We start from the raw sequence: 72,089 nt of genomic DNA on the forward strand, positions 1-72,089 counted from the left end.
AACAAGAGGGAGGAGCATAGGATGACATACAAGAGTGGAGGAAGATGCACACAGGTGGATTATATATTATGTAGAAGGGCCAGTCTGAAGGAGATTGGAGACTGTAAAGTGGTGGCAGGGGAAAGTGTAGTTAGGCAGCATAGTATGGTGGTTTGTAGGATAACATTGGTGATCAAGAAGAGGAGGATGAGTGTGAGGGCAACACCAAGGATCAAATGGTGGAAATTGAAAAAGGGTAATTGTGAGGTGGAGTTCAGGGAAGAGTTAAGATAAGCATTGGGTGGCAGTGAAGAGTTACTGAATAGCTGGGTAACTACAGCAGAGCTAGTAAGGGAGATGGCTAGAAAGGTGCTTGGTGTGGCATCTGGAAAGAGGAAGGAGGACAAGGATACCTGGTGGTGGAATGAAGAAGTACAGGAGAGTATACAGAGAAAGAGGTTAGCGAAGAAGAAGTGGGATTGTCAGAGATATGAAGAAAGTAGACAACAGTATAAGGAGATGAGGTGCATGGCAAAGAGATAGGTGGCGAAGGCTAAGGATAAAGCGTATGAAGAGTTGTATGAAAGGTTGGACACTAAGGAGAGAGAAAAGGACCTGTACCAATTGGCTAGACAGAGGGACTGAGTTAGAAAAGATGTGCAGCAGGTAAGGGTGATAAAGGATAATGAGGGAAATGTACTCACAAGCGAGGAGAGTGTGTTGAACAGATGGAAAGAGTACTTTGAGGGGTTAATGAATGAAGATAATGAGAGGGAGAGAAGGTTGGATGATGTGCAGATAGTGAATCATGAAGTGCAGTGGATTAGCAAGGAGGAAGTAAGGATAGCTATGAAGAGGATGAAGAATGGAAAGGCTGTTGGTCCAGATGACATACCTGTAGAAGCATGGAGGTGTTTAGGTGAAATGGCAGTGGAGTTTTTAACTAGATTGTTTAATGAAATCTTGGTAAGTGAGAGGATGCCTGAGGAATGGAGAAAACATGTTTTGGTACCGATTTTTAAGAATAAGGGTGATGTGCAGAGCTGTAGTAACTACAGAGGGATTAAATTGATCAGTCACAGCATGAAGTTATGGGAAAGAGTAGTGGAAGCTAGGTTAAGAAGGGACATGATGATTAGTGATCAGCAGTATGGTTTCATGCCAGGAAAGAGCACTACAGATGCGATGTTTGCTCTGAGAGTGTTGATGGAGAAGTACAGAGAAGGTCAGAAGGAGTTGCATTGTGTCTTTGTGGACTTAGAGAAAGCATATGACAGGGTGCCTAGAGAGGAGTTGTGGTATTGTATGAGGAAGTCGAGAGTGTCAGAGAAGTACGCAAGAGTGGTACAGGATATGTATGAGGGTAGTGTGACAGTGGTGAGGTCTGCGGTGGGAGTGACAGATGCGTTTAAGGTGGAGGTGGGATTACATCAAGGATCGGCTCTGAGCCCTTTTGTATTTGCAATGGTGATGGACAGATTGACAGACAAGATCAGACAGGAGTCCCCGTGGACTATGATGTTTGCAGATGACATTGTGATCTGTAGTGAGAGTAGGGAATAGGTGGAGGAGACCCTGGAGAGGTGGAGATATGCTCTAGAGAAAAGAGGAATGAAGGTCAGCAGGACTAAGAATATATGTGTGTGAATGAGAGGGAGGATAGTGGAATGGTGAGGATGCAGGGAGTAGAGGTGACGAAGGTGGATGAGTTTAAGTACTTGGGATCAACAGTTCAGAGTAATGGTGAATGTGAAAGAGAGGTGAAGAAGAGAGTACATGCAGGATGGAGTGGGTGGAGAAGAGTGTCAGGAGTGATTTGTGACAGATGAGTACCAGTAAGAGTGAAAGGGAAGGTCTACAAGAGGGTAGTGAGACCAGCTATGTCATATGGGTTGGAGACATTGGCATTAACAAAAAGGAAGGAATCAGAGCTTGCCGTGGCAGAGTTGAAGATGTTAAGATTTGCACTGGGTGTGACAAGGATGGACAGGATTAGGAATAAGTATATTAGAGGGTCAGCCCAGATTAAAAGGTTTGGAGACAAAGCCAGAGAGGCAAGATTATGTTGGTTTGGACATGTGCTGAGGAGGGATGCAGAGTATAGTGGGAAAAAGATGCTAAGGATGAAGCTGCCAGGTAACAGGAAAAGAGGAAGGCCTAAGATAAGGTTTATGGATGTGGTGAGAGAGGACATGCAGGTGGTTGGTGTGACAGAGCACGATACAGAGGACAGGAAGAAATGGAAACAGTTAATCCGCTGTGGCGACCCCTAAAGGGAACAGCTGAAAAAAGAAGAAGATGAAGAAGATGCTGTCTCCATGGACATTTGTAAAGCAATTATTATTGTATTGGCAAGAGCTTCATGTGGCATGTTTGTTGACAGGCTCAGTACTTAAGATAAGCTTACCCACCCATTACCATGTAAGTATAGCCCATGTTAGCCAAGTAAATTAAGATGGTCTAGGATTATAAGGCAGGTGGTGTCTGCCGGTATCACATTATCTAGACCCCAGAAAATAATATGATACTAGGAAGGGACTTGAATTAAATCACAGATACTGAACCATTAAAAGTGCCACCACAGAAGATCTGTTTATGTTTTATGGCAAATGAGATTACATGCTGCAGTGCAACCTTTAGGAAAAACTGAATGGGAAATACAGATATTTGTACTAAACTGGGAAAGAAAATGGTCAATGATCTTTTGGCCAACATTTGTCCACTGTCATAAGAAAGTCCCTCTTACATTGCACAGCATATAAACAAAGGGACTGTCTAGATCTAGAGATATCCTTCTCCCATTGTCCCCCTTTATTCAGCCGTCATTAGGCCAATAATTGAGTATAATGCCTCCTTTGGCCTCTATCTGTCCAGACACATGCAACAACTGGAATGCCCACAAAGATACCTTACTAAAAGGATACAAGGCCTAAACAATATGCTCTACGTGGACTGGCTCCAAGCTTTGTCACTATACTCAATATCCTGCAGACTGCTAAGAGGTGACCTGTGTCTGTAATACAAGACATCTTCAGTCTCAATGCTGATGGACCTAGTGCACATCATCAACTTAAATGACATCAGGAATACTCAGTTTAGGGGCATGGCCAAGATGGTGAACATTTAACAGCACTGTATTTTAGCTCTGCTTCATTTCAACATCTCTGACAGGATTTTTACTGAAAAAACTCAAACAGAACATTTCAAAACTTGATGGATTTACAGCTGAACATCTGTTGAAAAATTTACTAAAAAAATAACAAGTTTGAAACTCTTAATGGCTTTTTCCTGTCAAGAAAACAAGAAAGAACTATCTCAGGATGAGCCACTCTAAGCATAGTGTACAGGAAAGTACTATGAAAACTGACATACAAGCTATGTATGCTAAGTAACATCAGTGAATTATCTGTAAAGATAGATAAATCAGAAAGCAAAATGGACAATTTCAAAGAGGAATATAAAAAAACAAGTTGAAGTGCTGAGTGAATCTCTTAAACAGCAATCACAAATCTTGAGTATAGAAGAGGCAATGTCTGATTTCGATGGAAGATTACTTGAAAATAAGAATAACATTGAATTTCTTCTGAAACAAAACAACTTATTCCGGGAAAAAAATAGAAGACGTAGAGAATAGATCTAAAAGGAACATCATCAGGATTTACAGGATTGCTGAAAAAGAAGAGAGACAGTATGATTCAATTCCTTAATACCTGGCTGCCTAAAATATTGAACCTGCCTGAAGCTTTTTCCTTTGGCATCGAAAGGGCACACAGATCACTTCCCCCTCCTGCAGACCTTTTGGAGGATCGTACACTTGTCCTGGTTACTTTATCAGGTCTGACCTTGGACGTAGCCTCTTCAACTTCATATAAACATTCTTCTGTCTCTGTCATGCTGCAAACTCGATCTGAGATAATCTGGAGAGGAGGCATTGTGGGTAGACTCTTAGCTTGAGAGTTTTTGGCTTACACACGCTGTGCATCAGCCGAGCCAGTTCCAAGGATCTGAGCAGTGTCCCATAGGTCAAGGATAAATGAAGATTGACAACATCAGATCTTATGTTAGATGGCACACTTTCTGATATCTTGGCATAGTTGAGTAATGTACTATTACATATAATACAAGATGCAGCAAACGACACTAAAGAGGCACGTTAAGTTACATTCTGGGTTCTTTGGTCTAGTAGTGTGCTACTGATAGTATACTTGATATGCAATAGCACCCATGAAAGACATGCTATAAGTAAAGTATATAAAAATACAGCTTATTACATAAACAAGTTATTACTGTAATATCAAACAATTACAGTAACATTCACACTTTTATATGTTAAACCCGGATCACACATAGCTGTCATTCTTGTAATGCAAGTTCATATGCTATGTTTCCTTGAAGTAAATTACAGTTTGCTTTTTATTAAACATATTTACAAATAGTGCTTGCTGAATCATTAAATGTTATTTTGAAATCAATGGCTTTTACAGTGGTTGGGATACTTTTGAGATGTTTTTTGATGGTTTGAGGGATTGGTGTGTAGTGTAGAGGTGGCTTGGATTCACTTGTGGGCATTTTTGTGTGAAATGCAAATGATGGATTGTTCATTTTCAAGCCCTTATCATGAAAACCAGCTTGAAACAACTTAGACTCATGAGCACATTTGTGATACTGCAACAGTTCTACAATTCTGAGAACTATCCAGATTACTTCTTTCTGTCTAAAAGTAAATAATCATAATATTTTTAATCAAATGCTAAAATGTCAATGAATACAAGTTAGATAATAAGCAAAAGACAGTGAATTGCATTCTAAACCACTGTCAGTTATTAAATAGTTCTGAATGCTTGCTGCTGATAGTATACTTGACATACAATCGTATCCAGGAAGGTTATACTATGGTATAAACAAAGCATAAAAAGTGTAATTTCTTACACATATAAAAGTTATTATTGCAATGTTATCAGATAATTAGAGTAACATTCACACTTTCTTTTAATGCAAGTTTATATTCTATGTCTTCCTTTAAAAATGGCAGTCTGCTTTATATTAAAGATCCCATACAAATAGTGCTTACTGAATCATTAAGTTATTTCTTTAAATACAATAGCTTTTTATTTTATTTGTTTGACATTTGTTAACCGGGTTAGTCCATCTGAGCCAATGGCCGTTTTCAGTGGAGACCCCAGGAGAAAAGCTCCAGCAATACGAACATAAAAAGATAACATAGTACGCAATATACAAAAACCCAGGAAAAACAGTGCAGCAATACCACGTAAGCAAAAATTACATATGCAATAATCAGGCAAAACGAATAACCATAATGAAAATAAAACAAAATGAAGTAAATACAAATAGTACACTTAAATATTTACAATGACATATTTTTAAATTTTTATTTTTTTTTTAGTGGTTTGGAAGGGTTTGGGGGACTGATATATAAAGTAGAGGTGGCCTGGATTCACTTGTGAATGTTTTTGTGTGAATTGTAGCTGATAAATTTCAAGTTATGTACTTACCATAACTTGGCATCTGTGTTGTTCATTCTCATTCCGATTCATGTATGGGTTACAGATCTGAGTCAGCCACCTACTACCGATGTCAGCTTCCAGGCTCGAGCTCCTCCCTTTACCCACAATCCCTTGTACTAAGCACAGCTTCCTCTGATCAAGTTGCTGCCCATTAGAAATAAGGAAAGGAAGAAAAAGGAAAAAACCCAGAGGCTTAACCAGGGGAAAAGGCTCCTATAAATGCTTCATAGATCCTCCAGAGAAAAAATGTCCAGGCTGAGGGAAGGATGGGAAGGAAGGTGAATCAGAACAAGAATGGACAACACAGATGGTAAGTACATAACTTAAAAATATGATGTTGTCCTTGTTCTGATTCATGGTTGGATCAAAGTCCCCATCTACATTCTCTCTTGGGTGCTCTCAAGGAAGGATATGCAGGAGCACTGTCGAGCCAAAAGAAGCCCTGCTTCTGGAGACAATGTCCAACTTGTAATGAGTCCCAAATGTATGGGATTTAGACCAAGTGGTTGCTGCACAGATGTCATCAATTGAAATTCTAGATGAAAATGCAAAAGATGTGGCTACAGATCTAGTTGAATGGGTTTTAGGTGGAGTAGCTAACTTCAAATCGTTCTTATCATATATAAAAGAAATGCAATTAGTAATCCACATGGCACGAGTTACCTTCATTACTGCCTTCCCCAGGTGATCATACAAGAAGGACACAAATAACTGATTTGATTTTCTGAACTGTTTAGTCCTGTGAAGATAGAAATGTAGTTGTCTATGAATGTCCAGTAAATGCAACATGTACTCCCACTCATAGGAAAAAAATGGGAAAGAAAACTGGTAATTGAATGGTCTGATTAATGTTTGACTCAGCAGCCACTTTAGGCATAAAGGATTGATTAGTATGGAGGGAAAGTTTGTCTTTGTGGAAAATAATGTTGGGTGGTTTAGAAGAAATGGTTTGTAATTCAGAAACTCCTCTAGCTGAGGCAATGGCAACTAGGAAAATAGTTTTCCAAAACAAAAATTTGATGCCACAATTACTAGCTGGTTCAAAAGTTTTCTGAGTGAGGCCTTGACGAATCAGGGGAAGATCTCAAGGGGGAGTGGGGTCTTTGATAGGAGGTCTGAGAAAGGAAACCCCTTTCAAGAAAGCTGTATATAACCTCGAAGAGGCTACAAGTCCTGATGAGAGGCCTGAGTGGAAATCGGATATGGCTGCCAACTGAAGCTTGATCATGGCAAAGATGGATCCCTCTTTGAACAGAGAAGCAAGAAAGGAGAGGATGGTAGGAATACAAGCTGTATAAGGATCAATGTTCTCTTTAGCAGCCCAGATAGAAAATCTCTTCCACTTGTTTTTGTATACTTTTTTTGGTGGAGGCCTTTTGAGAAGCTAAAACAATACTCTGTACAGGAGAAGAAAGACTGGACCTCTTGACAATCATTGGAATTGGAGAAACCATGTGGTTAGCTTGAGAGTGGATAGATCTTGATAGAGTCCCGGGGATGGGTGGGTTAGGAGATCCTGGTTGGGCTCCAGTATCCAGGGAGGATACTTCACATGAGACCAGAGGAAGGGGAACCAAATCTAATGAGGGCAATAAGCGGCAATGAGGATTACAATGCTCTTCAACCTTTGGGCTTTCTGAAGAAATGTTGGGATCAACAGTAGAGGAAGATAAGCATAGAGGAGACCAGAGAGCCAGTCATGGACTAGAGTGTACCTCAGGAACTCCCCAGGTGGGGGGATCAGTGCAAAGTAGTTGCTGCACTTCTTGTGAATGGAAGCAAACAGATTGCAGCAAGGACGACCCCAACAGTTGAAAATATGATTCTCTATTGTTTGGTTGAGAGGCCACTTGTGGGGTGTCAGAATGGACCTGCTGAGTTGGTCTGCCAGCACACTGGTGTCCCCAGTATGTGAGTTGCAATGAGAAAGCGGTGTGAAGAGATCGTCCATTCCCAAACCTTCATGGCCTCTCTGCCAGGTGGGGAAGAACGGGTTCCACTTTGTTGATGTACCAGACTACTGACACATTGTCTATGTGAACTGCAATGGTCCTGAGAGGGAGAACGCCCTGAAAGACTTGCAACGAGAGGAGGACTGCCCTCATTTCTATCGCATGGATATGCAGTTTGATCTCTAAGGGAGTCCACATGCCTTGGACCATCTTCCCTTTGAAATGCCCCCACCACCCTAACTGGGAAGCATCCAAGGTCACTGTAGCTGTGGGTCAGGGAAGAATGAACAGTCTGTCAACTGACAGGTTGGAATGAATCCACCATTCCAGGTGAGTTCAGTACATCTTTGTCAACTTGATAAGAATAGAGAGAGACTGGTGAACTACAGACCACTGCACAGCCAAGGTCCACTGGAGAACATGCATATAGATCCTTGCCAGGGGAACTAACATCATGGCAGCTGCCATTGATCCAAGAGATTGAAGAACTAGCCTAGCGGGGGGAGAATGAAGAGTTAGTAAAGTCTGGACTTGGTTTCTCAGGGTGACTATCCGATGCAGGGGCAACAATGCTATTTATACTGTTTATCTCAGCCCTGATAAACTCCAAGGATTGAGTTGGTATTGGTTGTGACTTGTCCTGATTTATTGTAATGTCTAGGAGATCTGAGATCTGGAAAGATAATCTCCGGCATGAGACAGCTTATGCCTGGCTGGGGCAGTTAGGAGCCAGTCATCCAACACAGGGACAGCCAAAAACGTTGCAGTCTGTGAAGAGCTAGATCCCTGCCATGTATATGGTAAACACCTTGGAGGCTATGGTGAGTCCAAAGGGCAGGGCTCTGAATTGGTAATGACTGGCTCACAGGCTGAAGTGCAAATGACTCCTGGAGTGCCTGTCTATTTTGATGTGATAGGATACGTCCTTTAAGTCCACAGAGCACATCCAATCATCCTTCCTTAACACCATCCAAAACTTTGCTTTTTTTTTTTTCTTTTATGTACAAGTTCAGTCTGCTTAGGTCCAAGACTGGCCTTAGGTCCCTGGTCTTCTCTGGCAAAAAGAAAAGAAGTGGGAGTAAGTTCTGGATCCTCTCTGTTCAGTTGGGACCTCTTGGATGACTCTTTTTCATAGTAACTTTTGAATTTCTAAGACTACCAACTCCCTCTGACTGTGTGGAATGTTGGGGAGTGTCTTTCATGTTCTTAGGGGTGTAAGGGAAAAGGGAATGTAATAGCCTCTGGATATAATGGTTTGCACCCACAAATTTTTTGTTACTTGGGCCCAGGCATTTGAGTGCAGAGAAAATCTGTCCCTGGCTGCATTCAAGGCACAGCAGCCAGGCAAAGCTTCAGGACTGCTGATAGGGCTTGCCAGAAAATGGTTCCCTGAAGCCCTGACTTTGCACCCCCCCTCTGCCTCTGGGGCAGTATCTTTCATTAAAACCCCCTCTTCTGCATTTGGAGGGGAAACTCTCTGCATTGGTCAGGGAAAGACCCTTGAGACTTATAGAACCAAATTTTCTTGGCCCCTCTCCTCCTGGAATAGGTACGTTGAGGGTTGGAAAACTTGATCCGTACAGCAGACAAGGTCTTACCCTCTTTTTCGCTGCAGGTCAGGGTGTCTTTCACTAAAGGTCCAAATAAGGAGGAACCATCAAAGGGAGCATTGATGTACCCTCGGTGGTGGTGCTGCAGTAGCGTTGTTGCCTCACAGTAAGACGCTGTCCGGTTTGATTCTCAGCTAGAGCATCTTCTGCGTGGAGACATGCGTGAATGGGCATACCTTCGTTGAAGTTGTGCATTAGGACTGGTAACTCGGTATGTAAAAAAAATCAACTACCAATCATTAGCGGACCGGAGCTCCGCTGTGGTGACCCCTAACCGGGAAAAGCCAAAAGACACAACAACAACATCAAAAGGAGCATTGATAAAAAGATGCCTTAAAGGGGTCCGTGAAGTCACAAACCCTCATCCCAGCATATCTAAGTACAGTGATGCTGCTGCTGGCCACCCGTGAGATATCCTCTGCTAAGTGAGAGATGAGCCTCATGGACAAATTAGCAAGGGAAGAAAGAGTGGTCAGCTTCGGAGAAATCTTTCCAAACTCCCCTGTCAGCATGGTCTTTAGGAATGATTCAGACAGCTCCTTCACTAGGTCTCTATGCAGGCGAGTAAAATGTGCCACGTAGTTAAGCACTCAGTGTGAAAGTGGCTGAAGTGTAGACACGTTTGCTGAACCTGTCCATCGCTCTTGACTCCCTGTTCAACGGATGGACGGTAGAACTTTGCTCAGCTAGCTCTTTCTTAGTGGCAGCTGTCACCACCATAGCATCAACTGGAATACCCCTGGACCAGAAGGAAAAATCCATGGGTGGAGAAAGAATTTTGTCAGGTTATTTAGGCACAGGCTGTATAGTGTCCAGCTCCTTCCATGCCTGGCATACCACCAAATTTATGAGGGGGTCCGCTGGGGGGAGTCACCCGAAATGTAGATGGGCCCATCCCGAAGGCCTCTAAAAATACAAACTCCTAAGAAGTAGGATCTTGGGATAACCAACCACCTCTCTGTTTCAGAATTTCCAAAATATCTGCACAGGAGATGTCCTCTGGTGGTGATTTTCGAGATCTTTCCCCTTCATCGAAGTCCATATCATCGGTGAGGGACTCCATAGGGGAGTCTAAGTACTTCCTTCTGCACATCCTCTTCCGAGGCACTTCCTCTGTGGGATGTTCAGGGAAGGTGTCGGAAGAGGTGGGGTTCACCTCTGATGGTAAATCCTAGATGCTATTCGAAATGGGCTGACCCTAGACAGGAATGGTAGGCCCAGTTCCCAGATCCGATGACTAGCGACAGGGCAGAGCAGTAACCAAAGAGATCAGATCTCTGTCTGCAGAAAAAGCCTTTTCAATGACCTGGAAAGCCAAGGAACCAGGAGAAACCCTGCCCAACTCCACTGGGCCAAAGCCCTCAAAGAAGGCACGATAAAGGCCTTGGATCCACGGCTCCCAGAATGAATCAGACCAGTGGTGTTGCGAGCCTAAACACCAAGGGGGAGAGCAGGCTCCGATAAAACTGGAGCAGAACCTCTACCCTCGGATCCAACCTCAACATCCCAGATCCGAAACTCGCTCTGATCAGATCATCTTGCAGCAGATAACATCTCTGGCATAGATCCAGACAGATCTGAGAGGCCTTTTGGATCTGCTGGGTCTTGGAGCAGAGGAATCTGAAGACTTTAGAATTCTAGATGGAGGTTTGATGACACCTTGGGGTGCTTATGAGGGAGCTTCCTAGGGTTTGGAACATAACCTGGCATAGCACATTCAGGGGTTTGAGCCCCTGGAGAATAAAAAGAAGAGGGAGACAGAATCCCTTTCAGAATCAGTTTGTTTTACCTACCGGTGATCGTTCTGGGGTTGAACCCCTAGCAAATGGCACACTGAAACAGTAAGTGTGCCGCACCTAGGCAGTAAATGCATTTATCATGTGAATCAGTATGTGGAATTTTATGTCCGCACTCTGTACATCTCTTAAATCTTGCAGGCTTATCCATAACTAAACTTTTACTTAAACTGGGTGCCAAGAAACAACAACAAGAACAACTATCAATACTATTAGAGCTAAGATAACCATAATCACTATAATTACTACAACCATTACAAAACTACCACAACCTTAACAACTGTAAAAATTAAGAGAAGGTTAAAACTCCTAATAACAATAAACTACTAGATAGGGCTGCCATAACACCAGCGAGAAACTCTGTGGGAGGCAGGAAAAGAAAAGGCAATAATCATAGTAAAAAAGGGAGACACATCTGTAAAAAGGAAATAAGAATGCCAACTAGTTGCTCGAGCACTGGAGAGCACGTCCAAAGTGAATGCAGCAAATGAGATCTGAGGACACTGTACTTAGTACAGGGGATTGTGGGTAAAGGAAGGAGCTCGAGTCTGGAAGATGAAGTCTGTAGAAGCTGGCCGAATTGGATCTGAGGTTCGGATCTGTAACCCATATATGAATCATGAGGACAATAACATCAGATCTGCTTATTTGCAAGCCCTTGTCATGAGGACCAGCTTGATGCAGCTCAATCAGAATCATCAGCACTTCTGTGATGCGAGAGTTCTAAAATTCTAAAAACTGCCCAGGTTCTTCCTGTCTAAAAGTAAATAATGATAATATTTTGAATTATATGCTAAGATGTCAATGAATTAGTAAAAACAAGAAAAAAACATAGCCAAGCTAGAGTTTTCAGTAAGAAACCTTAAACCTCCTAGAATAGAGGCCTGTGGGATATATGCAAATGCCACTTAAGGACATCAAGTGTTTCAGCTACATGGCTTCTGAATATCATGACTTTTTACTTTTTCTTTTTAAGTCTTTGTGGATACTTTCAGGCTAACAAAGCCAAACCCAACTAGCTGTGGACATCCATGTTTTCACATTTGTATGACCTTGTCAGCATAGTATAAGTGGAATGTTTGGCTATACTTCAGAAACACAGGGTCTTTACATCCAGCTGATGTCCATTACCATTAAAGTGTCTGCAAAATAACCTAACATCCAAAACCAAAAATTAAAAAGGTCACACATACAGAGGTCATAAGAAGGCCGAAACATGCATGTCTACAGCTAGTGAGGTTTGGCTTTATTGCCTAAATGTGCTGTATTGATGAGGTTATAATATATTCTGTGGGCCTGTGTTGCAGGAGGTTTAAAGTTTCATACAGTGAAAACTATAGCTTAGCTAGGTTTTTCTTGTTGTCTTTATTAATTGGTTTGTCTGTGTGACTTTTTTACTTTTTGGTTTTGGATGTTAGTTGGGATTTTTTTTTTAGACACCTTAATGGTAATGGACATCAGCTGGGTGTAAAGACCCTGTGTTTCTGAAGTATAAAACTTCAAACTGTCCACTTATGCCTTGATAAGAAGGCCATAAGAAAGCCAAAACATACATGTCCACAGCTAGTGGGGTTTGGCTTTATTGGCATGACTGTATTCACAAAGATAAAAAGAGGAAGTAAACAGTCATGGACATCCAGAAGCCATACAGATGAAACACTTGATGACCTTAAGGGACATTTGCATATATCCCATGGGCCTCTATTGCAAGAGGTTTAAGGTTTCACACAGGGAAAACACTAGCTTAAGCTTGGCTAGGTTTTTCTTGTGGTTTTTATTAAATGGTTTTGTCTGTGTGACCTTTTTACTTTTTAATTTTGGATGTTAGGTGTGATATTTTGCAGACAACTTAAAAACATCAGCTGGGTGCAAAGACCCTATGTTTCTGAAGTATAGTCAAAAAGTCCACTTATGCTGTGCTGACAAAGTCATCAGAACGCAGAAACATGAATGTCCACAGTTAATGGGGTTTGGTTTTATTGGCCTGAATGTAACCACAAAGACTTAAAAAGAGAAAGTAAAAAGTCATGGATGTTCAGAAGCCATATAGCTGAACACTTGATGTCCTTAAGGGTTAGTTGCATATAGCCCATGGGCCTCTACTGCAGGAGGTTTAAGATGTCCATGAATTACGCAATAACCTATGGCTGGGTGTGGGTAATGCTGGATTTACCCTCGGTTGGTATGGTGTGGTCATGAGGGCGAAGCCTGAGTGACCAAACAAAGCCAACCATAAGTAAATCCAGCACTGCCCACACCCAGCTGTAGATTATTTCTATTATACACTGACATTATTCAAGAAAAAAATACTTATTTTTCTTAAATAATGTCTTTGTATAATGCCTCTGTGCTGCCCTTCCAAGTTTTTCAGATATCCTGGGGCTTTTTTTGATGTACTGAGCATGTGTATGGGACTTGTGTTCCCATGCTTACTCAGTACATCTGTGCTGTGCAAAAGCAGCAACGAAGAAAAAAAGTTCTCCGTTGCTATTTTTTTTTTTTTTAATTTATTGAGAAGAAAAGAAAGAAACTGGGAGACTTTACATTTGGGAAAGCCAGGACATACAAAATAAAAGGATAATTAGGTAAGTTTCTTTAGTTTGCAGAACGTATCTGATTATCCTCTTATTTTTTGTCTGCACCATCTCCCTCGTTCGTTTCAGGTCTTCCGTTTTCCTTTTTGGTATATAAAAAAAAAAAAAAAAAAAGTAAAAAAATTATGAGATATACTAATGGGAAAAAGTCCGGGCGACCGGACCTTTTCCCGTTGGTATATTCTCAGATTTACAATGGGCACGCTGGTTGGGCTGGCCAATCAGCATGCTCATTTCTGAATATTAATGGACAGTCATTGTATAATACAAGTAAATAAAAATAAGTGGTCAATGTGCCCAAACTCACACTGGTAAACTCAAAAGACAGGCTCAGCAGATCAGCAAGAGATGTTTATTTTCACTCCACGAACAAACCTCAGAGAACAGAAACAAAAAAAAAAATAACTCTCTGTATTCTAAAGAGGCCTCCCAAAGACCACCCCTGGGATCGAGGGGTAATACCTCTATGATGAAGAAAAGGAATTTTGCAGATTTACATGTTAAAGTATGTTTAAACAAAGCGTTGTTAGTGTTTTTCTTCCTTACGTCATATAGGTGCTCATACACCCTTTGTCTCAGCCTTCTCTCGGTTTTCCCTATATAAAAGAAATCACATGCCTCACAGGTCACCATGTATACCAAACCACAAGTATTGCAATTTGCAAATCCCTTAGTGGTGATAATTTTGCCTCTACTTTTCAAATATATTTTCTCACCTTCCTTGATGTTGACACAATAATGACAGCTTCCACATTTATGTGTACCCAACTTGTTTGAGAGATGTGTGACCTGTTTTCCACCCTCAAGTATGTTCTTAATGTTACGTCCTTTTTTAAATACTACTTTTAAGGGTTCTTCAAAGTTCAGATTCAAATCTGAAAAACTGGCAAACCTATTCCTCTCGTCATTAATAATATTTTTAACTATATTGGTTTCGCCGTTGAAAGTAATAGTCAAAGCTGAATTGTAGTGTTTTATATCTACTGGAGAATTGTTTTTAGTGTTGGTGTTGCCAAAAATTTTTGTTGAATTCCCCAGGATAGGCAAAAACCTTGTGGTCCTTGCTGTTTTTACTTCTTGTATCAGTCTTTCTAACAAATCATCGGGGTAACCTCTTTCTCAAAACATACTTGCAATAAATTCACATTCTATCTGGAAATCTGTCTCATCTGAGGTCATCCTACTAGCTCTATTCCAATCACAAATTTGTGGCATACAACAAGGTTTTTGACAACCATGACATGTGCAATGACCAAGGCCCATTTCATAATGAAACTGACCCTTTAGAATACCCCTCCCCTCGGAGATCCGAAAGGTTGAAAAAGAAAGAACCCATAAACTACAACAACCGGAATTTTTACCAAAATCGAAGGAACAGGCAGTGGAAATAAAAACTGTAGAAGACATAATTATCAATGAATGTGTATACAGTTATAAAGGTTTTAAAATATTTAACTACACTAATCTCACTGTCACTAAAACACATTTCAATTTGTTTTCCAAAGGTTTTACCTACATTCCCAGGGTCAAAGCCAACATGGTTGATTTATTGGTGGATGTTAAAAGGTTTGTGAGACAAAAGAACTTTGAGATACTTTTTAATGGTTTAGATAAAAGAGAGAGTACTAGCATTTTAAAGAAAAAGAGTACTTTTAACCCACCGTTACATCCACAACTCAAAAATTTTGAAAATGTTTTAGAAAAGCGTCTTAGAGATGAGTTTAAATTTAATAAAGTACCCCCCAATCTCACAAAGGATGAATTCAACATCCTTGATTCTTGTAGAACAGACAAGAATCTCAGAGTCATGAAGCCTGATAAAGGAGGAGGGGTGGTTCTGATGGACCAAATAGACTATGAAGTCAAAATGCTAAACATGTTGAATGATGAAAATACATATGAAAGAGTGTCCTTGAATGAGTTTAACATTGCGAAAAGAAAAGTTTCAATATGTCTTAACGACTTACTTATTGAGGGGTTTATTGGCTTAGAAACTTACAACTACCTACATGTTGAGAAACCAAAAATTCCTTCTATTTTTGGTATACCCAAGGTCCACAAGAACCATTTGGACCCACCTCTTAGACCCATTGTTACAGCAGAGGGCTCTTTGACAGCCCCCCTAGCCAAATATATTGATTTCCATTTGAAGCCATTTATATTGGAACATTCCAACATTTTAAAAGACTCGTAGGATTTTTTGAAACACATTGATGCCCTACAGAAAACAAATACCCAATTTTTTATTTCTTTGGATGTGGTGGACCTATTTACTTGTATTCCCCATGAAACAGGTCTTTTATGGTTTGAGCAATTTTTGGAGAGTCAAATTTCCATTTCTTTTAACAAGTTTCATACCTGTTTGATTCTTATGGACTTAATTTTGAAAAACAATTTTATATACTTTCAGGGTGAGTATTACAGACAATTAAAGGGTGTAGCCATGGGTGCACATTGTGCCCCCTTAAATGCCAACATTATATTACTCAGTTGGGAAAGTAAATTCGTTTTAAATTCCCATTTCAAAATTTTGTGGAATTACTATGGTCGTTTTTTTGGACGACATTTTTGTCTTTTTTGGAATGGCACGGCTGACCAGTTTTTTGAGTTTTACGAATATGTCTCACATACCACCGATTTTCTAAAATTTACTTACAAAATAGACAGTTCCCAACTTAGTTTTTTAGATGTGAGCATACAGAGAACAAATCAGGGGTAGAAATCTAAAATTTATAGGAAGGAGACCTTTTCTAACACATACTTGCATTTTTCTAGTTCTCACCCCCCTTATCAAAAGAAGGCAATTGTCAAGGGTCAGCTAGTAAGAGCTAGTAGGATGACCTCAGATGAGACAGATTTCCAGATAGAATGTGAATTTATTGCAAGTATGTTTCGAGAAAGAGGTTACCCCAATGATTTGTTAGAAAGACTGATACAAGACGTTAAAACAGCAAGGACCACACGGTTTTTGCCTATCTTGGGGAATTCAACAAAAATTTTTGGCAACACCAACACCAAAAACAATTCTCCAGTAGACATAAAACACTACAATTCAGCTTTGACTAATACTTTCAACGGCAAAACCAACATAGTTAAAAATATTATTAATGATGAGTGGAATAGGTTTGCCAGTTTTTCAGATTTGAATCTGAACTTTGAAGAACCCTTAAAAGTAGTATTTAAAAAAGGACGTAACATTAAGAACATACTTGAGGGTGGAAAACGGGTCACACATCTCTCAAACAAGTTGGGTACACATAAATGTGGAAGCTGTCATTATTGTGTCAACATCAAGGAAGGTGAGAAAATATATTTGAAAAGTAGAGGCAAAATTATCACCACTAAAGGATTTGCAAATTGCAATACTTGTGGTTTGGTATACATGGTGACCTGTGAGGCATGTGATTCCTTTTATATAGGGAAAACTGAGAGAAGGCTGAGACAAAGGGTGTATGAGCACCTATATGACGTAAGGAAGGAAAACATTAACAACGCTTTGTTTAAACATACTTTAACATGTAAATCTGCAAAATTCCTTTTCTTCGTCATAGAGGTATTACCCCCGATCCCAGGGGTGGTCTTTGGAAGGCCTCTTTAGAATACAGAGAGTTATTTTCGTTTTTGTTTCTGTTCTGTGAGGTTTGTTCGTGGAGTGAAAATTGTATAATACAAGTTAGACAATAAGCAAAAGACAGTGAATTGCATTCTAAACCACTGTCAGTTATTAAATACTTCTGAATGCGTGCAGTATGCCAAAAGGATAGTTTACATATTAGCCTATAGAATGACACTTCTGATGAAAAATTTGGATTGTGTTTCTCTTTTATTGTCTGTCTTTAATAATAACACTACTTAATATCTCAGAACAATTTATTATGGAAAGTTTGAATCTTAAAAGGAAAGATTTTTTCAGATGCTTTTTCAGATACTATTAGACATAACATTTAAGGAAAAAATAGGACTGATTCTAACAGTACTAGATCAAAGAATATCAAATATATAAGGATAAATATAAATATTCTATTATATGATACTCTATATTAGGATTATAGCTAAAATATATAACCTACGAATATAGTAGTAGTACAATAAATAGTATACAAGCAGAAATAGAACGATCAGAATAAGTAAATATGTATATAGTTAAAGAATATACAAATGTCTACAAGGTTAGAAGGCTGGCATAGTGCTCGAGGTGCTCACCTTATAGGCACAAAGTGTAGGGTTCAATTCTCACATGGGATAATTGGCTTGGCTTGGAATGGCCCACAAGGGCAGTTAGCCTGGTGCTAATTTATGAACTTATGATCCTATGTACAACTTTACACCAAGTAAATAAAATCATCTGACCTATAAATTAATAAATATGGACATAACAACTGACTTCCTCCCTATAGTAGTAGAATATAATGTGAGGTACAGGTAAAGAGGATTGTAGAGATATTCAGTTTGTTCAACTTATAATAAGAATTCTAAACACCTGTTTAACTTTTCTTATTCATAATAACTCACTGACTGGCTTTTTTAAGATGATGCATACTAAACAAACAAGATACATTAATATGAACCAGAAGCATGAGCTAAGCTTTGATAATCTAATGGAGAGTCTGAGACGTAGCCTGTTTGCCTTTTTCAACAAACTAGGAATATGCTATTCCATGACAGAATGTTTTATGGTTATATCATTAGGTAATTTTTTATTTCAAAAGTTTTGTCCATAGCTGAAGATTTCATACAGTATATAATAAGTTCTGTACATAAATGCAATTTCATCATACCTGTGTTTTTTTCTCGCTTACATAAATGTCGGATTTTAAATGCATATCTATTAATGGACTGAATAATCCAGTAAAGAGAGGGAAGGGAGTCTGTTCAAATACTTGCAATTACATACAGCTCAAATAGTATTTCTTCAGGAAACACATTTACTTAATAAAGATGTAAATAAACTTTCATTAAAGAATTATTTAATTGTGGCAGGTTCTAGCTTTCGAGTAAAAGATGTGGCACCTCTTTTTATGGAAGAACTCTCCAGTAATGCCTAAAGTAAAAGATACCTATGTTGATAAAATTGGTATGTTAAGCATTGTTTTAATTAAGTGGAACAGAAAAATAAATACATTTGTGAATTCTTATTGGATTCCAGGGGGTTGGCGCTAAAGATACAAAAAATTACTTAGACACTATAGCCTATTACATGAAAGGTGAGGTCATAATGGCTGGTGATTTTAATTGTATTTTATGAGACAAAGATTTAACTGCATATAGAAAGCTGAGAATCATATCTTCAGCCAAGCACTTAATGAGTTTTGTAAATCTACTGAATTTAATGGGTGTGTGTATATATATATATATATATATATATATATATATATATATATATATATATATATATATGAGCTAAGGAAAAACTCACTTCAATTTACTCATTTTTCATATAGATATGGAACATACATATTGATAACATTTTTGTCTCAATGTGTTATCACATATCAGAGAAGTTTCAATAGTTTTAAAAACTGACAATCTAATACATCACAGGAGATCACCAGTGTACATTATTAAAATAAAAGGATTCCAGGAGTGGTATGTTAAAGAAGTCAAAATTTTCCTAGAAATAAACATGAATGGTACAGATAAAACTACATCTTGATTATACTGGAAACTTTTCACTTGGAAATTTTTACACAATGCTTTTTTCACTCCTAACAAAATTACAACTATATATAAATCAAACCAAATTAAATGCTGGAGATGTGATTTTGGAATAATAGCTGATTGGAAGCATATGTTATATAAATGTGAAATTGTCTCCTCTTTCTGGAAATAAATTAATACATTTTTCAAGCTCTATGGTCAGACAGCTGTAATATTTCTAAATCTTTAGTTTTATTTAATGCTCCGATTCTTGAGAAATTTTGGTTTATTCTTGCTATAGCCAGAAAATAAATTACTAAAAATTGGAAAGTAATGCTATCCCTCAAGTGTTACAGTTATTAGTATGGCAAAATAATTGTTTGCAGTAGTGAATTGCATACTATAAAGATGAGAACTTCTAATATTACACATTCATATAAATATTGGCCTAAACTTAAAGACTTGCTTGAAAAATATTAATTGTTGTTGATGTATAACTTTGATGTATTGATCATCTATGGATCTCTGTAAATATTTATTTGTTTTATAACTGATTTGTTTATTGTTTTAAAACCAAATAAAATTTAAAAATAAACGCTTGGTTTAAGACTGTAAACCTCTTCTGCAGCATCAACAAAATTGTTTGAGGGACAGGTATATCTCACAGAGGATACCATTGCTCCAAAACAGACTCTCCATCCACATAAAGCAAATCTCATCTCTGTTGATATTCATGTGGAACTTGGATTGATGAATGGGTAACAAAATGTATCTCAGTACTGTCCCATGTACTATTAATGGACAGTGGCAGCTCATAAATGTTTTACTTCCCTCAATTTTTCTGTGGTATCATCCCAGTTATTCTCATTAGGGCTAATATATAATTATCAACAGTGGGATGGGTAAGGCCACTATAACACTAAATGGGATAGTTTAATTCAAGCACTAAAATTGAAATTGGTTAGGGTTAAAAAGACCCACAAAGGCAGATAACCTATTGCTTTCCTATGAGGCTATGATGGTTAAGTCTGGATAGTGAAAACTGCAAACCAAGACAGGCAGAAGTACAAAACTGTACTCAGTGGTGCACAGAACTGGAGTGGGATACAACCGTCATACGTGATCAAAATGGGAGAATGGATGAACTATGAGCTAAGCTAAATAAGGAACAGAGCAGAAGCTGACAAGTCAGGCAGGCATATACAATGTATGCCCGAAGCAATACTACACACATACACAATAAGTTGCATCATATTTATACTATAAAGAGATGTCAGAGATGTAACAATTAACATGTTTATCATGTAAAATAAAGTGGTCCAATGAATTACCTCACCAAGTGATAAAGTTACAAGTGAGATATATGAATCTGACCTCATACTATAAAAAGTAAGCATGCTGCCACCCACCTATATATCCTTTATCCAATATTTTTAATGTATTTTCCATTTTTTATACTATTTTGTTAACATTGTTTTATGTACCTTTTGCCCCATGGCATGCAGAGCCTAAAGTTCAGTGATTTGTTTTCCTGTACTCATTCATGTCGCTTACATCGCTGTTTTCCTTCTTAAAAATAAATCATTTTTCTACTCTGACATACTGAGGGATTTAGCTGACCTTCATTTGCCATGATGTGGGTGTATGGATGGTATGTGGGTGTATCAAGAAACTTTAATGGATGCACTATCATACATGTGGGTGAGTCCGTCCATCAAGGTCTATAGATGCATGTCAGTATGGTATCACTACTAAGGGACGCAGTACATTTACTTAGGCTATGACTTAACAAAATGTTTACAAAAGTTACTTTTAAAAAGCAGCCTACATGTAAAAAGAATGACAGGAGGAGAATGCAATCCAGCATTCAAGTCACCAAATGCCACATTGCAGGTACAAATGTCAACAAATTTCTTTAAGCTGTTTTTATTTTAATGCCTGTGAGGCAGAGTATGCATTCCCCTTCCCTGAGTATTGCAATGCTTTAATACTAAAAGTACTGAACAGTGCTACTTTTCTGTATATGGGCTTTTTTATGGAGGATTTAGTGATCAGTTTGATTTTTCTTTTTGTGTATGTATGTATACAAGGGAGCGCTACTGAATCCCGAAAGCCCAAAATTCTGAAGACCAACATCCTGAGACCAAAATCTCGAAATTTCAAAATACTGAAAACTCAAAATACTGAAAAAACACAGGATACCAACACTTACTATATGAGGTGGCCCATGTAAAAAGCCTCCTGTACAATGGAGGCAACATGGTGGTCTAAAGTCAGGTTGCTATCAACCTGGGTGCCCAAGTCCCTTACAACTAACAGCATCCTTAGTACAATGTTATTAATGTGATAATCGGGGAGTGCCATTTTCTCCAAAGGGGATAATAATGCATTTCATGGCATTCAGTTTAAGGCCATGCTTCTGGCACCAGTCATTAGCTTGGGTAAGGGCATTGGAGGATATTCACATCACTAGGGGAATTTAAGTCAGCATCCAGCTTGCAGTCATCTGCAAACATGGCCAGTCACAGAGCACTGGTTTTTGCTTGAACCTCAGAAAAGTATCTCTCAAACAACAGTGGTCCTAAGACTGATTCTTGGGGTACACCACTCATTACAGGTCTACTAGTAGAGGTGTCTTCCCTTATTTTGACTGAGTGGGTTCCATCAGTGAGCCAGTTAGTTACCCATCTGGTAACATACAGGTTAATGTATAGCTGGGAGAGTTTATCTATTATGCCAGAGTGGGGAATAGTGTTGAATGCTTTCACTAGGTCAAGGTAGGTGGTGTGCACTGTCTTCCCCTCGTCCATGACTTTGGTGACTGTTTCAAAGAAGTCAACTAAGTTTAACAGGCATGATCATAGGTTCATAGGTTGGTACTAGGCTATCAGCCCTAGGGCCTATACAAGCCTAGCCATAACAATTCCCTGGCTATATTGTGAGGTACATACCAAATGGGGCTTTGTGCTCTATGATGGGTCTAATGAGGGATGAGTACAGTGGGACAATGATCTCCTTTCTTCTGGATGAAAAGCCCTTAGTGATGAGATGTGCCACATAGAAGGATTTCCTGAATGTTGTGGCGATGTGGTTATCGAAGGTGAGACCACTGTCCACCTGTGTTCCTAAGTTTCTTATCACATTTTTGGTGCTTAGTGTACTGCCACCTATGTGGTAATTCATGGGTACATGTTTTTTCCCAAAGGGGATAACTATACACTTCTTGGCATTGAGCTTAAGCCCATGGCTCTGGCACCAAGCATCTGTTTCTGTAAGGCCCTTTTGTAAAATATCAACATCATTTGGAGATTCAATAATTGCTCCCAGTTTGCAGTCATCTGTGAACTTTGTTAGCCAGAGTCCCTTAGTGTTGGCCTGTACTTCAGAGAAGTAGAGGAATGAACCCTGAGGTACTCCACTTGTCACTTGTCCGGAGCTGGATTTGGAGTTAGCTATTTTTACAGTGTGGGTTCTGTCAGTAAGCCAGTTGGCAACCCATCGAGTGACATAGGGATTTATGCCCAGCTTAGTAAGTTGATCTATGATTCCAGATTGGGGGATGGAGTCGAAGGCCTTAGCAAGGTCCAGATAGGCTGTGTGGACCACCTTACCCTCATCCACGGCTCTGGAAACTGATTTGAAGAAGTCAATCAGGTTCAAGAGACACGATCGTCCCTTCACAAACCCAAACTAGGTGGGGTCCAGTGTTTGAAGGTTGCCAATGTCTTTGTTTATAAGTTCCATGATAATATGTTCCATGGCCTTGCAGATCAGACTCATCAGACAGATGGAACGGTAGTTCCCAGGATCCAAGATGGATCCCCCCTTGTGGAGTGGGGTAACTGTAGCTGTGCACCACTCAATGGGCATGAAGCCTGATCCAAATTGTAGCTTGCTACAGATCCCCCACCATGCCCCAGGATTCTTACTACACCTTTCTAAACATACTGGAAAATATTAAGATCCAACCAAACACCATAATACTGGGTGATTTCAACTACCCTGCCATTAACTGGGAAAACTACTCGTGTACCAACACCTTTGCCCAACGGTTCTTGGAATTCATAAATTCCAATGCCCTGGATAAATCCATAGTCCCACCAGGGGCTCCAATATCCTGGAACTGGTCATTACCAACATGGGAAATCGATGCTCCATACCAGTGGTCACCCCCTTGTTGGTTAGGTCTGACCATAAGCTAATCACCTTTGACATCCACCCCCCCCCCCCCCCCAGTAAGGAAACATCCATAAAATACTTGTCTGAGGCCAACTTCATGCTACTCGAGTCAGAAGTGACAAACTTCATGACACCCATGCAGACAGGAACTTAAAGTTCGACTGATGAATCCTACACTAAAGCACTGTATGAGCACATCAACTCGTGCATGAATCGTGCCATCCCAAATAGAACCAAGATGCTCTCCTTCAAAAAAAGGAAGCCAATCTGGTGGTCCCCTGTCATAAACAAACTATACAACAGAAGGAAGGAACTGTTGCAGAAAAGAGGAAAATCCCAGGATGCAAAAAACTCCCTTACCAGGCTGAGTAGGAAGCTGAGATCCCTCATAAAATCCTCCAAAGCTAGTTACAAAAATAAAATTGCCAAAGATTCCAAAGAAAACCACAAGGCATTCTATAGCTATGTCAAGAATCTAAATGGCAATGCTCAGATCTGCTCTGAGCTACAACAGAATGGCATTAAATATACTGATCCCAAGGACATTGCAATATCCTGGCAGATCAATTCAATGCCAGCTTCACCCCCCTCTCACCCCCTAAAGGGCCCATCAAGATTGCCAAATTCCGGTAATCATGGCCACATAGGTAAAAAAACGCACTATCCAAAGCTAAGAATACAGCATCCATGGGACCAGATGACATCCCGGGCTGTGTACTACATTAACTACAAAATGAACTGGCACCTCACCTAAGTGTCATACTTAATCATACCCTCACCTCAGGCTTTGTGCCCACTGACTGGCGCACAGCTACAGGGGACCAGCTGATTGATCTCCCTTTGACAAAACCAAACTGTGTGGGGGTCAAGTGTTTGGAGGTTGCCTATGTCCTTATTTATAAGGTCCATAATAATGCATTCCATGGCCTTGCAGATCAGGCTAGTTAGGCTGATGGGGGTATAATTGCCTGGGTCAGTGGACGCGCCACCTTTGTGTACAGGGATGACAGTGTCTGTCCTCCATTCTGCTGAGATGAAGCCGGTACTCAGGCTTTGGTTGAATAGAGTGCCTAATAGTGCTGACAGCCCATGCCAGAGTTCATCTAGGACACAGCCTTGGATATTGTTGGGTCCCATGGAGGCTGTATTTTTTGCCTTTAAGAGGGCATTAAAGACCTGCTCCCTAGTGATGAGGGGAGAGGAGCAGGTGCTGGGGATGTCCTGGTTTAATGATGGGGGGCAGGGAGGTGAAGTTTTCACTGAACCTGTCTACCAGCAGGTAGGCTGTAGTAGCTTTATTTTGTTGTGTAATGTGGTGGTTATTATATGGTGTGGGTTGTGTGTGTTTAACTGTTAGCTGGCTTTGTACTTATTTTTTAAGATATAAGCATGTTAACTTTTTTCTGATGTAGGCAAGACACTGAGAGACTATTTATCGTTACCTTAAACTATGTATGAGCTGTTTACCATAGTTGCATTTACTGGACAGTTTATTAATGTCCATTTACTAGATAAAATAAATATATATACACAAAAATAAATATATATCAACCACATCATGATTATGTGTCAATTCCACAACTGAAATATCAGATTAGAGTGTACCTTAGGGAATCCTTTCACCACACTTGCCACAAACATTGTAGCTTCTACTAAATATCTTCTAATGTGATTCTGACTTTCATGTTTCCCTTCAGAACTCACAAAGTCCAATCCTTGGGAGCATGCCAGCCTTCATCCCTGGATTGCCCACAGCTACCACACATTATAATTTCTACTTTTTCTATTTTAAATTTTTGATGGCCATTGGCTTTATTCTATATATCCTTATATATTGTTTAGGCTCTTCCACTCCTTATCTTAAATATACACATTGAATCTGAAGTCATCTTACGAAGTCTTTTTAAAACGTGCTCACAGTGGTTGTAAGTTTTCTTCTCCTTCATACTACAAAATGATTAAAATGTGTAAAAGACCAGGAAATGGAAAGGATGTAGCTTTAAATGACAGTACACAACTTTATGACTACAATGGGTATAACATAAAAACAGGCAGATACACTTTGGCCTTTGTGATTCCCTTGCCAATAATCTTTCAGATGCAATGGAAAAAAATAAGCAAGATCAAGAGCAAGAAAGTAAAATTCCTAAAGAAAGTTTCATGAGATTTAATTCCACCCCGTCATAGTGCACACTGAAATCTGACCAGGACAGAAATTCTACAAATAGAAACATGTTAGTTATTTTTGTTTGTTTATTTATTTTCTGTACTATATAGAAGCATGGTAATCATTCTGTAGGGAGGAAAATATTTTGTGAAGATGATGCGGTTATTCTCTGAACAAACGCAGCATCATTCCCTTTAACATATAACCCCAGATTAGTACTACAAATGGGTAAAACAAAGCAGTGAGGAGAACAGGAGTACCATGATCTGACTGGCCAAAACCACTTACAAACTTCCATTCAAGATACAGACTAATATCAGATTGGCCACAATCACCATGAACTAACCTATTAGGGCCCAACTCGATCCCACCTATCAGTACTACTTCACAAGTACTCATCTCTATTGTGCTTCATTATGCATTCTCTTTTGGAGAATTTGGCTGATGTTTTCTTCATGAGGACTTGCTTCTGCTTGGCTGCAGAAAACATACACTTAAAACACCATTATGGATTATTTTAAACAATACTTTTCATTTCTTTTATTTTAAAATTCAAACTGCAGAAATAAGCAATGTTTAAACCTATTTTGAATGTCACTCAAGGAGGACCTCCTCTAAATACAATGGTCACCTTTACTGTGATGAATATATGTTATTAAAACTTTTATTATGAACCTATATAACAAGAATACCACCCTTGGAATCTCAAGAAGTTCTGACTCAAAGGATAAACATTTCTACCTCTTGAGCTGCATATATGTATTGGATATTAAAAAGATTTGGACACAAATGAGTTTTTGTTTTTACTTTTGTTAATACCACTAGGTTATTCTTAAAGAGCATCTAGGGTTTCGCATGTACTAGGGAGAGCTGTTGATTGGTTTTGGTTAAATATATTTTTCACCAATATAAATAAAAGTGAGAAGAAAAGCAGCTCAAGTGTAACTTCACCAAAAAATAGTAGAAAGAAGCACTTGGAGCCTCCAATGATACGAACACGACTTTATTAAACAGAAACAACAAAAAAAAAAAACGCTTAACTTGTTCACCGCGTTTTTCGTCAACCGTGTAACTTCTTCAGCAAAAAACACACAGCATACATCACTCCCATATTATATACATTATCACCCAAGTATATCCAATCACATTAATCATTCACTTTACCTTAATTGTTATTGAAAACAATCACAAAGGAAGCTGCTTTACTTAAAAGAACATATGTACAAAAAACATTTATCCTTGATCTACTTTAAAATATATATTTATATAAATAAAATCATGCTAGTAAATGTCAGCTATTACTCTACAATATACTAAAACTATTAAGACTACACTTTATTGTGGTCTCATTTTTTTATATCACAAAAACCTGGCATTTTAACAGGGGTGTGTAAACTTTTTATATCCACTGTATTTAGAGTTTCATAATTCTTCTTCTTGCAAGAAATTAGTTTAAGAAAATATTACAGCTTCTTCTTTTTAGCAGCCCACTTTCCAAAGACAAATCAGGAGCATTGTACCTTTAGAAGTAAAAATGAGGAGGCACACTGTATATTATGCATGACTGCAGCCATTTGAAATTTAAGACTGTGGCCATTTGCACCTTAACTTTCATCTCAATCTAACATCAGAGGGGTACTCAGATCATGACTTTTTTTTCGGACGGGTAAGGAGGCGGACACTATATTCAGATATGATTTATGTATCCTCACAAGTATTTGTTTCCTCAGTTTGTAAACTGCTTGTTGTGTTAGGTACCACTTACTTCAATCTTAAAAGAATAAGACTGAATGTATTTCTTTGTGTGTTTTTTTTCCAGGCAATCATTTGATGAAAAGGTTGGGAAAAAGCTTCAAACTGTGCCTCAAAGCATTTAAAATGCTGTGGCTTCTGGGGCCTGGAGGCCTCCATACCTCTGTCTTAATCCACTTATTTATTCAATTTATTATAGTGCACTGTTTGCCACTCAGAGCATGTTGAAAAGATGCAGAAAAAAGCTGAAAAATAAAAATATGAGAATAGGTAAAGAAAAGTAATCTGAATATTGTGTAGAGGTCAAGATGGAGAGAACCAGGGCATTATGACCTTTTGCCAGGAGCACTATTTTGTCTTAGGTCATCTGTGTTTACTATCCCCTACATTTCCTATATGGTCTACTCTCCAAACTTCACCCCCCCCCCCTTTGTAAATTCCTAGATCCACCACTGGATGGTGGCCACAAAACACTATGTATGGAACTGCTATGAGTAAGGTAAAAAAGGTCATAAATAAGTATGCAAAATAAGAGTTACGTCATACTCAGTCAATGCTTATGTCATTTATTCATCAGGGGAAAAATTGTAAAATCATATTTGTGGAAAGTGCAATTACATTATTCTTTTTGTTCATGCTCTCCTCTAATAAATAACCGGCCAGATTCAATAAAGCCTATATAGTCCAGCACAACGCGCAAATGGTAGTGCACTGTTCTGGATTCAGTAAGTGGCTCTCTGCAAATAAGGTAAACACTGTGGCATGCTAATCACAGCATTTGCAGTTGAACTGTATACTAATTAATCCATCCAAGATGGAGCAGCTATTCAACAAACTATAAAGCAACCATGTAGAGACGGTGGTGGTTTTTCCTGTGAATTCCAAAACCTACTGGAATACAGCCACGGAATGGAGTCTACACAGAAAGAATATTAGGGGCTGTTGTTGCATTAATTCATGTGTATGTGCAACAGGCTAAAGTCTATGCTACTGCTGCTGCTACTAATAGACAATGGCCAAGAAGGAGAAGAGTTTTCAGACCTTGTTTATCATTTTATAATCTGCATGGGGTGACAATTGTAGAATGCTATAAGGTGGATAGAGATACACTACAGGAACTCTGCAACCTCAGTTGCCCTCAAGTCAGAGTCAGGGCAAACCAAGGGGAACCCATACCAGTGGAAACAAAAATAGGTGTAGCATTGTATTTGTTATAGCAACCTTTCAGAGACCAATAAGGGACATGCTGGGGGTGTCACATGCATCATCATCCAGGATCCTCCTCCAATTCCTGAATGCTATGCTACAGTACGCCAGTGACCACATATATTTTCCCCGTACTCTTGAGGACAGGGCCAAAAATATGCAGTTCTACCCCATAGCACACTACCTTGAAATAATGGGTGCCCTAGATTTCACACATATAGAAATTAAGGCACCACCTAGGGAACAGGGAAGGCTATACATAAATAGAAAGGCTTTCCACTCTATTAACTGCCAAGTTGTGTGTAATGTCAAGGGAATCATCTTGAGCATGTGTGCTGGCAACCAAGGCAGTTACCATGACTCACATATCTGGCACACCTCGCAACTGTACCAGATATTCACTAGGGGGATATCCCACAGGGTCATTTTCTGGGGGATGCAGGTGATGCACTGGAACCATGGCTGATGAGGCCCATCAGAAATGCAGACACACCCACGGAAGAACTCCATAATGAGGCACATGTTCAAACCAGAAATATCATAGAGCATGTGTTTAGGCTGCTGAAGTTGCGGTTCTGGTGCCTAGAGACATCTGGGGGAGTCCTGCACTACAATCCACGTACATATACTGAAATATTCACTGTATGTGCCACGCTACACATTATCATCCTGAGAAAACAGTTTCAGCAGGATCAACAAGGGGAGGGGGCACACATCCCATCACCACTGGCAAGGTCACCACAGCCACACACAGGTGAGGGGTCAGAGGGGGAACCAGCAGTTACTGTGGGTGTAGGCAGATGTAGGTGTGCTCAATACACCCTTGTATTGGCTAACAGGTAATGCATAGCACACTCACTCACCACCTAAGGGGCTAAAACCGTCCTCTTACGTACATACTTATAGTAACACTGATGCCAGGCAAAGCTCACAACCTTTACTTACCCATGTAATGGCTGGGTACTCCTAGCATCAGACAGAGTCAGTCCTGAACTAAAACCTTTCCAACTGCTGGATTTACAAGGTAACTGCTGAACCTGGAGTGTATTGTTTAATAATACGAATGAGTGGCATATCCTTGCATATTGTTACTTGGTAATGTAAGCAAGTAAAAGGTGGGTGATTTATATAGAAATTATAAACTCCAAACAAGTAACATTGACAGGAAAATACAGCAGTCAATTGTTCTTTGATGCAAAAATCCAAGTTTAATTCACACAAGCAGCTTCCAAGGTTTAAAATCAAGGCACATAAACACCCTTCACCAACTCAGCGTTTTCGTCTAGTTAAAACGGACTTTATCAGATGCAGATTCATGCCAAACTACACATATTTATATCAATTAATATTTAAATTATCTAATCGGCAACCCTAAATAAATAAATGTAATTAAAAAAGCTTAAAACTCATGCCTTGTCATTTGTAAAATAAAATGTTAAAAACACACTTAAAAAACTTGAACATTTTCATTCCAGATGTTAATAAAGCTGCATATCAATAAAACATGAACAAATACAACTAAATATTCAACATCACACAATACAATTTTAAAAGACATATAACATTTAAAAGCTTGCATTTAAAATGTTATGACAGTTATGTGAACTTTTTAGTATTTCTTTGTCAAAGGCTCCCTCTAGTGTCCTTTAGTGGGAATGGACATAAATAGGAAACTTCCTATTGCTATTCACAATTTAGCTGATTTCATTTTAAGTAGTGGGGCAATGGAAACATTATCATTTAAACCAGGGGGCGTCCCAGCATCTAAAGTGATTTGCCACCACAATTCCTTGTATTCAATTTTTTTCTTCCTACAATTCGCCCCTTGCTTCCTTTTTTATTTGCTTCACCACAAAAAATAAGAAATTCGCTCTATCACATACCTTGGTGTGCTTGTCTAGAGCATTTGTTTCTTTTTTGTTTTGTATATCATATTTATGCTCGTAGATCCTTCTCCTTAACTTATGCTCAGTTTTTCCTATATAGAAGGATCTACATTCCACACAGGTAGCCAGGTACACTATTCCAGATGATACACAATTAAAGCAGTCTTTTCCCTCGATCAATCTGTCCCTACTTTCTATAAATACCTGATCAGTATTTGCTTTATTTCCACATTGAGAGCAGCGACCACATTTATAGGTCCCTCTTCTTCTCCTATTCCCTTCCTTCCTTTTCCAGTCATTTTCTAAAATAGTCTTTAAGTTAAGCGAATTTTTATTTACAATTTTGAGGGGTTCCTTAGACACTCCTTTCAGAAGAGTAAAATTAACAAACCTTTCCCATTCACTTTTTACAACCTTTCTAGCTAGACTGCAGAAGGCATTAAATTCCAGTACTAATGCTTTTCCAAAGTTTTGCTCAGAGGTAGCCATGCATGTATCAACTTCATTAGTATTCTCTCCTAGTATGGGCTTAAATTTTCTTTTTCTGCCCTCATTTATTTCTGCCTTCACACCTCTTATTAACTCAATGGGATACCTCCTATTCAAAAAAAAAAAATGTTCTAATAATTCACTTTCATGCTGAAAATCCATTTCTGAGGAGGTCATTCTGCTTCCTCGTTCGTAGTGACCTTTCACTATATTCCTTTTATAATGGGGTGGGTGGGCACTATTATAGTGTAGAAAAGAATTGCAGAATGTAGGCTTTCTATAGACCCTTGAGTCAAATCTGCCCTGGCTCTTATATACTTCTACGTCAAGGTATTCAAGTTTCTCTGTGGACCATTTGTGGGTAAATCTTAAAAATATAGTAGTGTTGTTTATGTAATACATGAATTCTTCCAACTTGTGCATAGTTTCAATCCATAACATCACTATATCATCTAAAAATCTCCTATAAAACATCCAGAACACCGCATATTGGGATCCCAAAACATATTTATTTTCCCATTTGGCTAAAACAAGGTTGGCATAAGTGGGAGCGCATGCTGCTCCCATCGCAATGCCCTGGATCTGCTGGTAAAATTCCCCTTTTAAAAAGATGACATTGTACTTCAATACTAATTCAATCAATCCAGTACATACCAATTTCTCCTTTTGATTTAATTCAGTGTCTTCAAATATTATCTCTTCAAGCATACTCATACCTTCAGTGTATAGTATGCTGGAGAATAAGTCAATCACATCCACTGTGACAAAGGTTAAATCTTTCCTATATAATTCATGCTTAAATTCCCTCAGATCTTTCAATATTGCCTTTCTTTTCAACCATATATTTTTTTTAATTTGCTATCCACATATTTTGCTAAGAGAAGTGTTTTGGATCCCTCAGCTGAGACTATCGGTCTTAAGGGAGGGTCCCTCTCATCCTTGTGAGTTTTCGGTATACCAAATATAGATGGTATTCTAGGCTTGCCAACTTTTAAAAATGCAAACATTTTGGGATCAATTAAGTCTTCCATTAACATGTCTTCCAAAACTGCATCAAATTTTCTATAGGAAATATTAATTTCATTTACAGATACACTGGAGTATTTATTGGTATCTCTTAAAATTTCATTCATTTTGCCTTCATAAATGATAGTATCCATCAGCACAATCCCACCCCCTTTGTTAGGTTTCATCACTCGGACTTCAAGATTCTCTTACAACTCAGCTAAGACGTCCTTCTCCTTATTAGTTAAATTAGACTTATATCTAACATTGGAGAATTCTCTCCATACTTCCTTCTCAACTATTTTTTCAAAGTTCTTTAGTTGACGATGTAGGGGTGGGTTGTAAGTGCTTTTACACCTCAATTTACTATCAACTTCATTACTTTTTGATGGAAACATCAATCCAAGGTTGACTTTCCTTGTAAATATTCTTAAATCCATTATAGTCTTTGTAAGGTCACCTTTCTTTTGAGGTATACATTTTAAGCCTTTAGATAAGAGACTAAAATGTTCCTTAACCAGTTTAACACTACTAAAATTAATTATACTAAACCCTTCACATGTATATTTTTTCTCATTTCCTTCATCAACACATATTTGACCAGAAAAATGGGAATGGGGTATACTCTCTTTGTTCAGTATCTCTTCTTCCCCTTCTCCCCCCCTCCAGTAAAAATTTTGTTGCTGATAATTTTTATTATTTCTTATTCTTTCAAATCTACGCAATTCTGAGTAGTCAGAAGTCATCAAGGTCCCCCACATTCTCACTCACACATGCATTTTCCATATAATTACTCCCTGTGTTAATATTACTTTCTGGCTGGATAACAGTATGTACACTTTCATTCTGCCTAAAACATTTAGGCTTTGGATAACTAATATTACTTCTGTATTCATTAGTGTCACTATTTAATTTCCATATTTCGTCTGTATCAGTTCTTCACATTTATCATCAATTTCCAGCCTAACTTTGTAATATTTTTCCTTCTCAGTAGGTATAGTAAAAATCAAGTATTTTTTTATACAATCATTCAGTTCCTCTATCTCCTTCTGAATTCCTTCCCTTATTCTATCATTTTCTTTAATAATTGCTTTTAATATTTCAAGTCCACATCCATTGAAAATATCTAATAATTCTTTATGAAAACTACTACCCACTTGGACATTGTTTGGATACTTCCAAACATGCAGTCCCTTAGGACAATTCCCCCAACAATACATTCCTTTAAATAGGAATTTTCAACATCCAAAGTCTTACATTTTAACATTAATTTAGACATTTTGTTAAGCTTAACATTGTATGAATCAGTAACAGTTGGTTTAATACCCACATTACCTATGAATTTCACAGCGAAGTTAACTTTTAACCAGTCTTTTAAGTCTTTTAAATCACTTCCATAAGAAGTACTTGCCACAGTTGCTGTCCCAGATCTAATCCGTTGTCCAGGCATAATATCCATTGTTTCTGGTTCAGTTCCACTCTGTTCAGACTCACAACCCCTTAGAGCCCTGGGCGTTTGTTGAAAGGTATTAATTCCATCTGTTTCCTCACCTCCACTGGTCTGAGTCATTTGTCTGCCTGAAAACACGCCACCACCATTAATTCCATTAGTTTTAGAGCTACTACAAGCTCTAGCTTCTTGGTTACACCCATTCTGTTCTCTCAGGCAAAAAGCGACCATGGATTGGCTCAGGGGAGTGAGTAGCTCTATCGATTCTGACAAGTCGACAACAGGCCAATCAGCTTTCGAGTCTGGCCAAGACCCTCCTGCCCTGAATTCTCTACAGGCATGCTGCTGTTTTCCATGTCTAAAGCCTCAGCAAAGACAAATAAACCAAGTAAAAGCCAGCAAAGATACAAACATGAACTATAAACTCCAAACAAGTACCCTTGACAGGAAAATACAGCAGTCAATTGTTCTTCGATGCAAAAATCCAGGTTTAATTCACACAAGCAGCTTCCAAGGTTTAAAATCAAAGCACATAAAGGCACATTAATGCCCTTCACCAACTCAGCGTTCAAGTCTAGTTAAAACAGACTTCATCAGATGCAGACTCATACCAAACTACACATTTATATCAATTAATATTTAAATTATCCAATCAGCAACCCTAAATAAATGTAATTAAAAAAGCTTAAAACTTATGCCTTGTCATTCTGTGGTTTAGCTAGAAAGGTTGTAAAAACTGAATGGGAAAGGATTGTTAATTTTACTGATCTGGAAGGAGTGTCTAGGGAACCCCTCAGAATTGTATATAAAAATTCACTTAACTTAAAGACTATTTTAGAAAATGACTGGAAAAGGAAGGAAGGGAATAAGAGAAGGAGAGGGGACCTATAAATGTGGTCACTGCTCTCACTGTGGAAATAAAGAAAATACTGATCAGGTATTTATAGAAAGTAGTGGCAGACTGAGGGCAAATACTACTTTAATTGTGAATCATCTGGAATAGTGTACTTGTCTACCAGTGTGGAATGTAGATCCTTCTATATAGGAAAAACTGAGCGTAAGTTATGGAGAAGAATCTACAAGCATAAATATGATATACAAAACAAAAAAGAAACAAATGCTCTATACAAGCACACCAAAGTATGTGATAGAGCGAATTTCTTATTTTTTTTTGTGGTGGAGCATTGTGGGAAGAAAAAATTGAATACAATGAATTGTGGTGGTAAATCACTTTAGATGCTGGGATGCCCCCTGGTTTAAATGATAAAGTTTCCATTGGCCCACTACTTAAAATGAGATCAGCTAAATTGTGAATAGCAAAAGTAAAAGTTTCCTGTTTATGTGCATTCCCACTAAAGGTCACTAGAGGAAGCCTTTGACAAAGAAATACTAAAAAAAAAACATTTTAAATGCAAGCTTTTATGTCTTTTAAAATTGTATTGTGTGATGTTGAATGTTTAGTTGTATTTATTCATTTTTTATTGATATGCAGCTTTATTAACATTTGGAATGAAAATGTTCATGTTTTTTAAGTGTGTTTTTAACATTTTATTTTACAAATGACAAGGCATGAGTTTTAAGCGTTTTTAATTACATTTATTTATTTAGGGTTTCTGATTGGATAATTTAAATATTAATTAATATAAATATGTGTAGTTTGGTATGAGTCTGCATCTGATGAAGTCTGTTTTAACTAGACAAAAATGCTGAGTTGGTGAAGAGCGTTTATGTGCCTTTATGTGCTTTGATTTTAAACCTTGGAATCTGCTTGTGTGAATTAAACTTGGATTTTTGCATCAAAGAACAATTGACTGCTGTATTTTCCTGTCAAGGGTACTTGTTTGGAGTTTATAGTTTGTTTTTGTACCTTTGCTGGCTTTTACTTGGTTTATATAGACATTACTTTAACATGTGGCAGCAGAGACTTATGTGACTTGTGTGTGTCCATTATCAAGTACTAGGCCTCAGGCATCAAAGATTCACACAAAGTACTGATGGTCACCAAATGTCCTCAGTTTAGCACAATACTTTTGTACTGAAAATCATTAAAGACAGAAGTTAGAAAGTAGTGAGACATTTCAGTTTGAGACTTCACAACCCTCACAAGATCTTTAACAATACTGATCCAAAAATAGTTTGATTCTAGCAATTGCCTTAACTTTCTAAGACCAAAATATGTCAAAGGTACAATTACCAAATCAACTTCACTAATGCAGATATACTAAGCCCTAAGCCAGCTTTGCATCCTGAGCATCAGACATGAATGTCAAGTAACCCTGAATCCAAAAGATGGAAAACAGGGATATGGCACATTTATCACTTGCAGAGGGTGTTTTGTATGTGTGTGTGTGTGGGGGGCGGGGGGCAGGAAGCCTAGGCTGATAAAAAAGGTGGATCAATGAGTGTGAGTAAGAAAGAGAAGCATGCAGACTTTCGGATGAAGCCACAAATGGCCAGTAAGACAAAAAGAGCTTTACGTTTTACAACTGGACCATGTGAATGTTGTATGTGTGTCTGTATTGGTCCTCCAGGTTAATGTGGTGTGCGAATGTCTGCATGAACACAGGTTAGCTCTGCATCTTGCTATGTCAGACAGGTGTGAGCAGTGCATGGTAGAGGTGGCAGTTCATCTCTGTTGTATACCCAATCACAAGAACTGGCTCTGCATTAGCATGCCCACACCCATGATCAGATGCACTGCAACTACCTGATGTGACTGATGCCTGCTGGACAAGCTCCCTTCATAAGGACTCCCAGGACTCTGACCCCATACCCTGCCATGTCTGGGTGTGGACACCTCAACTACAGATGGAGCCGTAGTAGTACCACTATGGGAGCATGATCGGGCATGGCCACATTGGCTAACAGCAGAAGATGTGGCTGACCTATGCCCAGAAGGATACCATCCCCCTCCCAGGAGGCATTCCATCACAGGAATGGCCCATTCTAATATGTCATTCATCTGATCCACTGAACTGACAACACAATAGAGGCAGTCATGCATGTCAGCCTGTGCCACATCTGTAACCCTAAGCATATCTCTGGATGACCTATGGGAATGTGCCTGTGCCTCCATGATGGCCCTAAACATACATCAAGTGGCACTGGAAGACACACCTGGATCAGGTGGACAGCAGACCTCCTCAGAGCATCCCTGAAAAACCTCCTGTGTGGCACCTCACCCACACTTTGGCTAAGGCCACAGTCAACAGGCATTGAAGCCGCAGTAGCCACACTTCCCTGATTGACCATCTCACCCTCCACCTGTCCAATATCTGAGGGCTCAATGGAATAGGTTGGTGCAGGCCAACTGGCTGTGTCCTATGGAATTACAGGAGATGACTGAATGTCAACCTCAATGCCAGATTCAACCTCTGTACCCCCTGCCTCTATTTGGCCACCATCAACATCGAGTCTGCCGATACTCTGACATCAGGTGGTAAGAGTCCTACACTTTCACTGCCGGGATCACCTGTGATAATAAGCAACAAACACTGGAAAGAAATTAATAGCTACACTACTGTAGTCAAATGTATGCTAACAAAGTAACTGTGGTGCCACTACTACAGACAGTAAAGCAATAAACACAACAGTCCTGGCACCCACGTTACACATATGGATAAAAGTATATACATCTTTCTTTGAACTGCTTATAACCACTGACAAAGAAAATATTTGGCTAACCAGGTGCAGTTAATGCTATGCTTCCCATGGATGATGTTCCCTGAAGTTGTTAAGCAAAAGTTAAGGACAACATGATCACAATTAACAGTAACACAGGGGATTAAAACCTTTTGCCTTTTATATGTCCATTAACTATACTTTCAACAAGAAATTGGATGACAAGTCCAAACTAAGCCATCGTGTAATCAATCAGAATGTGTCAACTGTAGCAATCTAAAATCCCCCCTCCACATACCAGTTTATTGTTACACAGAACTAATGTATTGCTGTCAGTATTATTCTATACAAGAGTATTTAACTATTGAGATATATAAGCCTACCTGAAAGCTCCTCCTGGGACATATCTGCTGTCCCTGAAACAGTAACACTAATGTCAAGGACAGGCTGTTTTGCACTTTCCTGAGAGCTGTCTGGATCCCTGAAAGTGGACATTCTTAGTATACTTTTATTTTCTGTTCAGTTCCAACCTTTGCTCACCACTCTCCTTTTAGTTATATACCAAAGTAATATCATCTTCCTGTGTTCTCCACATAAACAAGTTTCCTCACCTTCAGGTTCCCTAGCTACATGGTTGCCTTTTGCAAAAGCAGATGTAACTCATTAGAATTCCTGAATCCCAAATATTTGGCTCCATGTAGCCAATGTAAACATAGTACAGGCACCCCCCCCCGTGTTTGTTGCTAATAGATTGCAACCTTGAATAACTACTGATGGGGAGAAGGAAAACAGAAATGTAATGCAGACTGCCCTACCTTCAGTGGATATATCATGTTAGACATAGAGTCAAGAACTAATTTCATCAAGGTTTGAAATTTAAGCAAGCAGCACACATTTATCAGTTTCTATTCAGTAACATCCAACCTCCCCTTCATTTGTTGACAACTATATATATTATTGCTATTTAATATCCTCACACATTTTAAGGACACCAATACAAAATACCTTACAGACTGCATGTTTCAGATTACTGGTCAGATAAGGCAAGCATGAGCAACAAATACAGAGATAAGACAGAGCTGCATTTTTACAAGCAATAGTCATAAGTGGTTGCACGATCACATCCAAAATGAATACATGTACAAATAATTGTCAGATGGTTTGTTAGTACTGTGGATAATGCTGCAGTTGGTTGTACATGGAATTATTTCAGTCCCTACTACAAAGCTTATCATGTGGCAAAGAGGGATAAGACACCCTTACTGTGTTCTGAGTGTTCACAGGCATGAGAGTTCAAATCCAGCCCTACATAAAAAATATTTTATGTGTACTAACAAACATTTTGAAGTGTTTATTTCATAGACTGCTTTTCTTCATTTCAACTACTTGTCCCTTTTTTCTTAATTTTTTTTTTTTTGCCACTGTTTGTGGTGTCTGCGGCTTGGGTAAAGAAGGGAAATGGAAAAACACAATGACTAAGAGGTTTAACTGTGCTTATCTCATTTGTACAACACTTGGTGCATAAACCTGACTAGTGGCCCACAAAGGAAGCAGACAGGGCATCTGTAAAAGTGTAAATATCAAAAAAGATACATTGTTGCAATTTTTGCTTTCCATCATGCAGCACTACTAAATGATGGTGCATGGCAGTTAGCAAGGCTCCCCAACACCTGCAGTCAATAACTGAAATTGGATACATTCAATAAACTCTGTGGAGCATCACACAAACACTAAACATCACTGACTGGCGGTTAACACACAAAACATTAGAATGAACTGGAAATTACGTCATGTAACTACTCCTGTGGAAGCAGGTGTAACTTTAGAGCTGGAATGCAGATGGTCCTGGGTTCTAGTACAGGGAGTGCAACCTATTTTTACTGTTGTGACAGTCCAGTTCATAGCAATGTACTGAAAAATGTACAAGTGTTATTTTAACATTCTTCTGGCAACAAGTGTAAGGGTAGAGCTGCCATAGATCTGGTTCTCGGTTCTAATACAGGACATTCAAGACATTATTACTGTTGTTCCATTTCCCATTTTAATCACTCTCACTTATAACACTTTAGATAGTGGAGCTGATATGAATTATATGTATGAGGGCTAAGACACACACAGCGTGTTTTCAGATGTATAACTGAGGGTATACTGTCTACTATATTTCTGCAAGTATAATTCTGCTCTCTGGACTTAGATGGCCTTCGCTATTAAGACACACAAAACTGGATCTATATACATGAATCTTGTCAGATCTCACACACACACGTGTAACACCTCAAACTGTCAGCTGTATTTATGAATGATTCATGACTATGTCTAAGTAGCACTTCTGTGGCAAAGATGGAAAATCATCGCTGTGGAAGAAAATATTTTGTCCCTTATGCCTAGATTTGATTCCCACACTTTAAATATCAATTTTATCAGTGTACAAAGCCAAAAGAACACACGTCATGTCATGTCATGAAATTTACACCTCAGTGCATGTCTGCAAACTTAACTCACCTAACAGTTACCTTCCAATTTTCACAATATATTTCCAAACTATAGCAGCAGCCACCCCTCACACTAAGGTAAAGTGTCAGATTATCCTTCCAATTTAAAATATTTCTCCTCCCTGCTTGACAGTGCTGCTCTCTGTTTAACATCATTCAAACACAGCTGGCATCATTGCTTGGGTTTGCACACTACCAGTAAACACAATAATAGGTATTGGTGGGAAATCATCGGTTGCCATAGTTCTAGTTCCAGTATTAGATGTGTGTGGTGTTAGAGGGGAAGGTGCCCAGTTTAAGGCACAGACCTGGGGTGTTCAGGAGTCCAGGATATTTACTGCACTCCTGGTATAGCACCATAGCCAAAGGCTTCTGCAGGGGGACCATTCTGGTTCCCAGTACAAGTCTTAGGCTTGGAGTAGTTTGGCTCAGGCTGTATACAGTGTGACTGGCATCACACACACTGCAGAACAGTATAGGCACCATTTTAATTACCTACAACGGCACAAGATTGATACCTTCAACAAGTGGTTGACTGAATTTCAAACTGGTGACATCCTACAGCTGTGTAAGTATGCTAACAAACTAATATACAGAAAGCTAAATATAGGAAAAACTGGTATGTATAATGCTTTTCTATTCTTTCCATAGCTAATGCCGAAATAGAGTTTAATTGCCAGGCTCATGCTGATCGAATGGTAAGACTGAGGGAAGCAAGAGGTATATATGCAGCACAACATAAGTATTACTATAGTTTTTAAGGTTTTAGAATTTGGGTTTTCTGTACAGTTGTAGCAAATTGAGCATGCATATCTTAACTGTAAAAGCAAGTTTGTATGAATTATCCTGTAGCACAAACCTGCTTTAGGAGTCAAGTATGAGACTATAGTCAGAGGTTGCAGGTTCAAATACCATGAGTTACAGCTATATAATACTACATTTCTTTAATAATATTACATAAATTAAACTCTATACAAGTTGTATAAATGCCCTGCTGTTAACTGTAATCTGTATAATTGGACCAAGCATATGTGCAATATATGTACCTGCAAGGACTACTTTCAGCAATCTGTAGTTATAGTGTATAGCTGTTAGGACATACACTTAAATGTAATACTTCAGAAAAAATAGTTGTATAATAGTGTTAATGCATTGTATGCCACATATGATGCTACTAATTTTATCTTTTTTCTCTCACCCCAACCCGTATCTCTTATTATTTTTCTATTATGTGTCGTCAAAATGTCTCCATGTCATTCATCTACAACAAATCACTAAATGCATCACAGCACAGTGAAGTAAGCCAGCCCCAGTGGGTCAGCCTAGCTCCACCGGCTCCAGCACTGATGCCCAGCACATCTGGGACCCAACCTGTCAGCACTACCTCTGCCCCTGCACTTCCTGCACCCTTGGGTAGTACTGCCCTGGCAGCTGGTGCTCTGGCACCCTCTGGGAGTAGTTGCAGAGGTGGGGATTTCATCACTTGCTAGGAGATGCTAGGGTTGTGTACCTCACCATTGGTGTACACCGACACCAGATGGACAGGCTGCTCTCCCTCATGGTATGTAGGAGCAGAGGCCATCAAGCACTCTAGCCACTGACAGAGTAAGGGGACAGTGATTACAGTCCAGTGGGTGAGGACTAGATTCTCACCATCTCCATGTTTGAAGGGCATGAGTCTGGATTATCCCCTCCCTCACCCCATAATGGTGTTCCCCAACCTTTTGTATCCCTCATCATTCCAGTGTCTTGACTTGTTTGCATTTGCTTCCTCACCTACCCAACTTACCTGACCCAGAAATACCAACATCCCTTACCCAGAATTTGTCTCTTACAGAATTAAAAAAAAAGGGGGCACCTGTCCCACAAAAATATCATCTCATATTTGACACACTTGATTCAGTCCTGTTGGCTAAACAACATGATTACACTGTAACCCCTCTTTCTGGAGGTTACAGTCCAAATTCAGATAATATTCTGCAGATATTTTCAGTTTACACTATTGAAGAAATGGACAGATATGGTTCTTTCCTACCTCCCTCCTGCAGATTCCTGTATTGCTTTCCATTTGTACTTCCCTCGCTTGCTCCCCATTTCACCACTTTCCTAAGTACCCCATTTTAACACCTATAATCTAGTCAAAAAATAGAATCACACACATAAGTAACCAAAAAAGCAATGGATCCCTTCACTTTTTGGGCTCTCTGTGTGGAGTTTGGGCATTGCACACCAAATCAAAGTGACTGTAGGCAGTTCTACAATGCTGCAGTTACCTTTCCTCAATGCTGTGCTATGCAAAAACAGGAAAGTAATGGAAATGTGTATCTAGCATGGGCAAACACTTTGTCATCCACTGTGCAAACCCACTGTTCACCACTGCGCTATGCAACATCAATATTAGCATGTAACAATGTTGTTTACTGTCCATTTACTCTTTATGCCATGAAACTACATGTGAAAACAAACTGAAGGCCCTAATAATATGTCACATATTTACAATCCAGCCATGTGTTACCTCCCCCCATGCACTGCAACCCTGGTCTCTCAGTACTTGTTCACAAATATATTAATTACACTACATAAATTAATAACAAATGTGTGACATGCAATGCACATCAATCTGGTAACACGCAGAACTAGAACAATATTCACAGCTGAACATGTCTACACATCCATTTCATGTAGGCCTCCCAACATCTTCTCTCCAACATCCACTGCTGATGTCATTCACTATAAGTTCTCCTGCAGTATTGTAAAAGTCAGTTTTGTGCTGTGGCACTTGCATAAAGAGCTCTGTAGTCTGTGTATTGGGTAGGGGGTTCTGTTCTCACTGCAGTCAACTGGGGTGTGTGTGTGTTTATGCACTTGCATGACATTAGAGAGAGCCTTTTACACCAGCATGTGGGACAATGTTATTATTATATTTTCCTCACCAGACACTGCTGATGTTATCACCTACATCTGATTTGTGGGTGTGTACTATTCCCACTAGGACAGGGTCAGAGACTGGCCTAGAGGCCAGGCATCACCTCATCCTATATGATACAGATTACAGTGACATGGTTTTCAGTCTAGCCAGATACATTATGGCATGGTTTGTAGGCCCTGTGTTTTCTTGGTGAGAAATCCCTGTGGTTTCTCCAGCTGCTGCATGTATCTGGTGAGATACATGCAAAAGGCAGTGTTATACTCTCTTACTGTTTTGATGAGTTTTAAGTACAGTGCTGTTATATAACCCTCAGATTTAAATATAATCGCATGACTTATGATGTGCACAACATAGTCTTTCCATACCACGGTGGACACTTGGTCAAAGTTCATGCATCACTGGGTTTCAGCATAGCAGGAATGTTGTCAATACTGTAATTAGCAGGGAATTCCACTTTGTAGAAGGACAAAAAAGCATTTTTGCATTTATTTGTAGACCATATGGCTTCATCGCCAATCACTGGCCTGTGTTAGTCCCTGATGCAGTATATTATCATCATTAGTGAACTTGGTGATTCCACCCAATATGCAAGAATCAGCAAACACGAAAAGCTGAAGGCTATATACTTTAGCCTGAACTGTCGAGAAATAAATTCCAAACAATAAAGGGCCAAGCACAGATCCCCAGGGTATGGCAATGGTGATAGCTCTACTGGTACAGGCTGATTCACTAACTTTCACAGTATGTGTTCTGTGAGTGAGCCAATAGGTTACGCATCTAGTGACATAAGGGTTAATCCCCAGCTGGTAGAGTTTCTCAGTGACAACTGCATGGAGGATTGTGTCCAAACCCTACTCCAGATCAAGATTGGCAGTGTGCACTGTCTTTCATCCAGTCCCATCACACAAATCAATGGGCTGTGACAACATTACAGATCACCTATAGCTTGACTCAGCACATACACCTTCCTGACACTGTTGAATACACACTTTAACACACCCTCCATGCAGACTATGTTCCTATAGAAGGGTGTACATCAATATGCATCCATTTGAGTGGGGGGGGGCAACACCTGATGCGTGCATGCACACACATCCTGGCTCTCTTCATCTGTGAATTGCTAACACTACATCATGTCTGTTACATCTGTTAGATGTTCTAAAAAAGTCATCGAGGGCATGCACGATGACAATACTTTCATCCTTTTGAATTTAACACTAATCCACACTAAAGGTATTCAGTCAACACTATCAGATGTGTCCATAAACACCTATATCACCAAGTGGGTAAACCCATGGATCACATACATGGTATCTAAATATGTTGAAATGTGGTGAAGTGACCTATATCTCAGGTCCAGTGATCAGATCCATACATCAGAGCTGTCTGCTAGGCTCTTTCCGATCCATTTTTTTAAGTCACAGGCATCACAAATTGCATACACATTCTATGTCCAAACAGGTGTCTAAAGGACTACAGATTGTGGGCAATCATTGACTCCAACTGTGATATTACTATAATACAGACCATATCATAACACAAAGATTGCTGCCACAGCCATGACAGCACCTACAATGAAACAAAAACGTAGGGGGATTTGTTAAATAATGAAAACAAATGCACAACCCAAGGATAATGTAGACATCACACCCTATAATCAGACCAATAAGTATGTGACCTGTGCCCTAGGATAGATGGTATCTGGAACATTTACCAGCATGTGGCCACAGTGCTGACTACTCCCTTGTATGCAACACAACTATGGAGTATGTGAAGGACATCCACATCAAAGGCCATAATACCTCCACAATTCACAGTCTTCATCACACTAATAATGGAGTACAATGCACTGTTCTTCATGTACCTCCCTGCCCATCTTCCAGTGATGTGTAACTGAAGTGTACCACCGTTGCCACAGTGAGCTGTCACACATCTTATTGGCCATACCTAGATATAGTTTTGGTTGCATAAACAGTGTCTGATTGTGCGGAACCCCCATCAAGTTGTTACACCAGATGCATTTTGTGTTCCAGTAATGCACACAGTATATACATAGCTGTTTGGCAACATTGATGGCATGCTAACATTTGTGACAGTGTAGATTGTGCTATATATATATATATATATATATATATATATATATATATATATATATATATATACCCACACACACAATGCATACCAGTCAACTACCCTGTATTGATCATGTCACATACAGATATAGCAGTGTCCATCCTAACACCTCCAGCAGATGTTACAGTGTCAGGACAGTGTGTGTAATTACCCTCAGATTGCTGACATGTCATAATAGTTGTGCAATGTGTTTGTGCAGAACCATCTCTGTCACTCAATCACATGTTATATAGCATCGTGGGATTACTCGTGGTATTATTCTGATATTGTCCATGATTGTGTGTGGTTCCTTTACTGTTGTCCATGAGCCTTTACCTGTGTCCCATTTGTTGGAGACCTCTGCTGAGATTACACTCATTCAGGCAAATCAGTTTGCATAGCTTCACAATATGCACCCTACCCCAATTGTATATAACATCCCTGATAGATGTTCTCTGCATTGCTCATGTAAGGATGCTTCTCACAAAGACATCTTCCCCATTATATCACCTTGAGTGACCATCACATACTACACATTTTCACTGTGCAGTCCATACTGTACCACATTGATAAGCGATTGTTGTTCCTATTACAACTGTCTTCCATTGACATGTCCTCATGTGCTGTACATTAGGTTGTTTCACCAGTCCTCTTTCCCTATGTTCATTCCTACAATTCATCTGTGTCCCTATTCAAAACACACACTTCCCCAGAGTGTTTATTTTACACAACAGTCCATGTACCCTTACAGATCACTTACACAACTTCTGTACAGAATGCCTTAAATGGTATTCACAATACTCTGCACTGTATACTGTCCTGTAGTGTTTTTGGAACACATACATAACTATATGCTAAGCCCTAGTAATCATTGCGGCATTCCCCACAATCCCGTTAATCTACTGTGCTCTGAGGTAACCAGGCTTGCTATCCGTGTTGCTTTACATAGTTTCCTGGCCAGCAACACTGTTGCTGCACATGTAACTGCACTTGTTTATGCTTAAACACTGTGCATGGCATGAATATGTGATTAGCACTGCTGCTCACCACACATCACCACTCAAACACAAACTGTGTAGACTTCACGTGAAGCCTGCACAGACTTTTCTGAATATCAGGGAACATGTATACATTAAATACTAATGAGACAGCATTAATTTGCTTAACTTTTGCAGTTGCAGAACTCTTCTTTTATGTTCACATGTAATTGACAGATCAAATTTCGAAGACTAAAAAAATAGTCTAAAATGCTTGCCATTCAGAACTCCTTGCATCTTATTTATTGCTAAAGAGCAAATCAAGTTTATTTTTAGATATTTCACTATTCAGACTCCTCCTAACAGTATCATGCAGCTGGTTCCATTTTTTTAATGGACTACTCTGAAAAGCACTGAGAGGTACTTATCTTTTTATACACACTGCTTCAAAGCCTTGCCTTGTCTGAGATCTGCTCTAGCCCAAACTTTCCAAAATACCTTAATTAAAAGCAGATGTGTAAATATTAATCATTTAGTCCAATACGTTCCCTGTACTTGGCACAGTACAGACCTAAGAAAGCCTATCTTTTGATTGTAGGTCACTTTTCCTAGGCCATTAATCTTTTTTGGTGAATGTATCCAGTATCCTCTACCCTGACAATAAGTTTATGCAGACCAAAGAATACAACTGTACTTTAATTAATATAATTCAAGTTATGAATATCTCCATCAGGACCTTTGATTTTTCTGGACTTAAGTAGCCACTGAAGGCAACCCATAAGTTTGTAACTGGATTTGCAAATATTTTTCATATATTCTTTAAAAGATAAAGAACTAGCTATTGTATTAATCAAATCCTTGAAATCAGGGGCTTTTTCATGGTCAGCAGCTTTCATTTTATACATATAATCAACCTTGCATTTCTCAAAAGACATACAGTTCATTTACTGCTATTCAAGATAAGATTTGCTTAAGTGCAGGGATACATGTTACTTAGTACCACTCAAAGGTGAGCTACATTAATGGAGTCTGTAATGCTATGATTGAGCTTGACAAAATAGTACCATAGAAAACAGAAACCCTGGATAAGAAGTGGCAAATAAAAATTAGATACATAAGAACAGAGTGTCAACTACTTGGGAGCACCTGGTTGAATTTATATTGCATGTATTTATATTTTATGCTTCAGTCTTGAGTTGTTTAACAATTAAATAGCTTATGCTACAAACTGGTTGGGGAATCCCATTTGGAGTATATTACTGACCAACAGGTTATTTTCAGCTGATTCAAATGTAAGATGAATGAATTCATAAATTACATCAGAATGTACATTCTTGTCCAGAACATCAGTAAATCTTATGTAAGGTGTTAGATATGTCTGTTCAATTTACATTTATAATTACGCTGTACATTACCTTGCATGTATTTGACAGCAGCTTGCATGCCTGCTGCTTTAGATAATATAGGAGACCTTTCTGTACTCATATACTGGGCTTATTATATGATTTCAGTTCAGTGGTATTTTGGTAGTTTTAAAATGTTTATTAAATAACAATATTAAAGGGCTAGAAAACTCTTTCCTTCAATCTTTTGCATTCCAGTTACTGAACAGATGAGAAACAGAAGCCTTATTAAAATTAAAAGGCATACAAGGAAATAGGAAGTATTTCCTTCCCTAGATAAGCTAACATTTTTGTTTTCAAGTAAGATTTAACAAGACAGTCTGGATCTGATAGATTTTTATGGAAAACGTTTTATACTCATTTATAAACAAGTCAAACAATTCTTAAAGAGAACAACAGGACCACTGTTTTCTGTTGTAGTTCTAATGTAACTGTACAACCTTTTGCTGTCCTTGGCGCTGCTTAGTAAACTGTATTCAAAATTATTTAGGTTTCCAATGACCGGGAACATAACTCAATTTTAGAGATGGTTATAGGTCTTTCTAATTTTACAATAACTTAAAGCCCAGTTTTTATGTATTATTTTTCTTTTTGGTGAGAATCCATTTAGTTTGCAGGGTTAAAGTCTTATTTTACCTACAACACTGCATTTTCAGTGCTGAAATGTTTTATTTCAACTGTCTCTGTTTTCTTTGCTATGTCAGTACATGTGGTAAAACAGGATAAGTTAGCCTGCTGCATTCTGTCTCTAAATGTATCATATCAGTTTTTTCTTCAGTATATAAATTAATAATATCACATATGTTTGAAGATCTGGTTGGGGAAGTAAATCTGAAATAAACTCTATTCACACAGAAAGTTTGTAAAAGTTCTCTAAGAAACTAGGGGAGTCATTTATACTCAGTGTGTGGGGCAAGTTTCAATAGACCATAAGTACCTTAATGTTGCTGTCCAATATTCAGTCACTTTATTAATCACAATACAAAATACAAGATGGTCTATAAATGAATGAGAAATCACAGCAATGCAATAAGATTTTATTTGGTTATCAGCTTCTGTTACCTGATGGAGTTTTTAGCAAAGGTGGCAAACCCCACTTCTTTGACATTTTTTCCAAATGTTTTATTGCTGAAACATGCACTACAATTGAAGGAACATCATGTCAGCCATTGGCTCACTGCAATTTTCAGCTTCTGCCTCAGTGATCCAATTCCTTTTTACAAGTCTCTCTTGCTGAGAGAAACTTATTTTAGCACTTGTTAAACGGAAATCACAAGTCACATTTTTTAAGTGGGATTTAACTGTTGTATTTTTTTTACCCTCCCTGCGACCTTGTCCAAACAATCTTTTACATGTTCCATATTGGCTCATTCGTAGCTCCAGGGGTGTCAGCCAGTCATCTCCAAAACTATGAGAGACATCTGGCTAGTCCCATTTGAAAGCCTGATGTTCCATTCTATCCACTGGAGATGACAGTTGGGCCTGAAGAAGCAGGCCAGTTTACCACTCCTATAGAGGTCACCGCCGTAGACAGCTGTCTGACTTGCAGTGGTGGGCTGAGTGGGGATCAACTGTTACACTTTGTCCAAATTAAAACAAATACTTATTTCTTCTTGTATCAATGCTTTGAAGGAATCTCAGAGCAAGTATTTTTTTTACCATGGCTAAGTGCAGACCATATTTTACTTGTTAAATAAATCTTAAGTGGCCAGGGTTTCAACTAATTGACTTTTTAACTCATCATTCATCTCAGTGATCAATGTTTGCAACTGAAAATCAGTGATGGTACCATTTCTGTTTGCATACTAGCAGTGGTGCAATGTTTGAATTTTCTGTTTTCCACCCATTTGTGCAACCATGGAGTTACTATATTTCAGTAAGGGATAGGAAGGAAAGCTCCCTATATGGACTGCAGGGTGGCTTGCCACCATGCAAAAAGACGCCTGTTATAACAGTTTTCACTGAGTTGAAACTTCAACCAGACTTCAACTATTTTTTAATCCAGCTGAAGCTTCAACTATCTGAAACATGGGAAAGCACAAAATTAAATTGCTATATACAGTACCCAAGATAAAACACTTTCTGGATGTATACATTACTATTCTGTATTTTGTGATTTCCCTGGTAGTGTTCTCTCATGTGGCAAATTACTAGAGAATAAAAATATATCCGATAAGGCCATGGGTATACAAAAGTGCCCTGCATATTTCTTTTTAACTGCTACATTTAGAATTGTGCAACCCATGTGGATAATAAGATTTCCAATATTTTATGACAGATTAAAAGAGAAGCTTAGCTTTCAAAATTTGCTGATTTTGTGCATGAAAGTGAAATGACAATTCTGCAGAATTCATCTCTACAAGCATGTGTGTCAGTGCCATTTGGCATGGAGTCCCTTAGCAATAAAAGTGTCAAACTTAATGGAGTTATCCTCAAGGACCATGTTATTGTTTATCTTCCAGGAAGGCCAGTGTTAAGAGTAAGTCATCACATTACAGTTGTATCCTTCTCATCTGTCTTCTTCTTCAGCCTTTCAGACAGCAGTTTCATACTCCCCTTGTGGGCTTAGCTGGTCAGAGTCTTCACTGCAAGAAACATTGGAAAATGCATGGGGCAGCCCAAAAAAGCCAGTGTTGTAGGCAGTTTCTTCAAACTTTTCTCACTGCTTCACATCCCACAGCAGCACTAGAGTATTTCAACTGGACAGTGACTCACCACTATCATTTACTTTTCACAGATCTTTAAAACATTTATATTTTACAAACCCTTATGGGTAGACTATAAGCATTCTTTTTATCAGCGTATTTAAGCCAGTTTTTTTTTTTCCATTTTCAGTCATGGAAAATTCTGAATCAAACTAGAGAGAAAGGGAAGAAAACTATGAAGCCTGCCTTTCCTTGTAGGGAATCAGGTCCTTCTTCAATCATGACATGTAGCTTATGATACTGTACATTATGGACCTCTTTTGGTGCTACATTTAAGGTGTACTCAGGAAATTCCCCATATTCACTGTGAGTGAACATCACTTTCAGTGCAAGGCATTGCCATTTCACAGTTACTCAACAAACAGTGACTTCATCAGGCTGTTGGCCACTGTGGTTACCTGAAGCCCTAAGCCCTACTGTGGAAGGATTTCATGGTGTTCTTATACCTGAATGATTGGCTGAAGGCAGCCTCCCATCTATGAACTTTCAAGAAGTGGCTCTCTTGGAGTCAGCTGAAGCTCCTGAGGTAACCAAAAACTGCAAAGTAATCTCTGGCTCCTGCTCAGAGAAAAATCTTCACTGGCACAATGTTTGACATTCTTCAATGTCAGTTATTCCTGCCTTTGGAAAGGGACAAGTAGGCTATGGTAGTGGCTGACTTGAGGATCCAGCACAGTAACCAATATTAGATTTGGATATTTCTTTTAGGCTTGATGGTTGGCACAATTTTCATAGTGCCATTTCTATGTCTATGTAATTGTTACAGTAGATACAGAGTTTTCAAAGACTTCACAGCAACTCTTCAATAATGGGCTTATTTCTTCTCTAGGACCCTTTGCAGCAGGCTCCAGAGTGCTGGCCACTCCATACCAAAATGTTGATAAGGTATCAGTTTCTGTACCAACACTCAACATAAAGTCTAGTGACAGATGCTTTATTTTTCTGGCTGGAAGGTCCACCTAGGCTCCCACAAATTCTGGTAACAGATGCTTTATTTTTCTGGCTGCAAGGCCCACCTAGGCTCCCACCCAGAGCTGGGAGCATGGTCCCTCTGGGGAGCTCCACATCAAGTAGTTAGAGATGAGATTAGTTCTCCTGGGCCAAATGTCCTTGGAGAAATGGATGCTTTCATGGCTTCAGCTTGCTTGATTCAACAATTTGTCTGTCATGTAACCTCTAAACAATTAAATAAGCATAATATCATAGCACCTGTGCAGGGAACTGCTGCCAATTTAGCAGTGGACTATAGACAGGATAATAATTCACTTAGCAGTTCATATTCCTGAGGAATTAAAAACACGGTGAAGCAATCTGAGCTGCTCCCTTAATCCTTTCCTGGCATTCTTTTATCTTTACTGCATTTTTTATCTTTACTCTACAAAGGTATACCTGCAGATTACCTAAATAACACTGTAAACATCCACCTCTACTAGACTAAATATTTAGAACCCCACCTCTAGCCTTCCAAGTTCTGATCTACATTCTGCTAAAAACTCTACCAGTGCTGGTCTTTTGCTTAGGATCCCCTTATTTCTTTCTCTTTCCCTATACTCTGATATCAATCCTTGATAGGGAAGGCAAACTCTGGCCTACAGTTCAAAAGAATTTCTGGCCTCTTCCCATTTTATTATCCTTCCCTCTCTAATTATTTGCTCCTAATACCTTGCTTCTTTTGCAAGTTCTCTAATAAATTCCAGCCCCCTCTTGCCTACTGTCTGTATCCCTAACTGGAACCATCAAGATAGGCAGAATCTCCTTTCTACAGTCCCTTGTTGGCTTAGTTCTTAGAATCAAACCTCCACAACGAACCAAAAATGAAGAAAAAGGAAAACAAATCCAGGCCAACACAGGTTTATTAACGAAACACAGACGAAGGTTTACCTAGGTTTCGTCCACATAGGACTTCTTCAGAATACTGAAGTCACAATTAAAAACCATGTATATATATACAACGCCCATCAATCCAATTAAACAATTAAACAAAATTAATCAAATTTAAAGGTATACACATTGTCACTGCATACTATAAAATGCCTACAATAGATACATAGAATGCAAACAACTTTTGAACATTCTGTTTAATACTGCCTACTAAACTAAATAAAAATATAAATATATGAATATAAATATATATAAGTAGAATATATAAATAATTGTTGCTAAAAATCTATACAACTATAACAATGATAAATATATTGTAACATAAAATATTATATTAGTGAAAATGTATATAAAAATGTGTATGTAGAGATGTATGTATATAAATAAAAATGTTTAAGTAAGAAATAAATACAAAATACGAAATACTAAAACCATAATAATGTTTGCACTACCGCCCTAAAATATGCTTCAATTTAAGATAGGGCTTAATAGAACTAAACTCGTTGATACCAGGATAATTGTGTGCATTTAATCTCAGCTGCCACCTTAATTCACAAACATCCAAGTGAGCATCTGTAATCCTACCTTGGAGGTCAATCTTAACCTGCTGAAAAACACAAAACTTAAAAGAGTGACTAATGTTGTCACAATGCACACAATTATCCTGGTATTTTGTTAAGTATCTAGTTCCAGCTTTTGTATTACATGCGTACACTAACGTTTGGCAGGTTGATCTTTTATACAGTTGTTTCCTGTCATATCCATTTGAGCCTGTCACATCTTACAAAATTTTGTTTTATTGAAAGCCTAAAAAAATAAATAAATAAATAACTACAGCCCTAAAACCTGGTAACGTAATATTAACACAAAATACTATGTACAACTTCAAATACTTAAAGTTTCACCCTCCTAATATGAACAACTGTCCGAAACTGACAGCCACACTCACATACTTGGGATAACCTAAAAGGAAGGTTTACCCATGCTAAGATGCATGGTACAGCCCGTGTTTCTCCTAAATGCAGTCTGGTTCTGTCTCATTTTTACTGCCCTCCCAAATTGGGAAACACTTGAATGCTTTCAGTAAACATCATCTCCTAGCCATTGAAAGAAAGTACTCTGTTTTTACTGCTCTTTATCAGATTGCCTCCATGGAGGCATGAGAAACAGATACAGAGTTGCTTCTATAAGCATTTATTTGACAGAGGAAAGCTTTATTATATTCAATGTTCTTTTTTAGTTGCTTTCTCTTGAACCTTATTACTAGATCAAGCAATGGGCCTTAAGCCAGTCATTCACCTATGCAAGAATGAGAATAAGCATAATGTTTCTTGTATCATGCTCTTTTGACCAGACTTTTCTTTTTTAACTCTGTAGTGCTTACGTTTTGAGAAAAGGAAAAAATGGGGCACCTGTTTACTTTAGTATCCCCATCACATTTGAACATTAGAAAAATACTTTATAGCATGCATATAATATTTTATAATGCATAATATAAACTGTTAAAATTCTGTTTTACTTATAGTTAACTCTCTCTCTTCTTCCCATTCTAAGTATTTTTCCAAACAAACAATGACATGAAGTAGGGCATATGCTTTAGAGTCCCCTACAAGTTTAACAAAGTCAAAAATCAATATTTCCAGGTTTTCTTGTTCTGTCATGTTTCACAAATATAATTCATGCTTTGTAATCCCACATTTGTCAGCTTCTGAGTTGCTGGTTTTATTCTGGTTTATCTCCATCTCCCAAATCTAGTTTCTGCTTTATTTCCAAAGCACTCCTGGTTCTTATAATCAACTCTTGTGCTTTGTTCTGTCTCTCAAATATTTTCTGTTAAAACACTGGAAAATGCTTCACTGGCACAGTCTCTCTTCGGTCTTTACTGCCAGAAAAGCAAGCAGCAGAATCTTCTTCTGTTTCACAGATCAGTTTTTGTTGGACAAATTTTGGTATTTCATCCATAGCACATTCTGCATTAAAAATAATTTTGTCCCTCCAGGAAAGAATATTATGAACATAGCTGGGAACAGCCTGCTTCTAGACATTCCCTGATTAGTGGAATAAATTAATTCCACTTCTGCCTGGTTTACAAAAAGTAATCATTTTCAACAAACACTGTCTCTCACTTTTAGTACTTGTTCTTCTGCCACAGTTTTGTCAGAATCAACTTCTGCTCGTAGGATTGCATCTTTATTATTAACGGACTAGGCTTTCTCATGGATAGGTTTGGAGCATACACATGACGTGCCCTTTCAACTAATAACTCTTGCTGGGGAATACAACTCTTGCTGTGGAATACCAGTCCAGCTGCTCATTTGTGCTTTCAATAAATTAATAGTCTGTTCCTTCCAGCTTCTCTGGTACAGCAGAAAATATCAGGTTTCCTATGTGCTCTGTCCTCAAATTCTATTATTTTCTGAAACATCTCTTCTTGAGCAGTCTCATATTCAGCCAGCCTTTTCTTCATTTAGATATCTGATTTTTGCAGTTTTTTCACCTCATCTGAATATCTGTTTAAAGCTTCTTCCACTTTTTCCAGCCTTTTGTTATTTGAGTTGATATTCTCTATCAGTGTTTCATTTATTTTTTTCAGCTGAGTATTTTTGATTTATTTTTTTTCCTCTAGTTACTGGAAGTCATGTCTTGCACTGCTTTTTGCTGAACAGCTGCAGAATTCTTCCCAGTCAGTGTTTTTTCCTCACCTTTTGTGATGGACTCTTTCAGGTTATCTGATTTTCTTTTTGCTGGCAACCAGACAGTGCACTTACTAGCCATTTACTGAAGTTTACCCCCCAAAAAGAAGTTATGTATTCATCATAACATTCCTTCTGTGTTGTCTATCTTCATTTATCCTTGACAGATGGGTTTGGTTCCGACCTCGGAACTGATTCAGCCATTACTACAGCTCGCGCCAGATGAAAACTTGAGCTTCACCTCTACCCAGAATCCCTCTCTCTCAATTACCTCAGATCAAGTTTGCAGAAAGTATGTAAACATATGAAACATACACACACATATATACATATATATATATATGTATATATATATACACACACACACACACACACACACATATATATATATATATATACATATATATATATAAAAACATAAGCCAGATGGAAGCCTTATCTACTGTGCTTGAATAATCATTATTATTCAAGGATATATGATCCACTCCACCAATAAATCTTAAAGGTCGGGGGATGGAAGGGAGGGAAGTAGAGGATAGATGAAGATAGTCAACACAGATGGAACATTATGGAGAGTACACAACTTTATCTGATGTTGTCAATCTTCATTTTATCCTTTACAGAATGGACAGAGTCCCCAGCTACCTAAAAACTTGGGTGGACTCTTGGAAGAATATCCCTTAACAAAGGATGATCTTTCCCTAGAGAAGAAGCCCAGTTTGTAATGAGTAACAAAAGTATTGGGAGAAGCCCAAGTAGCTGTGGCACATGTCATCCACTGAAGCTCCAGACTGGAAGACCGCTGAAGTGGCTATAGACTTTGTAGAATGTGCTTGGACAGGTTTAGGCAAGGTTAATTTATTTTCATCATAAATTAATGAAATGCAGTCTTTCAGCCACTTAGACATGGTAATCTTGCTGACTGCCTTGCCCAATTTTGCATTAGAAAAAGAAAAAAACAGTCAACTTCATATTGTTATATTTTTTTGTTCTATGAAGATAGAAACTTAATTGACTATGGACATCTAATAAATATTGGGTGCATTCTCCTTTGTTAGAATTAGTGAAGAAGACTGGTAAATTAATAGTCTGGTCAATGTTAGCTTCAGATACTACCTTGGGCAGGAAGGAGGGGTTCGTTCATAAAGATACCCTCTCCTTATGGAAAACTAAGAAGTTCAGATAAGGCCTGGATTTCTGATATTCTTCTGGCTGAAGTTATGGTTACCAAAAAAGTGTGTCTTCCAAGATAAAAACTTAAGATTGCATTCTGCAGAGAGTTCAAAGGGGGAATGTATTACCACCCATAGCACTAAGTTCAGGTCCTAAGGAGGAGTCAGATCTTTGAATTGGGGGTTTTAACAAACGTGAGCCTCTTAAGAATGATTTACAAAGCATGTGGGAGGCTAAAGAATGTTTTTCTAAATCACTGTGAAAATTAGAAATTGCAGCCAATTGTAGTTTGATGGTGGACGAATAAGCCCCAACATTGAACAGAGATGCGAAGGAAACTAAAACATGCTCTTTTGAAGCAGAAAAGGGATCAAATTTACTTTTCATGGGCCCAAATTGTAAATCTCTTCCACTTAAATACAGTTTTCTGGTAGAAGGTTTATGAGCCGACAAAAGGATGTGACGTACTAGAAAAGGACATGGCAATTAATGGAATTGGAGGAACTATGCAGTTAGCTCGAGGTTCAAAATGTTTGGGTAAACAAGACTTTTTGGATGGAACAGGAGACCTGGCACTGGGTCCAGAATCCAAGGTTGTCAAATCAAGTAAGGCCAAAGTAAAACCAAATCTGCCAAGGCCAAAAGGGAGCAATAGGATTACTGTACTCTTCAGAGTGCTTTCTGTAAAAAATTTGGATATGAGAGGTATCAGGGGGGAGGCATACAGTAGACTGGGGGGGGCCAATCGTGGAGGAGAATGTCTCTGGAGGACTTTCCCAGAGGGGACTCCAGGCGAAGTAATTGCTGCACTTGTTGTTTAGGGGAGAGGCAAACAGGTCGCAGCAAGGGTGACCCCAATGACAGGATATCATTTTCACCACTTCTAGATTGAGAGATCACTTGTGAAGCTGAAGGATGCATCTGCTCAGCTTGTCAGCAATCACACTGAACTCTCCAGAATGTGCATTGCTATTAGAAAGCAGTTGGACAACGTTGCCCACTGTCACACTGAGGGCTTCTCGACAAAGGGGCTAAGACTTGTTTCCTCCCTGCTTGTCAATGTACCAAACCACTGACATATTGGCCATTTGAATTTCAATAGTCCCTTGAGGGAGGGCTGTGTGAATGGCCTGCAATGCAAGAAGAAACGCTTCTATCTCTGGGACACTGATGTGCAAGTTGGCCTCTAATGAGGACCAACTGCATTGGATTGTCTTGCCCAGATAATGCCCCCCACCCAATCTGGGAGGCATCCATGATCACTATGGCAGTGGGCTCCAGAAAACCAAAGGGACGACCATGAAGAATTTGCTCAGAATGTATCCACCAAAGATCTATTTTGTAAGAGTTAGTTATCAGAATTTGATCTGACATCAGGAGTTGAAGGATAGACCACTGGGAAGCTACTAGCCATTGCAGAATTTTCATATGTAACCTGTCTAACAGTACTAGAGTTATAGTAGCTGTCATGGATCCTAGAGCTTGCAAGACTAATCATGCTGGAACTTTCTTTCTGTCAATTAACTTCCGAACCTGAACCACAATTCCCTGATGTCATTCTAGAGGAAGAGATGCTATCATTGCCCGATTATTCAGTACTGCCCCCATGAATTCTTAATTTTGTGTTGGGGCACAGATATCGAGAGTGTAGTCTCTGGCTACTACTACCTGATGCTTGGTCAAAGAGGTTATCAGCCAGTTGTCCAAGTACAGAAACACTCAGAATCTTTGCAGTCTCAAGTGAGCTGCTGCTACTTATGCCATGCATTTGAATACCCTGGGGTATGGTAAGTCCAAAGGGCAGTAATCTGAATTGGTAATGACTGGCTCCCAGTAGGAACCTTCTGGAGCATTTGTCCATTTTTATAAGGTAATAAGCATCCTGAAGGTCTACTGAGCATATCCAGTCATGTTTCTTCAGAAAGGGGGGAAAAAACTGTACTGCGACCATCTGGAACTTTGTTTGCCAAACAGATTTGTTCAGTACACCAAGATCCAAAACTGGTCTCCAGTCCCCTGTCTTTTTGGCACTAAAAAAGAATCTTTAGTTAGTTCTGGGATCCTTTTTGGTCTGGTGGGACTTGTTGGATGACTCATTTGTCCAGCAGTTTCTGGATTTCTTGCACTGCTGAATTCCTCTGATTGGGTAGGACATCAGGGATTTTCTTGTGAACAATGGGAGGTTGAGAAAAGGGAATGATGTAGCCTCTGGATATGATCTGTGCACACAGGAATTTTAAATTTAGCCAGGTGTTTAGGTGCAAGGATAAACATCCCCCAACCGGTCCAGAGGAAGACAATCGGGCTTCCCTTCAGGAATGCTGAAAGGGCTTGCCTGGGAAAGAATCCCGGAAGCTTGGGTTTTGTGGACCACCTCTGCCACGAGGATGGCATCTTCTATTTTGGTTCCCCCCTCTGCCTCTGGGGGAACTCCCTCCATGTGCATCTTGGAAAGGCCCTTGGGATTTCTTGAACCATATTTTCCCACTGATCCTCTGATTCCTAGAGGATGAACTTTGGGGTTTGGAGAAAAGTACACCCACAGCAGAAAGTGTCTTACCATTCTTCTCTCACCTAAAGTCTCTTATTTTAGGGCCAAACAAGGATGTTCTGTCAAAAGGAGCATTGACGAAAGACTTGAATGGTTTCGCAAAGTCACAGAGGTGCATCCAAGCGTGTCTCCTTATGGCTACGCCTGTATCCACTGCTCTATAAGTCCCTTCAGTTGTATGAGCCGTCAGCCTCCTGGACAAGGCAGACACAGACACCAGGGTGGCTAACTGGGAAGCCACTTCTTCTTGGACTCCCTAAGCTACAGCTCCTGCCAGGGTGTCTCACAACTGTTTATTCAAGACCGTTGGAGTCTGGTGAAATTTGTCAAAAAAATTCAAGGACCTTATGGCGAAGGTCGATGAAGCGTAGACCTGCTTCCCAAATCTGTTCATGGCCTGAGATTCCTTATTGGGTGAATAGACAGAGGAACTCTCCTTAGTAAGTTCCTTTTTAGTGGCTGCCACTATGGCCATAGGATCTGTAGTCAGCCCCTTAGGCCAAAACGGTTCATCTTCAGGAGCAAAACTATCTTATCAGGTCTTTTGGGGATGGGCTCAGTGTCTGGAGCCTTCCACACTCATTGAGAAATCAACTGACTGCATTAATCAGCAGGCAGTGTCACCCAAGAGGTAGATGGGCAGGCGCCAAAAGCCTGCAGGTAAACAGACTCCTCAGAGGAAGGGTTTTGGGACTTCCAGCCACTACTCTGTTTTAAAATTTCCAAGATGCCTCCAAACGAGACATATTCAGGGGGTGACTGTGGGGACCCTTCATCTCATTGAAATCTGAATATTCCATGACTGATTCCTGGGTGGAATCCAAGTGCTTCCTCTTGCACTTCTGAGGGACCTCCTCCGGGGGATAATCTGGTGAGGTATAAGATGACAGTACCTGTACCTGTGACACCTGAGCCTTCAGCACCCGCTGTCCCAGTGGAGGGAGAGGTACCTGTTCCAAGAGGGAAGGCACAGACAGTCTCTGAAAGAGAAAGCGCCCTCTGCATAGTCTTGAAGGCTGGACCCCTGAAGAGGGAAGAGAGCCTGGAGCCAAGAAAGACTGCCTCGGAACCAGGGTCACTCGTCGCTCTGAAAAACTGATCCTTGAGACCAAGTCAGAGCTGAACAAACTTGAGCCAAAGCTCTTATGAGCAGGGATGGCTCCAAAAAACCTGGAGTCGAGACCTGTCCCCCGGAACCGGCAGGGTAGCCACGGCTCTGGGAGGTCTCCAATTCAGAAACAAGTGAACAGCTCAGGTTAACTGCTGGCTTTGAAGAAGCAAATGACTCCAGAGCTGGTACAGTCAGCTCTGGGAGATCTTGAACCAGAGGACTCTAAGACCTCCGGGGAGGTTAAAGGAGGAGTAATTAATGGTGTAAAGGATGTTTTGGTACCAAGACTTGAAGGAGTCAGTACCGAAGTGGGGCCTGAAAGACCTCTAGCCCATAAAATTTTACTCAATAGCCTCTCCACATCGAGTTCTGAAAGACTTTTGGTGGAGTAGATGGACAATGTGGAAGGGGACTTAGGCCTCTGGAAAAATACTTCTGGGAACTCTCCAGCAAAGGGATCAACTGATGGAGGGTAGGTAGTTCTTGACAAAGTAGTCTTAGCAGGTGAAGCAGTAGTCAATTCCTGTATCGAGGCTTTCGATGTCAAAGGGCTTGAAACTGCAATTGGTGCTGGAATGCACATCAGCACCAGAATGTCAGCAGCAGAGGGCTTTGGTTCCATGGGAACTTTTGGAAGAGAGGTCTTTAATTTCTTGGCTTTTGGAACAGACTAGGAGGTCAGAACAGAGACACTTAGATTTTTCTACAGAAGAGGAGGACGAAGGTGATGAAACATCTGTCTTACCTTTATCTACAGCTGATAAGGCTTCAAAGGCTTAAGGAAGAAGTCCTTTTAAAATAATCCTTTTGGAGGATTTTTGACTTGTCCGATGATGGTGACTTAGCCTTTTCTTGAGTGCTTTGACCTTTCTCAATGGCTTCTGGAAATGAAGACTTTACCAAGCCTTTTAAAATTAACTTATTTTTTCTTTCATGGAGGACTCTTGTGCTGAAAGAATGACATATAGCACAAGAGTCCTGCAAATGGATTTCTCTCAAGCAATGCACATACTCTCTGTGTCCATTGATTAAGGACATCTTTTGCCCACTCTTTGGGCAATTTTTAAAACCCAAAGGTTTAGACTCTTTCATCTGTTTTGACATTTTAAGTTTTAAAGTAATCAAAATACAGCTCTCTAATTTAAATGAGCCCAATATATTGATAAGATTTTCAAGATATGCACTGAAGGCAGAAACACACACACACACACACACACACACACACACACACACACACACACACACACACACACACACACACACACACACACACACACACACAGCCAATAACAAAACCTTTGGATTTAACTGTGGATATTTTTAACTGCAGAAAATGAAGGAGAACCTTCTAATTTAAAAAGGCTCTGCTAGAAAAAATATAACACAGCACATTATAACAAAGTCTATCCTAAATATAACATATGACAAAAAAGGATCACAACACTCTTTTATACATAAATGTATAAGTATGCTAAATAATAACTAAATTATAGAAGTCAAAATACTATGTACCAACTTTTAAGTTAGAAAAGAGGTATTAAAATTTGTTAACTACGTGGGATAGGGTAAGAGAAGGCCCAACAAATGGCTTAAGAGAGAACTAAACTTCTTATTTTAAACTAAGTAACTGGAAAAATAGCAAGGAACTACATACTCTTTAGCACGACAAAAAAAAAAAAACAGGAATATCTACTGCTATAAACTAAGTATCTTTGAAGAGAAGAATAACAAATATTTTTCACTTAGCCTGAGCTAGGAGAAAAACTCCTGATCTGTTTCCGTGGCAAACGAGATCTGGGTAGGACACTAGAGCATCATGGGATAGGGAATTAACCTCGATCTAGTTGAAGACCTCGAGCTTGTAAAGAACAGCCGAGTCAGAGCCGAGGATCAGCTCCGAACCCATCAGTTAAGAATGAATGCGAGACAGGACAACTTGACATCATCTGTCTTAGCTTTATCTACAGAGGATAAGGCTTCAAAGGCTGAAGGAAGAAGTCCTTTTAAAATAAGCTTGTTACTCCTTTAAACAAGAGCCTGGTGGCTAAAAGTGTGACAAATGCTGCAATCTTCTTGTAAGTGGTGAGGGGCAAGACAATACACACAACAAATGAAAATCTAATGAGGGAATTTTATGGTGACACTTATGGCATTTTTTGAAACCAGAGGGGCTCTTACCCTTCTCATCCATGTCAAAGCAGGGAAAGCAGCTAGAAAAAATTAGCTGAAGAAAAATCACTCCACAAAGAAAGGGAAATCGACAGCAGAAAGGATATTTTTACTTATATTTTTTATTTTTATGAAGGAAGGGAAAAAAATGGGGAAAAAAGGACCATCAGCAATTATAGTCGCAAAAATACACAAGCTTGTACAGGACGAGAAAAAGAATATGTGGGGATATCAGCAATGATAGTGGAAAATACACAAGTGTAAAGGGGAAAAGTATCAACGATGATACTCTGAGAAATACACCAAGTGTAAAAAGAAAGATGAAAAGGAAAAGCGGGAGAAACTAAAAAAAAAATATCTAAACCCACTACCACTAGAGAATAGTAGCTATATGTAACCATTTTTGGAAAGCAGCAAATCAGATCTGAGGTAACAGAAAGAGGGAATCTGGGTAGAGGTGAAGCTCAAGAGTTTTTGGTTGGCACGAGCTATAGTAATGGCAGAGTCAGTTCCGATGTTGGAACCGAACCCATCTGTCAAGAATAAAATTAAGATTATCAACATCAGATTGAGTTTACTGGCGCTCTCTTCTGACTTTCTGCTTTCACACTGGGAGAACTGAAATTAAGCTGTTACTTAATGTGCAGCCATTTTGGAAGTCCATTAGGCTCTTTTGTTGAAGAATCATCATGTGATTGGTCTTTACAAAAATAGGGTGTCCCTCAGGACAGATGTACATTTCTTTCCAAAGGTAGTTTTGGCGTTACCCCTGAATCAGTTCATTAGTATCCCAATTTTCAGTGAAAACCAAAGAAGACAGAGTGCTTCACACACTGGATGTGCATTGCCTGCTCATGTTACTTACACTGGGTTGCATGAGCTTAGAAAGATGAACCAGATATTTATCTTTAAACTAGGAACAAAATAGATTGCAGTTGCCAAGCACACTTTCTAAATGGACGGTAAATGCATTCATTTTTGCCATCTGGCTCTAACCACCAACTAGTAAAAATAGAAGTTACGTACTCACCATGACCTGACATCTGTGTTGTCGATTTTCATTCTTCCTCACTGTTGGGTCTTTGGAACTGACTTGGCTGTATGTTCAAGACTTTAGGATCAGAGTCTAGAGCTCCTCCCTCTCCCATCATGCATCATACCTACTCTAACCCCTCAGACAGAGTCTGCTGCCTTACACAGCAGGATACATACCAGAAAAAAGAAATAGAACAGATCGAGGAATCAGGGGGCCCAAACCACGAAACTAAGGGTTACAAAACAAACTCCAAGTAACTTCTCAAAGAAACCTAGGATGAGGGATGGTTGGGAGGGAAGTCAGGAAGAATGAACTGGACAACACAGATACCAAGTTATGGTGCGTACATAACTTCTATATCTGATGTTGTCCTTTTCATTCTTCCTCACTGTTAGGTCAGAGTCCCCAGCTACGTAACTCCTGGGTGGCCCCTAAGGAAGGATATACCAGAGCTCTATCAAGCCGAAGGATGCCCTGCTTCTGGAGACTATTCCCAATTTATAATGTGAGACAAAAGTACGAGTCTTAGACCAAGTGGCCGCAGCATATATCTTATCAACTGAATTTCTGGCAGAAAAGTTGATGACGTGGCCTTGGATCTCAGAGTGACAGCTTTAGGAGGATGAGATAAAAAATAGTAGACACTGGAATCAAATTAGATTATATCAAAAAAAGAACTGTGCAAACTGGATCCAAACAAAACGCAGGGAGGAGACTGAATTAGTAACAATGATCTGAGAACACTTAAGCAAGAACGTACACTACCATTATATCTATTCACTAGGTCATATAAATATGGGGAGATTCCTGAAGACTTGAAACATGTGCTTATTAAACCTGTCTTTAAGGGAAAGGGAAGTAGGACAAACCCAGAATCATATAGACCCTTAAGTCTCATGTTGTGGAAAATTAATGGAGAAGGTAATACTGGATAAGTTATTGTCAGAACTGGATAGGTTGGGACTAAAAACCATATATCAGCATGCATATGTTGAAAATAGATCTTTTACCACCTGTAACATGATGTTCTATAACAACATAATAACAGCTATGAATTACAAATTGTGTGTGATGTAATTTATATAGACAACTTCAGCATTTAACAGGGTCATACACAAAACACTGATCAATAAATGAGTACAACTAGGTATTGTACTCTTGATAAGATGGACAGCTGCATGGCTTACAAATAGGACATGGCAAGTATCATACAGCAACTGGACAGGTGAAATCCTTGGTTACAGTCAGGGTGTCCCAAAGGGATAGGTCTTAGGCCCTTACTCGCTTAGATTGTATCTTTCAGACCTAACTTTTTCATCTGAGGTGTTCTACAGTCTATACGCAGACTACCTGAAATTAGGTAAACTGATTACAAGTGTTACAGATAAGGCATGTCTGCAAAATAACTTGACTAAATTGACTATTTGGGCACAGGAGAATAATATGCTGATAAATACATCAAAAACTAAGCATATGAGATTTGAGAGACAAACTGAAAGGTGAATATTTAATACAGCACACAGTGATTGAAACTGTAGATTCATTTAAGGACCTGGGTATATTCAGCTATGAGTTTTTCTAATCATATCAACCAATTGGTTAATGATAGTTATAGAACTATAGGTTGTATAAAAAGATTTATAAAGTCTAGGAAATTAAAAATAATGAAGTCATTGTTTGTTAGTTACATTAGACCCAAACTTGAGTATAGAATAACAATATGGAAACCTTATAAGAAGACAAGCATGAGTAAACTGGAAAAAGTACAGCGGAAATATACCAAGGGCATTCATGGATGTGAAAATCTAAGTTATTATGAAAGACTAAAATATCTGAACTTGTACAGTGTCTCTTACAGATATCTAAGAGGAGATATTATTCAGGTACATAGGGCATTTAGGGACAACTACCTCTGGGAATGTTTGGGGTTATCAAAAAGTAAGGTAATTCTATGGACTGATTCAGGTTAAATTCTGAACATACTTTGGGTAAGAAGGATGGTTAGTTCGTAGGGATACTCTGTCTTTGTGGAAAAGCATGTTGGGGGCTTTGTGGACAGTGCTTGCAGCTCTGAAGCTCTTCTTGCAAAGGTAACAGCTATCAAGAGTGTAATTTTCCAAGTAAGATACTTGATGTTGCAGGATGATGCCGACTTGAAAGGGGGGAGGATCAAACATGACAAAAAATTTAAGTCCCATGGCAGTGCAGGGACTTAAATTGGTGGTCTTAATAGGACAATACTTTCAGAAAGGCTTTGCAAAGTCTGTGGGACATGACATCGGGGCCTGATTCTCCCAAATGAAAATTAGATATGGCAGCCAGCTGGACCCGAATAGTAGCTGCAGCTGTCCCTTCATTAAACAGTTTTGCCAAGAATTCAAGAATAGAAGCTACTGGGGCAATGAAGGGGTCAATGTGGTTATTCAAGCCCCATGAAGAGAATCTTTTCCATTTGCTTTTATACAACCTCCTTGTCAAAGCTTTATGGGACGAAATCAAAATATGCTTTACCGACACAGAAAGGTTAGGGAGCCTGGCTATGGCTGGAATCAGAGCAGCCAAGCTGTCAACTTGAGGGTTTGGAGGGAGGGGTTGAGCATCCCTGATGCATGAGTCAGGACATCCAGAACTGGGTCCAGAATCCATGGCTCCTCCTGAAGATGAGGTCACAGGAAGGGCAACCAGATTTTATGAGGCCAGTATGGGGTGATAAGCATTAATTTCTTTCCCAAGAGGCTGGCTTTCTGAAGAACCTTTGGAATCAAGGGAAAAGGAGGAAAGACGTAGAGGAGACCCGAGGGCCAATCGTGATCAAGTGCATCCCTTGGTGACTCCCTCGGAGGGGGGATCAGGACAAAGTAGCTGCTGGATTTGGCATTCACAGACGTGGCAAAAAGGCCGCAGCAAGGCTGACCCCACTTGAGGAAAATTTCTTCCGCCACTTCCTGTTTTAGGGACCACCTGTGAGGCATCAGAATCGCTCTGCTGAGTTTGTCTCCAATCATGCTGGATTTCCCCGGGATGTAAGTTGCCATCAGAAAGCATTGGAAGGAGGCTGCCCTTTGCCATACTCTCAGGGGCTCCCAACAAAGGGGGTAAAATCTGATTCCTGTTTATGTACCATACAACTGACATGTTTGTCTGTGCTGCAATAGTTTCCAGAGGAAGAGAGTCCTGGAATGCTTGCAATGCTAAAAGCACCGCTCTTATCTCTAGAATACTGATGTGCAAATGGGCCTCGTGGTCCTGTCAAGTTCTTTGAACTGTAGATAACGCCCCACACCCTATCTGGGAAGAGCCTGTGGTCACTGTGGCTAAGGGTTTGGGGGGGGGGACGACCTAATGTTACCTGAGTGGAGTAAAGCCACCAACAAAGGTCCTTCTTGCAGGATTCCATTATAAAAATTTGGTGGGACGTGGGTAGTTCCTGCATGGACCACTGAGTGAATGGCAGCCACTGAAGTATTCTCATGTGCAGGAGTTCCAACAGAATCAGAGTAATTGCAGCTGCCATGGTTCCTATTACTTTGAGGATTGTTCTTGCCTGTACTTTTCTTTTGGAAAGAAGGTTTAGGATTTGGGATCGTAGGATTTTAACCCTTTCGGAGGGCAATTTTGCCATCATATTTTTTGTGCTTAGATCTGCTTCTATAAAGACAATATGCTGAGATGGCAACAGTGCAGATTTCTCGTAGTGACAGCAGAGATGTAAAGCAGTGTCTCTTGCTTTGGATAGCAGATGCTCAGTGGTGGCAGATAGGAGCCAGTCTAGGTATGGAAACACTCTGGGGGCTGTAGTGAGACCAAAGGGCAGAGCTTGAAACTGGCATTGACTGGCTCCCAGCAGAAAGTGCAAATGACTCCTGGACTGTCTGTCCATCTTTATGTGGTAGTATGCATCCCGGAGGTCTATAAAGCACATCCAATCATCTTGTCCCAGAAAAGAGAGTACTGACTACAGTGTTTCCATCCAGAACTTTGACTTTCTTACTGATTTGTTTAGTCTGCTGAGATCTAAGATGGGTCTCCAGTTCTGTTTTTTTTGGAGCTAAAAAGAATCTTGAGAAAGTTCTGGATCCTATTTGGTGTGTGGGGACTGTTTGGATGACTCTTTTTCTAGCAACTTTTGTATTTCTAGGGTTGCCTGTTCCCTTTAACTGGGTGTTTTCTTATGTTTGGGACAGGAAAAGAAAAGGGTATGGAGTAACCTCTGGATACAATGCTTTGTACCCATTTATCTTTTATTTTTAGCTAGACTTTTGGGTACAAAGATAAGTGACCCCTGACTGCCTCCAGAAATGGACAGGCGGGCCTCCTTTCAGGAGCACTGAAAAGGCTTACCAAGGAAAGATTCCCTGTTGCCCTAATTTTGGGGACCCCTCCTCTGCCATGTGGTTGGTGACTTCTGTTACTGCTTCCCCCTCTGCCCCTGGGGGAAAAATCGCCACGTGTCCTGGAAAGCTCTCTGGGATTTTCAGAACCACATTTTTCCTCCCTTTTGACCCTTAGGATAAGGTCTGGTAGGTAGGGAAAAACGGACTACTATGGCAGAGAGAGTTTTATCTTCTTGTTCACACCTGGTTAGTGTGTCTTTAACTTTTGGCTCAAACAGGAATGAGCCATCAAAAGGGGTGTTAAAAGATTTAAAGGTCTCTGCAAAGTCACACAAGTGCATCCAGGAATGTTTCCTTAGGGAAATTCCTGAACCCGCTGCCCTACTCACTCCATCCACTGCATATGAAATGAGTCTCATGGAGGAGCTGACCACTGAATTTAAGGTGGAGAGCTGAGAGGAGACCTTCTCTAAAACCCCTTCAGCCAATGAACCGTGGAGGGCATCTCCTAGCTCTTCAAGGAGATCTCGCTGAAGCCTAGTAAAGTGAGTGAGATAATTCCGCAATCTGAGTGCAAATGTCGCTGAAGAGAACATGCATTTTCCATATCTGTCCATCATACGAGAGTCTTTGTGGGATGGACAGACGAGGACATCTTAGAAAATTCCTTCTTGGCGGCCAGCACCACCACATCTACTGGGACACCTTTTGTGAGAAAAGTCTTCACCGTGGGGGAAGTTATGAATTTATTTGGCCTCCAGCAAACAGGCTCCACTGAATCTTGAGATTCCCACGCCTTTCGACAAACTAGGTCCATCAGTTCATCGAAAGATGGAGACACCCAAGTGGCGAAGGGCGAGACCCAAAAGCATTCAGGTATACAGACTCCTCCTCAGAAGGGTTGATGGACTTCCAGCTACCTCTCTGCTTAATCTCCACGATGTCTGCGAAGGAGACATCCTCAGAGGGTGACCGTGGGGACCCTTAGGACTCATCAAGGTCTGTATTAGATGTGATGGACTCCTCTGGGAGTCTAAATGCTTCCTCTTGCATAGTCTCTTTCAAGGGACCTCTTCAGAAGGGTATTCTGAAGAGGTTTTGGTAGAGAGGGGTTCACCCAAAGGGGAATCCTGAGGCTTTGGGTCTCCATGTCTGTGTGGATGCAATGGTGCTGAGACAGACACTCGTGCCTTTGGGGAAAGAATGTCTGCACCTGAGTGGAAGTGCCTGTGGAGACAGCACTCTCCTCATGACCTCGAAGGCCCCCTGCCCCTGATCCAAGGAAGCTCCTGGCTCCGAAGTATCAGAAGGCATCCTGGAACCAAGGGGGTTGGCTCTGAGACCGATGTAGGAGCCGTGCTCACCCGCGCCAATGCCCCAAGAGGCAATTTCAGATCAGACAACTGTCCAGACTCTCCTCCCTGGACCCAACTGGAAAGCGTCTGCTTGTAGAGTCCTCAAGTTTAGTCAGAACCGAGGATGTTGGAGCAGTAGTCGGGCCCAAAGATTCTGGTATAGGTCCCGGGTCAGACTGTTCCACTACAATCAGCTCCAGACACTCTGGCTCAGAGGTCCCAGAATGGATTGGAGGAGGAATCAATGGAGGAGGGGTAGTCTTGGCCTGTTCTGAATCCCTCTGGGTTGGAGCCGACAACAGTTTGGCCAGCGCCGGTGGCCTTAATCACCTCCACACCACACGATCCACATCATCATCAGAGAGGCTCCTGGAGGATCGAAAGGAGGGAGTAGGAGATCTAACAGGTTGAAGCAAGTGGGATCTCAAAGTAGGAGAAACAGGCTCCAATTTTGGGGACCGGCTCTGTAGGTAAAACTATATCGGCAACAAAACCACAGAAGGAGATGAGGTAGTAGGTTTTTTGGGCCCAACAGTCTTTGGGTCTGAAGAAGACTCTCTAGATAATTTTTTTGTCAGCTCAGCTCCAAATGATCACTAACAGAAGATGCCCTTTTTCTCCAACTTCTCAGATCTGGAAGACGGGGATTTTGATGATTTAGAAGTCCCCTGACCTTTTCAATTGCAACTATGAAGGGGGTCTTTAGCAAACCTTTCAATATAAGCTTATTTTTTCTTTCAAGCAACACTCTGTGGCTGAATGAATGGCAGATGGCACATGATTCCTGTAAATGGACTGCTCCAAGGCAGTACAGAAACAGTGTGACCATCAGTCAATGACATTTTCTGTTTACACTTTTCACACTTCTTGAACCCAGAGGGTTTAGTTTCCTTAGATATTATGGCTTACAATATCAACAACAACTAAAAAAGACATTAATATATATATATATATATATATATATATATATATATATATATATATATATATGTATGTATATTAAAAAAAATATATATATATATATATATATATATATATCTATATAAAAATATATATATATATATATATATATATATATATATATATATATATATACATACACACACACACACACACACACACACACACACACACACACATATATATATATATATACATATATATACACACACACATTTTTTTTTTTTTTTACAAGAAGAATCAACTAAGCACTGCAATTTAGCCAGAGAAAAAAGGCAGTTCTCTAAATTAAACAAATCTGCCTAAGATAAAGAGAAAATACGGAAATGGAGGAGAAGACCCTCTAAGTTAAATAGGACAAAGGCAGCCCTCTAACTTAGAACGAGCTTGCCAAGCAAATAGAGGGAAAAATACCACAAGTTTACAGAGCTCTCTAACTGAAATGAGCTTGAATAAAGTAACCAAAGGAAGCCCTCTAACCAAAATGGGCTTAGAAAAGTATAAACTTTAGCCGGGATAGGGAAGGGAAAAAGGCCTAGAGAAAGAAATGACGGCCAACAGCAAACAACCAACAGAAGCGAAAACACTAACTAAGCTCAAATAAACGTACTAAACAATAGAAAGCTTTATAAGTATTTAACTACAGTTATTCAAAAAGCAAGGAAAGAAAATGTTCACTTAGCCAGAGCCAGAATGGAAGCACCCGATCCTGTTCATCAGCAAACGAGATATGGGGAACTTTCCAAGAGCATCATGGGACAGGGTTTAGCCAGGAGCTAGTGGAAGACCTCAAGCTTTTTATTAGGCCAAGTCAGAACAGATGATCGGTTCCGAACCCAACCAGTAAAGAATGGGGGCGAAATAGGTCAACATCACATCATATTTCTCCTCTGTTTGAAAAATCTGGAAAGAAAACCGATAACTGAATTGACTGGTTAATGGTGGATTCTGTTGCTACTTTAGGCATAAAGGAAGGGTTACTTCTCAAGGAAACTCTGTCTTTATGAAAAATTATTTAAGGGGGCTTAGCTGATAGAGCTTGCAATTCAGATACTCTTGGTTGAAGTGATGGCTACCAAAAATATAGTCTTTCAGAAAAGAAATTAAGTCACAACTGTTGACTGGTTCGAATGGCTTCTGAGCAAGCCCTTGATGTACAACAGCAAGATCCCTACGTGAAGAAGGATCTTTTATTGGTGGTCTTAAGAAAATTCCTCACATGAAAGCCTTGCATAATTTTGATGAAGAAATATCAGAAGATCCTGCCACTGAATCAAAATTGAAAATGGCAGAGAGCTGTAACTTTATAATAGAAAAAACAGGCGCCTTCATGATAAAATGTACTCAGAAAAAGGAGAAGAGCTGATGTTGGGGATGAAAAAGGGTCAATATTCTCCTTTGAAGCCCAAATCAAAAATATTTTTCACTTACTGTTATAGACCTTTTTTGTGGAAGCCTTCTAAGAGGCCAAGCTTATGTTGCATACTTTGGAATCTAGCCTGGACTTTTGTACAATCACCGGAATTAGAGAAACCATACAGTCAAGTCTTAGGGTGTGCAGATTGGGTTGATGATGTTCTGACGGGTGACAGATAAGGTCCTGAATGGGATCCAGTATCCATGGGGGATACTTGAGGTGAGACCATAGGAAGGGGAACCATACCTGACGAGGCCAGAAGGGGGCAATAAGGATAACTGTGCTCTTCAGCCTGCTGGCTTTCTGTAGAGATCGCACGATCAATGGTGGTGGTGGGGTAAGCATACAGGAAGCCCGGGGACCAATCGTGAACTACAGCATCCCTTGGTGACTCCCCCTTTGGAGGGATCAGAGTGAAGTACTTGCTGCATTTGTTGCTTAGGGGAGATGCAAAAACATCACAGTAAGGGTGGCCCCAATGGCTGAAAATCTCATTTGCTACAGAGTGATTAAAGGACCACTCGTGAGTCAGAATGGACCTGTTAAACCTAACAAGTTAGTGTCCCCAGGAATGTGTGCTGCAATTAGAAGGCCATTTGAAGAGTTCACCCACTCCCAAATCCCTAAGGGGGTTCCGCAAAATTGCTAAGTCTCATCTAGGCATGTCTTCTTATGGCTATCCCTGCACCAGCTGCTTACAAGGAGCCTTCTGAGTGTGAAATCAGCCTCATAGAGGAATTTTCAAGGGAGGAAAGCATCACCAATTGGGTAGAAACCTTAAAGTCCTCCTCAGACAATGTCTCTGAGAGAGATGGTTAAGTCTCTGATCAAATCTCTCTGCAAACGTGTAAAATGTGTCAAGTAGTTCAATGCTCTGAACACAAAGGTGGCTGAGGCATAAATGCACTTTCCATGTCTGTCTAGTGACAGAGACTCCTTGCTTGGGGGGATACACAGAGGAGTTTTATTCATCCAGCTACTTTTTTGTGACTGCTGACAAAAATGGCATCAACTGGAACACCATTACTCCAATGTATGAAGTCAGCGGGTGGACTAAGAAACTTGTCCAGACATTTTAGGATTGGTTCAACTGTGTCTGGCTCCTTCCAAACCCGATGGAAAACTAAATCAATGAGTTCATCCACCAGGGCGGTTACCCAGAACATAGTCGGGGCATGCCTGAAAAGTCTCCAGAAACATTGACTCATCAGATGTAGGATTTTGGGGAAACCAACCACTTTTTTGCCTCAGGAGTTCAGGGATGTCTCCAAAGGAGATGTCAGGTGGTGATCAGGGGGATCCTTCATTGAAATCGCTGTCCTATGTCAAAAACTCCAAAGGGGATTCTAAGTGCCTCCTCTTGTACTTTTTCTTATGAGGGACCTCCTCTGTGGGATGTTCAAGGGAGGTATCAGAAGAAAAAGGACTCTTTGCTGGGAAACATTCTAGAGGCCTAATGAGGAAGGCAGACCAATGGCAGGATGCATGGGGTCAATGCTCAGACCAGATGAAGGATAGGGAGGACTCCAGAACTGAGACAACCTTTCTCTGATTCTAGAGAAAGCCCTTTCTATGAACTGGAAAGCCAACAGACCTGGAATGACCCCCTCCTCCTACCCCAAAACTGAAGCTGCTATAGGAATGTGGGCAAAGCCCACACTGGATCTAAGACCTCCAGACAGAATCAGACCTGAACTGTCAAGGGCCAAGGCCCAATGAGAAGGGATGGGCCTGACAAGGTTGGAGCGGAAGCCAACCCCCCAGACCAGAGATGTGCTCTGATCTGACAAATGCAGAACAGATCTGATCAGGGACACAGGAGTCTAGGACGGGACCTTCCTTGGATCAAACAGACACTCTTGGGATTCCCAGATCCAGGGTTTCCAAAACCGGGGGTCAGATAGGAAAAGGAGAGTGTAAGGCAAGTGACGAAGTGCTCATGG

Source organism: Protopterus annectens, chromosome 16.part0, assembly GCF_019279795.1.
Source record: "Protopterus annectens isolate FY-2018-M chromosome 16.part0, PAN1.0, whole genome shotgun sequence".
NCBI lineage: Eukaryota > Metazoa > Chordata > Ceratodontiformes > Protopteridae > Protopterus > Protopterus annectens.